At 38.8% G+C, this 72,089-nt stretch overlaps 2 long non-coding RNA genes across 4 annotated transcripts; one reads left to right on the top strand and one right to left on the bottom strand.

The window, feature by feature from the left end:
• Positions 1–42,991: 42,991 nt before the first annotated feature.
• On the bottom strand, positions 42,992–57,189 carry LOC132099155 (uncharacterized). Of its 3 annotated transcripts, none has more exons than XR_009423026.1 (9): positions 57,043–57,149; positions 56,782–56,965; positions 56,474–56,566; positions 56,022–56,206; positions 55,624–55,748; positions 55,113–55,262; positions 53,498–53,623; positions 45,005–45,109; positions 42,992–43,287 (listed from the first exon to the last, which is right to left on the bottom strand). It is a non-coding gene; the product is annotated as an uncharacterized LOC132099155 (long non-coding RNA). The 3 variants fall into 3 exon arrangements; XR_009423027.1 differs by having other exon boundaries at positions 56,782–56,955; positions 57,043–57,145; XR_009423025.1 differs by having other exon boundaries at positions 56,782–57,189.
• A 635-nt stretch (positions 57,190–57,824) lies between these two features.
• Positions 57,825–59,806, top strand: LOC132099162 (uncharacterized). The gene is made up of 4 exons (XR_009423034.1): positions 57,825–57,863; positions 58,830–58,968; positions 59,339–59,395; positions 59,616–59,806. It is a non-coding gene; the product is annotated as an uncharacterized LOC132099162 (long non-coding RNA).
• The last annotated feature ends 12,283 nt before the right edge of the window (positions 59,807–72,089 follow it).

Genomic DNA, 72,089 nt, shown 5'->3' with positions numbered 1-72,089 from the left:
TGGTATCAGAGCGCGTGGAGGGGAAGTTGTTGCTTCTCACAGACTCTGCTGCGGAGTGAGAGAGACGTTTCACCCGACGAAATGAAGACGACCGGGGCTGCACAAGCACAGCACATCCGCCGAAAATCAACCTGCAGCAATGCTCGTTCATCGACTCGCCAAGCTTTACTTTTGTAGGTCGCATGGCAGTTAATAATTCGATAATATGACCATGCAGTCAATTCAGATATTTAATAAAAACATTAAAACAAGCAGGACTGTAAAATAAAACAATAAAAAACGCATGCCAGGTCTACACCGGACACAAGTGGAACGATCCAACAAAAGACAACAGAACACAGTGATGGATACACTGGACACGACCCCCATCAGTGAACTGATGCTCGTTCTGTTTATGATGAAATGTTCTGACACTGTGTTCAGATGATTTGACACTATAGTGTGATGTCATCAAGTTTAGACACACTTTTCGCTGTGGGGCACAGATGACAACTTTCGCGTCCGGTGTAGACACAGACAGTGACTGCTCTATTTACAAATAAGTTCTATAAGAAAAAATAAATAAATCTAAACCAGTGGCATAACGAGATGGAAATATAAACTAGAAAAAATATTAACAGGTCCTCCGTCCATGACACTGACTCGCAGCGGAGCTGCAGTTTTAATCTGAACAGCTCTTAAAGCTGAGTGGATGGTTAGATGCATGATGGGCTAGTATTAAAAAAAATAGCATCTTTCCAGCATTAAGGTAATAACAGTACTGTTTTTTTATCATCTTGCTGCAGTTATAAATTTGACTGCTAAATGAATGATAAAGAACTATATTAAAACTTGTTTTGTAAAATTTCTTCGTCATTTGAATATTGATTTAAAAATCGGTTTAAATCATAAATCAGATTTTTTTTCTAAAATAAAAAAAAGGCTATATGAATTTAGGCTATATGATATTACCCTACTTTAAAAATAAGTAAAGAAGGTTTGCTTTAAAATTACTTTAGTTGTCAATTACTAAAGCTTTTTTTTACTTCGTGTGAATGTTGTTGATTATAATGAGAGAACTTGAGTTTAATTGTGAGGACGTTTTATTAATTCTTTAGAGCTTCAAAGATTTAATCATGCCGGTTTAATTTTATTCGTTTCTTGTTTTAGGCAAATTAGGCCTAAATAATGGGAACGACATTATACAGTGTGTTGGAGCTATTTTGCACTTTGTTTATTTTGGCTTAAGTTATAGTCTTAATTTATTTATTTTCTTTTCTTGCTAAAGGTTAACTTGCTTTATTTTGCATTTTTATGCTTATTTTTTTTGTTTATTTACATTGTCATTTATTGGTCACGTGGTGCTATGTTAATTTGCATAAATAGGTCAAGGTGGGAGGAACCAGCAGGGCTGCGAGGGCATATGGTTTTTTACCACAGCGTGAGAGAAGCAGCAGGAAATGTCTGTGAGCTTGCTTATATGTGTAAATAAACCTCAGCGAACTCATCTTTTGCTATGGACATTAGTTTATTTTTTGGTACCTCTAACCATGCGTAAAGCCTAACCCATGACGTAGCCTCAGTGGCCATTTGAGGAGAAAGGTGTTATTAGTTTTAAGTTATAAGGACAAATAGCCACTACAATTAGTAAAAAACCCGCCCCTGGATGTATATCTTTGGTTTACCTGGAAATTGGACTCGTTGGTTGCTGGATTACCCCTTTGAAAGTGGATTACGCACCTGGATGCTCGAGATAACGCTGGGCCTAGGAGTGGCGGAAGCGCGGCTGGATGCAGCACAAACATCAAGTAATCCGACAGTGTAAAGCTTTCCTGGACACCGTACTGGATAACGGTGACGCTACTGGAGTGCTGGAGCTGCATTCACGGAGTGGAGGATTGATGTTTGTTGCAATTAGATTCGCAAAAGCTGGCCCAAAGCCTTCACAGGTGACGCGCACGATCGCGCGCAACAACAATCACTGCGCGCATTCAACACCGTGCGCAAAGACAACCACCGCTGCAAACAAAATTCCGCAAGGTACGTGCTTTATTCAACCTTGGCAAATAACTGTGTGTGCACCTGGTCAACATCAATAGCCATAAAAATGTCTGACGTTGCATCCAAAGCCACAAGTGACACGGCGCTTTTGATAAAGAGGCGCACAAGTTTTACTGCTAAAGGAATGATGTTTTTCATGCAAACGTGTCAGGAAAAGAGATCGACAAAATGCAGACAAGCCAAATTGTGCATGAATCAAATGGATAAATTGATGCATTCTGCAGACAATATTGACGCAGTCAAGTCTCTTTTGGATCAAATGATAACGTGTTAATGAGGCAAAACAACATCATTTGTCATTTGTGTCACTGAATATACCTCAGGATGAAAAAGAAAAACAAGATAAATATTTTGAACAAAAGGAAAATCTGTTTTCAAATTTTATTGATGATGTCAAAGGGTGGTTATCAAATGCAGGCCATTCATATGAACTTCCAATCAAACCACCTGATAATCAAGCTGATATTAGGCCTGAGGACAGTGTATCCAATAAAGGTTCTGCAGCGCGCTCAAAAGCTGGCTCTAAACTGTCAAGAACTTCATCCAGTGCATCTGCAAAAATATTAGCGCAAGCAGATAAAGCAGCATTACAGGAGCGCATGGCTGCTTTAAAACAAAGGCACATTTTGGAGGCGCAGGAGGAACAAGTAAGACTTGAACAAGAGGAATCAAGAAGGAAACAGGAAAAGGACCAAGAGGAATTACGAAAGAAACGGGAACGTTTAAGGAGAGAAAAGGAACAACTTGCTCTGGATGCAGAATTAAAGGTGACAAATGCAAAATTGAAGGTTTTGGAAATAAATTCAAAGTGTGGCTCTAAAGTGTCAAAATGTGCATCTACAACATCAGATTGCATGAACTCTTACTTGGAAAGGTCAGAAGTTCCAGGAAAATATGAACTAAATCCAAATGCTGAATGTTTTGGGCCCACCAATGAAAACTCTGAATCTTCCTCCAGTTGCTTATTAAATTCTGTCTCTGTTGGTGTTAAACCCAAACATGTTGTAATACAACCACCCATACCTAATGTCATTCCTGTTTCTCAAAGACAAAGTACGCGACCACTGGTTTTGCAAAATGCTCATGACAATAATCAATCCACCAACTCTTCGGACATTTTGAACATCATGCAGCGTCAAAATGAAATTACTGCCCTGTTGGTCCAACAAAACACAGCCTCTGCTCTGCCTATGAGAAATATACCTGTATTTGATGGTGATCCCCTGTATTTTAAATCTTTTCTCAGAGCCTTTGAAAATTGTATTGAGGATAAAACTCAAAATTTTAGTGATTGTTTGTACTTCCTAGAACAGTACACTAGGGGGCAACCAAGAGACATTGTAAGAAGTTGTCAGCATCTGCCCTCTAAACCTGGTTACCAAAGAGCAAAAACACTTTTGATTGAACATTTTGGCAGTGAACACAAAATCTCTTCTGCTTATATGGACAAAATCAACAACTGGCCCTCAATAAAACCTGAGGATGTTAATGCTCTGCAGTCATTTGCTTTGTTCCTTCGAGGTTGCTCCAATATAGTACATCATATAAAGTACATGAAGGAGTTGGACATGCCAGCTAACCTCAGGACAATCCTAATGAAACTCCCATACAAACTTAGGGAAAAGTGGAGAAATGTGGCATGTGACATACTGGAACAAACTGGAAGCAGAGCAGTGTTTGTTGATTTTGTAAATTTTATTGAAATACAAGTCAAAATTGTTTCAGACCCGCTGTTTGGAAATATTAATGATGTTTTCCCAGCCAGCCACACAAAGCTATCTACTCAAGTTAAGCAGAAAAAGAAAAGTGGTACCTTTGCCACCAGCATCAATGCAATAAAGGATGGACATAAAGAAAAAGAAAACTTAACAGCACACAGTAACCAGCTCAAATGTCTGTTCTGCCATTTCACCAATCACACTCTGGAAAAATGCTTTCAGTTTAAAGGAAAGACACAACAGGACAAGATTCACTTTCTAAAGGAGAAAGGTGTTTGTTTTGGGTGCTTGAAATATGGACACACAAGCAAAGACTGTAGGAGTCGTTTGGATTGTGAAGTGTGTCACAGGAAACACCCATCTGTCCTGCATGTGGAGAAGGAGGATACTTCAAGGATAACCTCCAAAGAAACTGTGAGCATTTTACCCGACCAGCAGCAGACGTGTGGTCATATTGGGGCTGGTGAAGAGGATACTGCTGTTTTCTCCATTGTGGCTGTGCAGGTGAAAAGTCAGAAAAGTAATAAAGTTGTGCACACTTACGCTTTCTTGGACCCTGGGAGCTCTGGTACCTTCTGCACTGCAAGTCTGGCTGAAAGGCTGGGAGTATCAGGTAAAAACTGTAACATACTATTAAAGACAATGGGACAGACTAAAACCATTAATACCAATGTGATAATTGGTCTGGAGGTGTCTGGTTTTGACACCGAGGATTTTATTGAGTTGCCATCTGTTCTGACAAAAACAGAAATGCCTGTATCCAAAGTCAATGTGCCATGTCAGGAGGATGTTGCCAAGTGGGCGTATTTGAGTAGCATTAGGCTACATGAAGTAGATGCAGATGTGGACTTGCTCATTGGAACTGACTCTCCCAAAGTTTTGGAACTAATAAACAGTCAATATGGTGGACCGTATGCAGTGAGGACCAGAGTTGGCTGGGTCATAAACGGGCCTCTTCGTGTTGGAGACTCTGGAGGTGCTGGTGTCAAATTAGGATGCACTGTCGTAACTGCTAATCATATATCTTTGGAGCACTTGGAAAATATGTTGGTGCAGCAGTACAATCATGGCTTTGCTGAAAGAACATATGATGAACAACTTGAGATGTCAAGAGAAGACATTAAATTCATGAAAATTGTGAAGGATACAACAGTGCTTAACAATGAACATTATTATATTGACTTACCTTTCAGAGTTGAAGATCCTGTTTTGCCAAATAATCGCTGCATTGCATTACAAAGACTCCAAAGCCTGAAGAGGAGATTTAACAAAGATATTTCATTCAAAGCTCAGTATATTGATTTCCTCAATAACATGTTGGAGCAAGGATATGCAGAAAAGGTTCCCACAAATGAGCCCACTCCAAAACAAGGAAAGGTGTGGTACATTCCTCATCATGGTGTACATCACCCAACCAAAGGGAAACTGCGTGTTGTGTTTGATTGCAGCTGTACTTACAAAGGTACATCATTAAACAGCCAGCTCCTGCAGGGCCCAGACTTCACTAACACGCTAATCGGTGTCCTCCTCCGGTTTAGAGAAGAGCCCATCGCTGTTATGGCTGATATCAACGCCATGTTCCATCAGGTCCGGGTTCCACACAAGCATGTCAACTTCTTGCGCTTTTTTTGGTGGCCCAATGGAGATGCTACAACGGAGCCAGAGGAATACAGGATGTGCGTGCATTTGTTTGGAGCTGTATCCTCTCCAAGCTGCTCAAACTATGCACTGAGAAGAACTGCTGAGGATAATGCACTGCAATACTCACCCGACGTCCTCAGCACAGTCAAAACAAATTTTTATGTGGATGACTGTCTCAAGTCCACTGTGACAGAGGAAGATGCAGTGAAGCTCATACATGGACTAACATCTCTCTGTAAAAAGGGCGGCTTCCATCTCCAAAAGTGGGTCACAAATAGCCAAAATGTGTTTGCACTTATTCCCATCAATATCAGAGCAGTGGGTTTGGAGAACATGGATTTGGACAGGGACCAACTCCCTGTGGAAAGAGCTCTGGGGATGCAATGGTGCGTTCAAGGAGACATGTTCAGCTTCAGGACTGCAGTGCAAGAACGTCCACACACCAGGAGGGGCATCCTTTCTGTGGTGAGCTCTCTCTATGATCCACTGGGTTTTCTGTCTCCTTTCATAATCCCTGCCAAGTTACTGTTACAGGAGCTGTGTAGAATGAACTTCAAATGGGATGAGCCAGTCCCCAGTGCTGTCTCCAGATATTGGTCTGAATGGCTCTCTGAACTTCAGCATATGAGTGGATTTAAAGTGGAACGGTGCATCAAACCCAAGAACTTTGGAACACAAGTTAAAGCAGAACTGCATAATTTTTCAGATGCCAGTCAATCAGGATATGGCACTGTTTCATACTTAAGATTGGAGAGCACTGACAATGTGCATGTTTCATTCATCACAGGCAAGGCTCGTGTTGCTCCTCTAAAGCAACTAACCATCCCACGCCTTGAGCTTGCTGCAGCTGTGCTTGCGGTTCGAGTGAACACAATGCTGTTGAAGGAGCTACAGTTGCCATTGCAAAGGTCATTTTTCTGGACTGATAGCACTACTGTTCTCAAATACATCTTCAATGAAACAAAGCGCTTTCACACATATGTTGCCAACCGTGTCAGCACCATAAGAGAAGCCACGGACAAAGATCAGTGGCGGTATGTAAACACCAAAGATAATCCTGCAGATGAAGCATCTAGAGGACTAAGAGCTCAGGAGTTTGGGAAAGGAAAATGGCTAAAAGGACCAGAATTTTTGCATTTGTCTTCCACCGAATGGCCAAAACTCGACTTGGACTCCTCTTCCATCCCATCTGATGATCCAGAGGTAAAAAGGGAACTTAAAGTGAATGCTGTTACAACACACAGTGACAATTCCCTCAGTCGGCTCATTCACTATTTCTCATCCTGGAGAAAGCTTAAAACATCAGTGGCCTGGTTGTTGGAGCTGAAAGAAAGACTTTTACTTTTGAGCCGAAAGAGGAAAGAATATGTGGTCAAGCAGAATGAAAATGTGGAAAAGGAGCTTAAAAAATTCAAAGCCGCACTTGGAAGATCCAGCTTGACATCAGAGCGCTTGGAGGAAGCCGAAAAGGCAATAATTCAGTTTGCACAAAACCAAAGATTCAGCACTGAAATTTCCTCACTAAAACATGACCCAAAGACTGTTTCCAAAGACAGCCCTCTGTATCGCCTCGACCCCTTCATCAAAGATGGCATCCTCAGAGTTGGTGGACGCCTGTCTAAATCTGCTCTGCCGTTGGAGGTAAAACATCCTGTGATTCTGTCGAAGGATCTGCATGTTTCCCAGCTCATATTACGTGACATCCATTACCAACTTGGACATGCTGGACGCAATCACATGCTGCACAGATTGAGACAGAAGTATTGGATTATAAATGCCAACTCTGCGGCCAGGAAGATTCTCTCACAATGTACAGTGTGCAGAAGGTACAGAGGAAAACTTGGAGAACAGAAAATGTCTGATTTACCAGAGGAACGAGTTGTGCCTGATAACGCACCCTTTACAAATGTGGGAGTGGACTATTTTGGACCATTGGATGTGAGGAGAGGGAGAACTGTGCTGAAGCGATATGGAGTGATATTTACCTGTCTGAGCAGCCGCGCAATACATCTGGAGGTGGCGCACTCCCTCGACACAGACTCCTGCATCAATGCTGTGCGAAGATTTATTTGCAGAAGAGGACCTGTGACAAGTATGAGGTCAGATAACGGCACGAATTTTGTTGGTGCAAAGAAGGAGCTAAGGCAGGCTCTGGCTGCTTTAAATCACTCTAAAATTGAAAGGACTTTTGTGCAGGAAGGAGTGACGTGGAGTTTTAACACCCCAGCTGCATCTCACCAAGGTGGCGTTTGGGAGCGTCTGATTCGCTCTGTGCACAGTGTACTTACCTCTGTTGTTGGACATCAACTGCTGGATGAGCAAGGCCTGCAAACACTGTTTTGTGAGGTAGAAGCAATACTCAATGACCGGCCAATAACTAAGGTCTCAGAAGATCCCAATGACTTTGAAGCGCTCACTCCAAATCACATTCTCCTGCTGAAAGGCAAGCCCATTCTGCCACCAGGTCTGTTCGAAAAATCTGACCTGTACATTAAGAGGAGATGGAGGCAAGTGCAGTACATTGCGGAGCTTTTCTGGAAAAGGTGGACATCAGAGTATTTGCTTGTAATGCAAGAAAGACAAAAATGGACAAAGCAAAAAAGAAACTTCATCCCAGGAGATATTGTTGTAATCGCTGATGCTACAGCTCCAAGAGGTTCATGGATGATGGGCAGAGTTCTAAGTACCACAGCTGACTTAAGAGGACTGGTCCGCTCTGTGAAGGTCCAAACGAAGACCAGCATCCTGGACAGACCAATAACCAAGCTCTGTCTTCTCTTGGAGGCTAACAATTGACTATGCATCTCATTTTCTCTTCTATCTCTGTTTCCTATCTATTTGTTTTTTGCAAGATGAAGATGCAAGATTCAAGCTTAGTGCTTAGGTTATAATCAGGAAATAGCTCCTTTGTGCTAAAAGCTAAGGTTAATTGTGGGTAAATTACGTCACAATTAGGGGCTGGGTTGTTAGAGCTATTTTGCACTTTGTTTATTTTGGCCTAAGTTATAGTCTTAATTTATTTATTTTCTTTTCTTGCTAAAGGTTAACTTGCTTTATTTTGCATTTTTATGCTTATTTTTTTTGTTTATTTACGTTGTCATTTATTGGTCACGTGGTGCTATGTTAATTTGCATAAATAGGTCAAGGTGGGAGGAACCAGCAGGGCTGCGAGGGCATATGGTTTTTTACCACAGCGTGAGAGAAGCAGCAGGAAATGTCTGTGAGCTTGCTTATATGTGTAAATAAACCTCAGCAAACTCATCTTTTGCTATGGACATTAGTTTATTTTTTGGTACCTCTAACCATGCGTAAAGCCTAACCCATGACGTAGCCTCAGTGGTCATTTGAGGAGAAAGGTGTTATTAGTTTTAAGTTATAAGGACAAATAGCCACTACACAGTGCTTCATATTTAAACATGCAACAATTTCTTAATCAGTTTACGGACAAATGTATTTTTCCCAATAAGTTAAAGGACAGGTAACGAATAACAAAAATGCATGTTGTTTTATTACATAAAATAAAACGATACGCGTTATGAGTCATTTTCTCCTGATAACCCCGAAAAGAACTTAAATTACACTTTCAGTTTTAATCGTACAGATAAGAGCAATACATCAATCCAATCTGTAAAGGGTCTACTTTTTTTTGGATACAGACATAATAAAAACAAAACTTTGTGCACTTATAAAATAAAGATAACAAACAAGGTGTGCTGTCTGCAGCCTTTGTCTGCGCTGATCTTCATTTACAAACGCGCCATTAAAATGAACTGTAACTCCGTGAATACTCAACGGAGAGACATGAGAGAGATATCTATAGAAAAACAGCCGAAAACAGATATTCTGTGATAAAGTAATCCTTATATTGACACTTTGCATATTAAAGGAACACTCCGACTTTTTGGGACTTTAGCTTATTCACAGTATCCCCCAGAGTTAGATAAGTCCATACATACCTTTTTTATTTCTGTGCGTTCTGTAAGTGTTATTTGACGCACCCATCGCTAGCCTAGCTTAGCACAAAGACTGGATGTAAATGGATACTGGTAGCATAGTAATCCCAATAAGTGACAAAATAATGCAAACATTTTCCTATTTACATGTTGTGATCTGTATAGTCACAGCGTGTACAAATAACAAGGCTATATGAGACAGAGAGCATTTTTAATCGTATAAATACTGGGAACTATATTCTCACTAGCGTAGGAGCACAGCTAATGTTACTTGGGCGGAGTGATTAGCGCAGCACATGAGACGCGCCATGGTGAGGAGAAGAGAGTTCGCTCAGAGTTGGAGTAATAGAGTCAGCAATTACTAGATAGTAGATTTATAGTGTACAATCATGGATGATCGCTGTATTGTAAAGAACTGCGAGAATAAACAGGGGAGACCAGGTATTACTATGATGTTTCATAGAATTCCAACCACAAACGCTGACCTGATAAATCGATGGCTACTTGCTCTGGAAATAGATCCAAACACACCTGTAAACACCATCACGAAGTATTTCGTTTGCTCTGAACATTTTACTGTAGACGACTATTTTGAAAAAATGCAAGTTGCCACACGGCCAATGAAACGTGTGCTAAAGGATACAGCCATCCCATCGATAATAAAGACAGGACAAATTGGATCACCTGTTGCTGCGGTAAGTGTTCCGTTATGTTTTGAGATGACTAACATTAGCCATACTGTAACAGTGCCATGCTAATGTAATATAACCTTAGTAGTGACACTATTACGTGAATAGGGGGTCCGTGTATCCCCTTTATTGTTATTATTGTGACACACTGTATGCAATGGCTATACTACAATTTCATTGAACTATGAATGATCATTATAACAAAATCACTTACTTGGTGGATAGCTGACCATTAGGTTCACTCGGCATGGGGCGTTTCTTCCAGTTGATCTTGTCACAATGGGGAAAAAAGACAACTGCCGGGTGTATTAGGGCAGAGAAATCTTCCGTGGTAGTGACGCAAATATTTTGATTGTTATCAAGCCTTGACATTGATGGCTATACCCGGTCCCATTCATTACAACAAAGGCACTCGGTTTCTGTCGGCATAGGTTGTCATGTTCCACATTTACACCACCAGTCCGTGTTCGTTCTGATTCTTCCTTCGTCTTACAGCTTCCAAAGTTTGTAACTCCTCGTCTGTGTATTCTGGCTCAAAACTATATGGTTCTGGATCTTTGTTTGATACACAGTAAAATTCCTCTGAGTCTGCCAATTCCTCAAAGTAAGCCATGATCACGAGTCACGTCTAGCTAGTTAGTCACAATTGTTTTGTTTACGGTCTCGTGTGCTGCGCTAATCACTCCGCCCAAGTAGCCACTCCGCTCAAGTAACGTTAGCTGTGCTCCTACGCCTAGTGAGAATATAGTTCCCAGTATTTATACGATTAAAAATACTCTCTGTCTCATATAGCCTTGTTATTTGTATACGCTGTGACTATACAGATCACAACATGTAAATAGGAAAATGTTTGCATAATTTTGTCACTTATTGGGATTACTATGCTACCAGTATCCATTTACATCCAGTCTTTGTGCTAAGCTAGGCTAGCGGTGGGTGCGTCAAATAACACTTACAGAACGCACAGAAATAAAAAAGGTATGTATGGACTTATCTAACTCTGGGGGATACTGTGAATAAGCTAAAGTCCCAAAAAGTCGGAGTGTTCCTTTAATCCATGTAGCCAACCCCCCTAAAATAGGCTACCACTTTTAATGCTCTGATGCAAAGTAAACCACAATTTCTTTTGAATAATATAACGCATAATATAATATAAATAATACTGCACACCTTTTAAATGTGTCAAATCTAAAATATGGTTTAATACCACGTAGATTAGAGAAAATATAATCATAGGTTCAGGCACAGGCTTGACATCCTGCTTGAATTCGTTCTAAGAAATGCACATAACTTCATAAGTACCAAACTTTCGTCTGTGGATATTAAATATTAAATATTTTAACTACAGTGTTTTTCTTTCAATTTCCCTGACTGAAGCCATCAAATCTAACACATCAGTGAGGCAAAACTGACGTCTATTAGCGATAATGTGCTTTGATGCGCTTGTTTGATAACTTGTGGTTAAAGCGCCACTCAGCGGTCAAAGGCTGCAAATGCACTTTATACCGCCGCCGCGGCGGTAAGTGCGGCGGTAAAAAGGGCCTTTTGGATGTCTACTTAGTGTACATGTTTTCTTAATTCACTCTGCTGAAATAAAGCTGGCCATTGATTCTTGAACACCTCTATCATGGGCTTTTGCTCCACAATCTGCTGACGTCTGTGGGAGAATGTTCTTTCCATTTTTGCTTTTATCAATTCATTGTCATGCTTTTTTACTTCCGATAATAAGGAAATTCTCTCGTACTCCAAGCTCTCCGTAGATTCACCTTTTGGATGCAGAGGAATGTAATTGACCTCAGCCTTCCTTGGTTTCTTGATGTTGGCAGCAACCTTGCCTTGTCCTTTTTGTTTGTACTTTAAGGAATTTACACAGATTTCAGGATGTCTAAGCCGGCCAAGCTTTGTGCGATAATTTTGCATCTTGTACTTAAGTGACTCAAATTCTGCATCATAAGTAAACTTGGGGACCACAAAAGCTTTGGGCCATGGGGACAAACCTGAGAGAGTTTCTGTAGATAAGTGAGAAGTAGATGCATACTGTATATCACCATCAAAGGATGAGACAAGTGATGAGGTTTGTGGTTCTGAATTAGTGGGAATCTCAGTAAATTAACGTACTGGGTACAATGTGATGCAGGGCTCATCAGTCTGGAGCTCCAAAGGTGAAAATGCAGGCAGGTATATCACCTTCAGTGTGCTTTTGTGTTCAATTTCAGAAACTGAAGTTAAGTTAATATACTCTTTGAAGTCAGCATCCATGTATTGCAACCGGACGTCCTCTTTTATCCGAAAGACTGTCTTTATAAATTCATGAAGTTCTTCCACAGTATCTGGAATTCCAGACATCAGGGACAGTTTCCTGGAGTCAGTCTCATCACTAAAGATAATCCGCTAAGCAAAAGGACCCGCCATAATGGAACACCTTTAATCTAGAGGGGAGGGAAAAGAAGAAAAATTTAAAAGAACAAGGAATTATCAAATTATATTTTTGTTATCATTTGAAATTAAAATATAATCAGAGATTTAGCAAGAGAGAGCATAAGAAATATGGTAGACACTGGTCTCCAGAATGCAGACTAGACTGAAAGGATTATACTAACCTTTAATGATGATGAATCTTCTCAAGCACACCATACGCAAACCTCTAACCATGTAATCCACAAGGGGATATGGGTCTTTCAAGTAACTAAGCTCAATCAGGACAACCTCTGTAGTGGGTAAGGCAGTCAACTCAAACCCTCTATAATGCTCCCTGTACCAAGCACATAAAGGTTTCACAAGGAAGCACAACTTCTCTTTATGAATACACAGTTTCAAGATTTTATTGAATGTATGCAGTCCATCTACAGATCCATGTACAATAAGCATCCCCTCAGTGTAATGTATACCACTGCAAGACACATTTTTTGCCATATGAACCCGAGTCACAGTTGCGTATCTTTGCTTCAGTGTACACCTTACACTTTCATTAGGGAGATCAACAGGCATAATTGAGACATCAGTGACGTCCAAAGATGACTTCTTGAGACTCCAGGAATGTGTGTGATAGGCAAGCATGAATTGGTGTTTAATAGCTAGCAAATGAGCTATATTCTTAAAACAATTAGTATGACGAGCAACCTGCTTGAAGAAGCTGTGTTTAGCCTCAAATCTCATTATCCACAGTCCAATTAAAGGTCCGAAGCAACAAATCATTTGCGGATAGTGCTCTAAATATTGATGCTTTGGCAGGAGCTTGACATGAGGAAAGAGTTCAAGATAGCGCTGTCTGTGTTCAAAATCTCAAGATATGCAATGGTCTCATCTGTGTGAACAGGGGCTACAACTAATTCAACTATGTCTTTAAGATCTAAGATCACTTGCCATGGTGGCTCATCATCTAGCAATATTTGCCCAATAATGAAAGGAAGCGATCTTAGCAAGGTCCAATTTTCATGTGCATTGCCACCTATAGTGTTGTTGGATGCGAAAGAGTGTTGTATGGCATGTGGGTGAATTTTTTTGTATCCTTATTTGTACTGAAATGCCTGCATCAATGTATTGAGAATGTCAAGAGTAAAGTACTTTTTGGAGATCAACAAACTAATACAACGTGCCAGTTCAACTGAAACAACACCCTCAAAGAGTTCATGTACAATATCTGGAGGATAGCCAGTGCTGACATGAAAATGTGAAAGGTGCTCAGTTAAAACACATTGTCTTTTGACACCACAGCAGAAACTTTCATTCTCCTTTGCTGTCTGTACATGAGCATCAGGGATGTCTCTGGTTCTAAGTTGGAAAGCCCCTGACCCGACATCCTTAGTTTGAAATTCTGACTTTTGTCCAGTACAAAATCTACATATTGCACCTCCAGAAAAACTCTCAAGAAATCCACCAATAGAGTGGGCTCCAAGGTTGTCCGCTATTACATACTGTACCGTTCACTTAACCAACTGACCAAGCTGAGAAATGAAAACACCATGCTGTTCTAATACTTGTAGGTCTTGCAAAAGAGTCTCAAACATTTTTCCATTACCATGAGTCTTGATATCATCAGATTTGCAAAGAACAGCTAGATAGATTGAGGATAGATTTGAATGGTAACCTGGTGGCAAATTACCCAAGACCCAATACACACCACAGAGTTTGTGCTTTTTCTGAGATGTCCCAAGTGGGTTACCGTGATCTCGGGTTTTGCACTATGTGGGTGGAGTTTGTGTTTCGCGTCAGCACTGATTGTTTCATGTGGGCGTCTCCGCTAATTGTTCATCAGCACCAGCTGTCACTCAGTACCCTTCCCTATATGCTATATGTCTCATGGTCTGCCTGCCTTGTGTTTGTTTCTCGTCGTAGGATTGTCCTGTCTTCCCGGAATCCCGTCCACTCCACTTCATCACTGGATTAGACCACTTACCTTCACGGCTCTTCCCCCGAAGTTTGTGTGTTTCTGTGTCACACTCTCCTGCTGCCAACTCACAATCGCACCCCGGATCATCTGTGAGCTCTGCCTCTTCCTGGACTTTGCATTCCGTCAAGAATAACCAGTATCACCTGTCTTCGTGTTCATTGTTTGTTTTCTATTAAATATTAATTTACTCGCACTTGCTTCCTTCCACTCGTTTAGCTATTCTCAAATCTTCTCCAGAAAGAAACCGATTTTACTTCCAGTACTCACCATCTCTTATGGTTTTGTAATACTGAAGACCAGTCAATTGATGATCTTCAGTAATCTGAACATCAAGATGTTCAAGGACACCTGTATGACTAAGCAGATTTTGCAAAGACTGTAAAATAGGAATATACTGAAACCTCCTGTTCTTCTGTGAATCTAGAATGTACTCAACTGGCTCTAAAACACCAAAATGAGAGGTGTAGTACTGTTTACGTTTAGAGGGCCCTCCTTAGAAATAGCTCTGCCCAGTGGATTAGATGTGCATATAACAGTGGAAAGCTCATCAACTACAGATTCCTCAACTTGAATATTATGGCTTTGGAAGAGATCAGATACAACTGCTTTAGTGACTGGTATAGATGCTGTACTTAATATATAGTGAAGTTCAGAAAGGACCTCATCAACAACTGACTTTGGGATGTGAACAATATTTTCCAACTTCAAAAAAATGCAAGCAACCTTTTCATCAATAGACTTTGACAGGTCTACTCCTACAGTGTCATCACCACATAAGAGTTTCAAAGTCATAATCTGTATCCACAGACTCTGCTGGCCCATCTACAGAATTGTCTGACCTATGCAACTGACCACTTGAACTGACGACAATGGGTTTGAAGTCTATTAATCAATGTTGATTGTGTTTCCGGTATCTGTGGGTGTTAAATGTGCTGGAAATATTACTTTCAAATGCACATCCTACAAACATACACTGAACTGTTTCATTATGCCGGAGATGTCCATTTATGTGTTGAAAATAATCTCTTTCTGTTGCTAGCTCCTTGCATGAGCACACATGACACTGGAATGTTGTTAATTCTTCTGGCTTTGGAGTTTCCCGTTTAGCATGTATTTTGTATGTGTGATTAAGAAGCTTACTCCAAGTACTAAACCTGCATGGGCCATCTGCGTATGGACATGGATAGCGAAAACTGCCCCTAAAGCACACGAGTCTGCCTAAAATGCTGCAGCAACAAATACCTGCTAGCTAGTTGCAATGGACATTCTTTGCACTGCCACATTCACATTCCTAAAAAGAAGAATAAAAAAGTATTATTAGATACATATTTAACAAATGACACAAGTGAATCAGAATATTTGAATATAACTTACTATTTCTTAGGAGGTTGCTATTCACCTAGTCATGTTCATAAAACTATGAAAGAGAAGATGTTGATTAGGAGTGGGAGCCAGTACTCATATGAAAATATGCTTTTTGTTTACATGGTTCTGTTTTACCAAACTTGTTCACGTAAAGGATTAGTTCACCTCAAAATGAAAATTTCCTGATAATTTACTCACCCCAGTGCCATCCAAGATGTTCATGTCTATCTTTCTTCAGTGGATAAGAAATTAAGTTTTTTGAGGAAAACATATCAGTATTTTTCTCCACACAATGGACTTCAACGGTCATCAAATTAAGTCCAAATCAATGCAGTTTCAAAGGGGGCTGTTCATGATCCCAGCTGAGGAATAGGGTCTCATCTTGCGAAACGATCTGTCATTTTCTAAAAAAAAAAGAATTTTAAGTAGTTGAGTGATCCTGTTGATTAACTGATTAACTGTAATTTTATCAAGCAACTTTGCCTTTTGTAAGTTCCCTTGTTGCATAAGTTAGTTTGATCATTATTTGTGAATTTTTAGCCTACTGCAGGAAGTACCCTATCTATCAATAGGAATTTAACATCTCACATGTGTATCTTTGATAATTTAAAACATAATGTTAGAGATCTATATCACCCTTATCTGGCATTAAGAGAGGCTGGCTATATCCAGCATTTCAAAGGGATGATTTATGTTGTAGCCTAAAGTGGAGGTTGTATAGGGAAGTGTGTTTGCAAGGATACCAATTGGTGTATGGCACATAGTTAACAAGATATTCTGCACTTTATTAATAAGGCACTTTATTCTACTAAGGGCCAAATGAGTAGACATGCCAAAAAATAGTCAACATAGGCCCAATTACAGGCAGTAAAATCTGTCACATACTTACATAATTACAGTGTAAAGTGGCATTTTATTATTATCTGGTTGTTTCCTCTTTTTATTTTTCAAGGCCCAAATTGAACCACTTGGAAATTTGGTTCAAAATTTGGTGCATAGCTGTTCATTCAAATGTCCAACATTGTTATGCAATTGTTACTTTTTGACATTGATTAAAAACTATGGACAAAGGCCCATTGTGACATTTTGATTAATCCCTCCACTTCACTTAAATGTATCAGCTTAATTTATTTTAACAACACCTGGAAAGCTATTTAATTTACAGCACCACAGTTGCAGCTTGAAGTCGTGCTGGTATTAAAAAAATATTTTGAAGGTATTAAAAAAGGTAGTAAAAGGTATTAAATCAAACTTAAGAAGTTCTGTATATACCCTGTTGTTAGTCCCAGTTGGTCCAGCTAAGTCATCATTCAAATGTTTTTTCTCTAAACAGACTTTCTATGGCAAGCCATTTTTAACATTTAATAATTTAAACTGACTAATATCTATTTTCATGCTACTAGTTACGTTACTTATTTTTTAGTTCTTTTCAATTAATTACTAGTACTTATTCATTAGCTACTAGTGCTTATTCTTTAGCTATGATTATAGCCAGAACAGCCTCTGTGGAGTTTCATTAAAAATGTTTTAATTAAAAAAAACAGGAATAAGTACTTGTATCTAATGAATAAGTACTAGTAGCTAATGAATAAGTATAAGTATATATTTAATAGGTATTAGTGTCTATTTAATAGGTACTAGTATTTAATGTCTTAGTACTAGCATTTATTAAATAACTACTAGTATGTAGTAATAGGTACAAGTATCTAAAAATAAGTACTAGTACCTAATGAATAATGTTCCTCAATAGTTTTCAGCATCTCTCCACCACCCTGTATCCTCACAATCGCCTGGTTACTTCTCTGGGTTCGGGCCCAATATCCGAGCTCAGAGCCCTCTTCAGACAGCACACCAAATATACATACCATTTATTCTATCTAACTTATTTGTAAGTGTGAACTCGTGTTCCGGTATCTGCATATAAAAACAGGACAAGGCATCTCTAGTGTGTGTGCGCGAATGCAAAATATTTAATATTACTGGATTTTTTTTCTTGACACTTTCAACTTCGTAAGGGTTACAGATGGCTTATTTAAGAATGTGGAGAAAACTTAAAGCAGACATCAATGAACTTCTCCAGTCTGACAATAACAACGTGGTGACAATCGACAGCGCAGTGACGACAAATGACTGAGAGGAAACAACCAATGATGATGGTGGAAGCAATACTGATAACCACAGCAACAGTGCGACCAATGATGGTTCCGATTTTAACACCAACATCGGAATGTGTGACTCAAATGTGGAGATTTTGAATCCTGAACCAGAGGTCCAAGTTAGAAACATAGGCGATGACTTACGAAAGTGGAGTACAAGCAGGGGCGGATCTACCGGGGTGGCATGGGGTGCCACTAAAAGAAAGTCTTGCCACCCCTGCTGCCATCCCAGTTAGCAGCAACGAATTAAAAGTTATGGCCAATTTGAAAATTTACGAGCGCGAATCTCCAATGTCCGACTGCAGTGAATGCAGCTGCACGAGAGGACGCCAGAGCGGCATAGACAGTATGCAAGAGACTGATTTGTTTGGAAAACTTTCTCAGTGCGCGCGAAGCGAGGGAACCATGAGACACAGGAGGAAAGAGGTAAAAATTGATTATCTATCAAGAAATTAAGCTTTAATGAAAGCACAGACTTTGAGATGATAAATAGCTAACAGTGGCGTAGTCTACTACGTGATACGATACCCACTTTTAAAAGCGTGAGGATAAGTAAAAACTTCGTTTTGTGTCAGAACTTTCACACTTTCATTAATAAATTCACCCTGTCTGTGTTTGCAAAGCGGATTGAATCGCGGAATTCGGTCACAAATGGAACTTGCTGTATAAAGCAGAACGTCACGGAATTCGGCCATTTTTTAATGAATACATCAAAAGTAGAGCTGTACATTTAATCGCAGAGAAAAGAAAACTAAAGAAAGTAAAAAAAAAACAAAAAAAAAAACAGGCATAAAGTTGGCTTGATGTTAGACTCAAATTAGAGAATCTCAAATTTAGGGACCGTCTCTAAAGTTACATGAGATATTGGTATACACTTTTCTAACGTCAGTAGCATTTGAGGAGAATGACTTGCATTCATAAAAACAACTGTAATTGTTCATTTGGGTGTCAGCTATAATGCACAATTGAATTGAACGTTTGATATTTATTCAAATAAACTGTAAATCATATGCAAATTATGCTACTTTTTCACATGGGCTCAAACGCAAATTTGAAGCTCAATAGCATTTGAGGAGAAAGACTTGCAGTCATAAAACAACTTTTTAGCTACAATGCACATTTTATACATTTTTAATATATATTAAAATAAATTATAAATAATTTAGGTAAAAACAAGGTCCTTTTATCACTTTCAGGCACATTCCTGTGAAAGTTTTTTTTTTCAAGTTCCCTTAGGAAAATTACCCATGGTTTTAACAATAACACCACAAATCATCCTTAATATTTTTTGATGTTGTTGTTGCTATAAAAACAGACCTAAGCAATCAATAGCTTTTAAAATGACTTAAAATGGATTATATAAAAAACAATGAGGCAATAATGATTGGTTAATAATAGCACTGTTAAAATACATAATGTAGGCAAATACAAAAATCAATTTATGTACGTTATTATTCATTCAAGTTTATTTGTATAGCGCTTTTTCCAATACAAATCGTTACAAAGCAACTTTACAGAAAATGATGTTTCTACAATATCTAGTAATAGCTAGTAATTTGTGCACGTTTGACCGGATTTTAGAAAAAATTAAAAAAAATAATAATAATACAAGATGTAGTCAGCTAGACGATGAACTATCAATATTATTAATTAATAATTATTATATGATGCAGTCACACATGTAGCAATAATAGTTAGTTTTGTTTGTTGATTCAAGGTTAGCATCATCTGGGGTCCTCTGAGGGTCAGCATCATCTCTTCTCAGGTGTTCTGGATCCAGACTGGAGCTTGTGTAAATCCTAGTTACCACGGGATGTAAATCCCGTGGCAAAACATAGAAACAAAATAGAGACATCATTAGCATAGCTGCTGATCCAACAAAGTAAAATTAGTTTAACCCAAGCTAATGAATAAAAATGCACATTTGATCAGATGCAACTACACTCACAATTTAAAAGATACATTATTCGTATGCTTGGCGAAAGAGATGTGTTTTTAATCTAGATTTAAACAGAGAGAGTGTGTCTGAACCCCGAACATTATCAGGAAGGCTATTCCAGAGTTTGGGAGCCAAATGTGAAAAAGCTCTACCTCCTTTAGTGGACTTTGCTATCTTAGGAACTACCAAAAGTCCAGCGTTTTGTGACCTTAGGGTGCGTGATGGGTTGTAGCGTGTTAGAAGGCTAGTTAGGTACGCAGGAGCTAAACCATTTAGGGCCTTATAGGTAAGTAATGATAATTTGTAACTGATACGGAACTTAATAGGTAGCCAGTGCAGAGACTGTAAAATTGGGGTAATATGATCATATTTTCTTGACCTCGTAAGGACTCTAGCTGCTGCATTTTGGACTACCTGTAGCTTGTTTATTGACGAAGCAGGACAACCACTAAGAAGTGCATTGCAATAGTCCAGTCTAGAGGTCATGAATGCATGAACTAGCTTTTCTGCATCAGAAACAGATAACATGTTTCGTAGCTTGGCAATGTTTCTAAGATGGAAGAATGCAGTTTTTGTAACATTGGAAATATGATTTTCAAAAGACAAGTTGCTGTCTAATATAACACCCAGATTTCTGACTGTAGAGGAAGTAACAGTACATCCGTCTAGTTGCAGATTGTAATCTACAAGATTCTGTGTAGTGTTTTTTGGTCCAATAATTAATATCTCTGTCTTATCCGAATTTAATTGGAGAAAATTATTTGTCATCCAATCTTTTACATTTTTAACACACTCTGTTAGCTTAGATAATTGGGAAGTTTCATTTGGTCTCGTTGAGATATATAGCTGAGTGTCATCAGCATAACAGTGGAAGCTAATTCCGTATTTTCTAATAATATTACCAAGGGGCAACACGTATATTGAAAATAGAAGGGAACCTAGGAAGGATCCTTGTGGCACTCCATATTTTACTGATGACAAATGAGATGACACCCCATTTAAGTAAACAAAATGGTAGCGATCGGACAGGTAGGATCTAAACCATCTTAGAGCCTGCCCTTGAATACCTGTATAGTTTTGTAATCGATCTATGAGTATATCATGATCTATGGTGTCGAACGCAGCACTAAGATCAAGTAAAACTAGAAATGAGATGCAGCCTTGATCTGACGCAAGGAGCAGGTTGTGGCGGCGGAGGCGTGGTTCAGCGAGGTCTGCGACGGGAGAGAGGGTGAGGAGATTAGCGGTAAGTGGTTCAGGTGAGAAACAAGTAACACCTGGTTCTCGTTGCAGTGATTGGCATGGGGAATCGGCATTTAAGCCGCCCGCGAACCAGCAGAGACTGAGAGAGCTGAGGACTCGTGGGAGAAAGCAGCAGACATGCGGGAGAGACCGTAGACCAGACAAACAGTGAATAGTGTTCAGTGAACGTGTGAAGTGAAGCGCATGTGGTGCGACTTTTTCCTTTTTGAGTTTAATAAATATTCCCACGAGCCTCAGAACGCCGACTCCATTCTCCTTCCTTCTCAGCCGAGCTTGAGCCTCAATCGATTACACTGGTGCCGAAACCCGGGAGGAAGGAGAATCACCCCGCCATGCAGACTCTGCCAGGAACATCGGGATCGCCATTTGCGGAGATCATCACGTCGCTCGCGGGCCTGCACCAAGAACACCATCAGGCCCTGCTGGACTTGCGGGCTGACCACGATCGCCGTTTCCAGGCGATGATGCAGGTCCAGCAGGAGGACCACGAGCTGATCCGGAGCTTGCTGGACCGGGAGGTTCGGATGCGGCCGGCAGCCCCCAGTGCCGGGGCCGCTGCCCACATGCCTCTCACGAAGATGGCGCCAACCGACGATCCGGAAGCATTCCTGGACTTGTTCGAGAGGACGGCCGAGGCATGTGGGTGGCCATCGGACAGCTGGCCGGTTCGGGTGATCCCGCTGCTGTCAGGAGAGGCCCAGAAGGCGGCCCAACAACTGCCCGTCCCGAACCTCCTGGTTTATGCCGACCTAAAAAGAGCTATTCTCCAAAGGGTCGGCCTCAGCCCCGAGCAGCATAGTCAGCGCTTCCGGTCCCTGGACCTGGCCGAAGTGGGCCGGCCCTTTGTCCTGGCCCAGCAGCTCCGGGACTCATGCCGCAAATGGCTGTTGGCCGGAGGAGGCGACGCCGAGAGTATCATCAACACGGTGGTACTGGAGCAGTTTATCTCCCGTCTCCCGAAGAAGACTGCTCAGTGGGTCCAGTGCCACCGGCCGGCGTCGCTGGATCAGGCCATCCAACTGGCGGAGGACCAGCTGGCGGCATGTCCCCTGCCATCTATCTCTCTCTCTCTCTCTTCCCCTACCTCTCTCTCTTCCCCCACCCCAAAATCTGTTCCTTCTCCTAGGACCCTAGGACTAGGGCGACGGGGAGGCCTGGGCCAGCCTGCTGGCGTTGCGGGGATCTGGGCCATTTTGTGGATAGGTGCCCGGTCATGGAGGTGGGGACATTGGTCCGGATCCCGGACGACCCGCAGGCTGCCCCCGATCAAGCCGGGTTGTACCAAATACCCGTGAGTATTAAGGGGGGTATCTATCAGGCTTTGGTGAATTCAGGTTGTAACCAGACTTCCATTCATCAAAGCCTGATACAATCTGGGGCATTGGATATGGGCCGCGTGGTTAAAGTGAGGTGTGTGCACGGGGATATAGTGGAGTACCCCGTAAGAGCCATAGCTATTAAATTTAGGGACCAAAAGCATTATGTGGAGGTGGCCGTTAGTCCGCGCCTCCGGCACCCGCTAATTTTGGGAACCAATTGGCCAGGCTTCGAACAATTATTGGGGTGTTTAACCGTTGGTGCCTCGGGGAGTAAGAGTCGGCAGGACAGGGGAGCGAGCGCTCAGGTGGGAGAATCTGTGCCAGGACCTAGCGGGACAGCTCCAGGGGAACTGAGCGGCTTGGCGAGGCTGAACCTTTCCAGTTGCGATGACTTTCCCCTGGAACAGTCCCAGGATGAAACCCTCAAACATGAGTTTGAACAGGTCCGGACCATCGATGGACAGGTCCTCCATCCTGAGTGCGCACTCTCCTATCCGTATTTTGCCATTATTAAAGATCCGTTGTATCGCGTGACCCACGACACGCAAACAAAGGAGGATACAGCCCAATTGTTAGTACCTCAGAGCCGTCGGGAAATGTTATTCCAGACGGCACATTGCAATCCTATGGCAGGGCATTTGGGAATGACAGCGACACTAAATCGCCTAATGACCCGGTTCTTTTGGCCGGGCATTCACGAGAACGTGCGCAGGTGGTGCGCGTCTTGTCGTGAATGTCAGTTGGTAAACCCACCGGCCACCCCAAAAGCGCCATTGCGCCCTCTTCCTCTAGTACAGGTCCCCTTCAAACGAATTGGCATGGACCTCATCGGGCCATTAGAGCGATCGGCACGCGGACATCGGTTTGCGCTAGTCATAGTCGATTACGCAACCCGATATCCTGAGGCAGTGGCGCTCCGCAACGTCTCGGCAAAGAGTGTGGCGGACGCCCTGTTTCGTTTAATCTCCCGCGTGGGAATCCCAAAAGAGATTCTCACGGACCAAGGCACCACGTTTATGTCACGCACAGTACGCGAATTGTACGAATTATTGGGCATTAAAGCGGTACGTACCAGCGTCTATCACCCACAAACGGACGGTCTGGTCGAACGCTTTAACCGCACATTGAAAACGATCATTCGTAAATTCGTACAAGAGGACGCGAAAAATTGGGATAGATAGCTGGAACCCCTCTTATTCGCTGTGCGCGAGGTCCCCCAAGCCTCCACTGGGTTTTCCCCCTTCGAGCTTCTTTACGGATGCCAGCCCTGGGGGGTCTTGGACGTCCTGAAAGAAACTTGGGAGGACGGACGTTCGGAGAGTAAAAACGAAATTCAATATGTCATGGACCTGAGGGCAAAACTCCATACACTGGGGCGGCTCTCTATGGAGAATTTGCTGCAGGCCCAAGGCAGACAGAGCCAGTCGTATAACAGAGGAACTAGGCTACGAGAATTTGCACCGGGAGATAAAGTGCTCGTTTTACTACCCACCTCTAGCTCAAAATTATTAGCGAAGTGGCAAGGACCCTTTGAGGTCACACAGCGGATAGGGGATCTCAATTATGAAGTAGTACGAACGGATAGAGGCAACGCACGCCAAATTTACCACCTCAACCTCCTCAAAAAATGGAGCGCGGAGGCGTCAGTGCTGTTAGCGACGGCAGTGAGCGGAGAGGAGGATCTCGGGCCAGAAGCGATTGTCAAAGAGAAATCCCTCGCCCTGGCCCCAGGGGGGGATCACCTCTCGCCCTCGCAGCTCACTGACATCGGGCGGTTGCAGTCCGAATTTGCCGATGTGTTTTCGCCTCTACCGGGTCGCACTAATTTGATTCAGCACCATATTGAGACCGAGCCGGGCGTGGTAGTTCGCAGTCGGCCATATAGATTACCTGAACACAAAAAAAAGGTAGTTCAGGCGGAATTAGAAGCTATGCTGGGGATGGGAGTAATCGAGGAGTCCCACAGTGATTGGGCGAGCCTGATAGTTTTGGTGCCTAAAACGGACGGCTCGGTGCGCTTTTGTGTGGACTACCACAGGGTGAACGCAGTGTCAAAATTTGATGCTTATTCAATGCCGCGGATTGACGAGTTGCTGGATCGGTTAGACACGGCTCGCTTTTATTCGACATTGGACTTAAAGGGATATTGGCAGATCCCCTTATCTCCCATGTCCAAAGAAAAAACAACATTCATCCCCGCCATTTGGATTGCACCAATTTGTGTCACTTCCGTTCGGTTTGTTCGGGGCCCCGGCTTCGTTTCAGCGTCTCATGGATCGGGTGCTAAGACCCCATGCTGCATATGCCGCTGCCTATCTGGATGATATTATCATCTATAGTGGAGACTGGCAGCGGCATATGGAGCATGTGAGGGCCGTCCTTGGGGCGCTGAGATGGGCGGGGCTAACGGCCAACCCGAAGAAGTGCGCAGTTGGGCGGGTGGAGGTAAGGTATCTGGGCTTCCACTTGGGTCACGGGCAGGTGCGTCCCCAAATTGACAAGACGGCAGCGATTGCAGCCTGCCCCCGGCCCAAGACCAAAAAGGAGGTGAGGCAGTTCCTGGGGCTGGCGGGATATTACAGGAGGTTTATCCCTGACTATTCGGACCTCACCAGCCCGCTGACTGACCTCACTAAAAAGTGGGTACCAGATACGGTCCAGTGGACGGAGCTGTGCCAACAGGCCTTCACCCGGGTTAAGGCTGCCCTGTGTGGCGGACCGCTCTTGCACTCTCCTAACTTTTCTCTCCCCTTTTTGTTGCAGACTGACGCGTCGGACAGGGGGCTGAGCGCAGTCCTGTCCCAGGAGGTGGAGGGGGTGGACCGGCCGGTGCTGTACATTAGTCGAAAGCTCTCAAAGAGAGAGACTAAGTACAGCACCATAGAAAAGGAGTGTTTGGCCATCAGGTGGGCGGTTCTCACCCTTCGCTTTTACCTCCTGTGGCGGGAGTTCACCCTCTGCTCAGACCACGCACCCCTCCAGTGGCTCCACCGCATGAAGGATACCAACGCGCGAATCACTCGTTGGTATCTGGCTTTGCAGCCGTTTAAGTTCAAGGTGATTCACAGGCCGGGGGCGCAGATGGCTGTGGCCGACTTCCTCTCCAGGAGTGGGGGGAGGGGGGGGGGGGGTATGTGGCGGCGGAGGCGTGGTTCAGCGAGGTCTGCGACGGGAGAGAGGGTGAGGAGATTAGCAGTGGTAAGTGGTTCAGGTGAGAAACAAGTAACACCTGGTTCTCGTTGCAGTGATTGGCATGGGGAATCGGCATTTAAGCCGCCCGCGAACCAGCAGAGACTGAGAGAGCTGAGGACTCGTGGGAGAAAGCAGCAGACTTGCGGGAGAGACCGTAGACCAGACAAACAGTGAATAGTGTTCAGTGAACGTGTGAAGTGAAGCGCATGTGGCGCGACTTTATCCTTTTTGAGTTTAATAAATATTCCCACAAGCCTCAGAACACCGACTCCATTCTCCTTCCTTCTCAGCCGAGCTTGAGCCTCAATCGATTACAAAGGTCATTTGTAATTTTAACAAGTGCAGTTTCTGTGCTATGGTGGGGCCTAAAACCTGACTGAAATTCTTCATACAGATCATTTTTATGCAGGAGGGTGCTCAATTGAGCAGACAACTTTTTCAAAAATTTTTGACATAAATGGAAGATTTGAAATAGGCCTATAATTTGCCAGTACACTAGGATCTAGATTTGGTTTCTTAATAAGAGGCTTGATAACCACCAGCTTGAATGGTTTTGGGACGTGACCTAAAGATAACGACGAGTTAATGATATTGAGAAGCGGTTCTTTGGCTACAGGTAACAGCTCTTTCAGTAATTTAGTGGGTACAGGATCTAATAAACATGTTGTTGGTTTAGATACAGTGATAAGTTTATTTAGCTCTTCCTGTCCTATATTTGTGAAGCACTGCAGTTTATCTTTGGGTGCGATGGATGAAACTGAAGTGTTAGACGCTGTAGAATCTACATTCGCTATTGTATTTCTAATGTTATCTATTTTATCAGTGAAGAAATTCATAAAGTCATTACTATTTAATGTTGGTGGAATATTTGAATCAGGTGGCTTCTGGTAATTTGTTAATTTAGCCACTGTGCTAAATAAAAACCTTGGATTGTTTTGGATATTTTCTATGAGTTTGTGGATATGCTCTTCCCTAGCAGTTTTTAGAGCCTGTCTATAGCTGGACATACTGTTTTTCCATGCAATTCTAAAAACTTCCAAGTTATTTTTTCTCCATTTGCGTTCAAGACTACGAGTTAATTTCTTGAGAGAGTGAGTATTACTGTTATACCATGGTACAGAACGTTTTTCTCTAACCTTTTTCAATTTGATGGGGGCAACAGCTTCTCATGTAGAGAAAATAGTGCCCATGTTGTCAGTAATTTCGTCTAATTCATGTGTATTTTTGGGTACAAATAGCAGTTGAGATAGATCAGGTAGGTTATTTGCAAATCTTTCTTTGGTGGCTGGAACAATAGTTCTGCCCAGACGGTATCGCTGAGACATATAGTTAATATCAGTTATACGCAGCATGCACGATACAAGGAAATGGTCTGTAATATCATCACTTTGGGGTACAATATCTATAGCAGTAAGATCGATTCCATGCGATATAATTAAATCTAGTGTATGATTAAAACGATGAGTGGGCCCGGTGACATTTTGCTTGACTCCAAAGGAGTTTATTAGGTCAGTAAACGCAAGTCCTAATGTATCATTTGCATTATCAACGTGAATATTAAAATCTCCCATGATTAGCGCCTTATCAACTGTAACTAGAAGGTCTGAGAGGAAATCTGCAAATTCTTTTAGGAATTCTGTATACGGCCCTGGTGGTCTATACACAGTAGCCAGAGCAAGAGATACATTTGATTTCTTTTGCATGTCTGACAGTGTAACATTAAGCAGAAGTATTTCAAAAGAGTTAAACCTGTATCCTGTTTTCTGGGTAACATTGAGAATATCACTATATATTGTTGCAACACCTCCGCCACGACCAGTCTGACGGGGCTCATGCTTATAACAGTAGTTTGGTGGAGTAGACTCATTTAGACCAAAATAATCATTTGGTTTTAGCCAGGTTTCAGTCAAGCAGAGTACATCAAAACTATTATCTGTGATAATTTCATTTACAATAACTGCTTTGGGTGTGAGTGATCTAATATTTATGAGCCCAAACTTTAAAAATTGTTTTTGTTCATTTACTTTACATTTTTCTGGTTTAATTACGATAAGATTTTTTCTAGGTCCTACATTATCATTTAAGCGGGTGGAACAAAACTCATCATAATAGTTATCTGAGAATTGTCTTACTAGTCACATGGAGCGAAGTGTCCTGGAGATGTTGTCAGAGAGCAGCTCCGCTCCGCCTCTGCTGGGGTGTAATCCATCAGTGCGAAACAGCCTAGGACGCTCCCAGAAAAGATTCCAGTTATTAACAAATAGCAGTTTCTGTTCTTTACACCATGACAACAACCATTCATTTAAAGCAAAAAGTCTATTGAACCTTTCGTGTCCTCGTCGATACGTGGGCAGTGGTCCTGACACGACGATCGTCGCCGCGGGCGTCGTGCTGCGAACCGTCTCGATCAGGCTGCTGAAGTCCCTCTTCAGCGTCTCCGTCTGCCGCAGCGTGGTGTTGTTAACCCCGGCGTGAAGCACGACAGCTCTGGGGCTCTCGTCGGCCTTCAGGATCGCGGGTATCTGCGCAGAAACATCGAGAACACGAGCACCAGGGAAACAATGAGTGTGCACTTTACTAGAGCTGAAACAACTAATCGATTTAATCGATTAAAATTGATTATTAAAATAGTTGTCAACTAATTTAGTCATCGATTAGTTGCTAAACAACTTTTATTTCCCGTAAGCGGCTCATTTTGTGCAAATTTTAAATCTGCGGTGACCAAAGTGTGGCAGTAATGAGCCACCGGAGGTTTTATTCAGCCAGTACAGCAGGAGAAGTAGCGAATAGCCAATAGCTGGCCTTGTTTTATGTCACGTGCTTCCCGAACTGCGTCTGCAGCATTCAGCGAGATGGTGGAGACAGACGGCAGTGGAGGAAGCTTGAGAAAGAAAAAGAAAGAAAAAGAAAAAAGCGGAAGATAAAACTAATCGAACGAAGTCATCCAAAGTGTGGGAGAACTTTGAGCCTTCAAAAAAGAGGAGTAACCTGTAAACTCTGCACTACTGAACTGTTTAACCGTTTAAGACTTTTATTTGTGCAAATTCTCCAGTACGATGTTGTTGTTTGCAAATGTTTAGTCGTAAAAGCTAATAACATTGCTTTTTAACAGTTAACATTAAAAGATTTCCAAACATGTTCTGTGATCAGTTTGTCTTTACCAGTTCATAATTCAGTCGTGCAGCCTAATTATGACTGAATGAGAGAGGTAAATGTTTAAATGTATTTGAAATGCCCTTTTTTTCCTAAGTATTCACTGGTCTTTTTCACACAGCAGGTTTTTTGTGTGTTTTTTTTCTGGATTTAAAATGTGAGTTCCATTCAGGTTTCATGCCACTGGCACTTTATTCGAAGGATTGTTTACAATTTCACAGCATAAGCTATAAAGCTGTTACCCAGGTATAAGTTGTGTGTTTACAGGAAAAAAATAATAAAATGAAATGTACTGCAAAATTATTCAGTTTTATTCTTATTCTTCGTGAAAATATCTTCTGAAAGATTCCTTAAGCTTTGTTCGGGATGTTAAACTACTTTAGGTGCCCTGAGGACTGCCATGGTGAAAACATTATTTGAAATCTCCTTGTGAAATTTGCTAGAGTATGGGTCAGTGTTTTGATCGCAGAAGAGTTCGACAAAGGATTACTAACACAATAAAACAACTCCAGGTATATTTTTGATGAGGATATGACAATGCAAAATGGTTAAAATCTCTAAAAAGTCTGTTGAATGATAAAGACCCTTTGTTAATAATTTAATTGGAAAAAATGGGCAAAACTAAAATATAAGTACATAAAGATTAATCGATTAATCGTAAAAATAATCGACAGATTAATCGATTATCAAAATAATCGTTAGTTGCAGCCCTACACTTTACCTTCGGCTAACGTAGCACTTACGTGTCGGACGATGGAGTCTCCGATGATCACAGCGTCGCGTCCTGTCTCCCGGAGGGGAGCGAAGCGGTTCCGGATGGAGATCTCGAAGGCAGGAGGGGGAGAAGTCGTCGCCCGGGACCCGGCTCGCGTCCTCCGCTGTGAATGCACCCAGGGTCCGTGGTGTCCCGGCGTCGCAGTGAAGGACATCTGGGAAGATCGCGTCCTGGGTGCACCGGGCCTGTGCAGAGAAACACACGGAGTAGACGTGGTGGGACTGTTAGCAGCACGCGGTATACTTACCCCGGACTTGTGAGCGTCAGCCCGGGATGATTCCAGCGCGGCTCTCTGCTCTCTCAGCTGGGCATGCCTTACTTCCAGGTCGCGAATCTGCTTCCCCACGGCCTCGAGCTGCACAGAGTGGAGACATTCATCCGCCATTAAAGCAAGTAACAGTGAGTACAGCAGTGGTAATGTGTGTGAATAGAGTATTAGCAATGTAAGCGCAGTTAGCAGCAACCACGCTTGCTGATGCTAACGGGCTAAAAGCTAATAGCGGACCCGGGAGATCAAAATGAAACTAGTGATAGCGAGGCGTTCTGATTGTTTTTGTCGTAGAATACAATAGAGGATATATTCACACGTTATATAAACGGAAACGATGATGTATAAAATTGATTTTTAAGTTAAAAATAGTCAATGAAAAGAATATAGTGACGGAGATCAAACGCATTACAGCCGCCAACAACAAACAGGAAGTTGTTATTACAAATGCCTGCAAAGGAAGCCAAATGCCATGTAATTGCTGCTGTTACACTTACAGGACAATCAAATCCTTATTTAGGCTACTCACCAAACATTTAATTCAAAAAATGTGCATATCACAACCCTTACAAAAATAAATCACGGTTTTATCCTAGTAAAACTGCTTAATTTCATTTTCATGATTTCTTTATGCTTGAGACTATAAAATAAATTAAAGTCATAATAAAGTTATAATCCTAGGTAAATGTCGAGAGCTATAATTGTAATTTGTAAATAATACAATTTATTCATTTACTTTTTTATTTGATTAAAGTTCTTTTTTCAGGCCTATAGTAGGTGTTTTTTTCATCATCATATTTGAGGAAGGGGGGCACAACAATACAATCCTGCTTAGGACACCAATAAAGGTGTTGTTATGTCTCTGGGAATGTGTGCTCTACTACTCACACACACTGACGCACGCGTGGTGTTTTCAGCTCTTCACTATATTGACGATATAGGCTACACATGTGCACGCAAGAGCGCTATGAGAGGATTTCACCATTTCATTTGATAAAACTATCGTCATTCATTCGTATCGTATAGACAGACTGACAGAAACGGCAATGTCTTTATGACAACCTGTCAAAATAAAATTTTGGTATAACTTTGAAGAAATTCACAAAGAAATATAGTACTATTGCACAGTAGAGTATGCTATACGTCAAGTAGGCCTATTAGATAATAATAATAGTTTATTAATAAAACACAGAAACTCTGTCTACAACTCACCAAAGTAAAAGTTTGGTCTAACTCAAAGAAATTATGTAAGAAATTGCACAGTAAAATATACTTAAAAAATATATATACTAAAACGGAAGTAGGTTTTTAAAGGAAGTAGATATAGATATTTCATAGATATTGTTTTGGCAAGTTTAAATTAAAACTCTAACACCAAATTTTTCAAAAACTATTTCTAAAAGTACATTTGTATTTGTGCCTATAATGTTTATTTATTTATTATTATTGTCAGCTAAAAAAAACCTATGCTTCAGGGACCATATTCATATAACATCTAAGGCTAAATCTAGCTCTTGACTGGTTGAGATAGATGGTGATTAACACTAAAAAGTAGAAAATCAGTTGAGTCTCCCCATCTCTAAATGTCATTGGCTGTTAAAGTCTTGTGTTTCTTATAATAAATTGACATATTGATAACACTGAACCTTTTATAATGCTCTTAATTACATGTCAATGCATACAGTATGCATTAGTGAGTGTGGTGGTGCTTATGGGGTATGGTCACTTATTCCTTATATGAACTGTTTTAAATGCAAGACATTGATTGCATGAGATTAAGTTTGTAAATGATATCCTGTGCCCTATTGTAGTGTGCACATAAACTATTTATCATCAAACTGTGATAACTGTGACTAAATTCAATATATATATGTCTGCCATATGTTGCCCCCCCTCAAAAAATTCCTGCCCCCTTCTCCCCACCCCATCAATATTTTTCTAGTTCCGCCCCTGAGTACAAGACACCAAATTACTAATAGGTCTCTAAATGAATTATGGCAGATTTTAAGGGATCATGGACATGTACTCCCCAAAGATGCACACACATTGCTAGCCACTCCTCAAGTCATTGACAGCCATTCAAAATGCAATGGACAGTATATATACTATGGCTTGAAGGGAGGAATTTACTGTGTACTGTGTCAAAATTATGCTTTCAGACGACCACACATACAGTCAGTTTGGATGTCAACATTGATGGACTACCAATCTTTAAAAGTAGTAAAGTCCAGTTCTGGCCAATACTGGTGAAATCTAGCCATTTCAATCCATTTATTGTGGCATTATACTGTGGGGAAAGCAACCCTGAGCCCCTTGATGAGCTTCTCCATTACTTTTTGAAAGAGTTCAATAATCTCCAACAGAATGGCCTGGAGTTTAGAGAGAAAAAATATGCCGTAAATATTTGTAGCTTTGTATGTGATGTACCGGCAAGAGCATATTTAAAATGCATAAAAGGTCATACTGCATATGACTGTTGTGAGAGGTGCCAATTGAAAGGCCAGTATGTCGAAAGAAGAGTTGTCTTCAACCAACTTACATCCACCTTGCGCACAGATGAAGCATTTAGTCAGATAGAGTATTCCCGCCATCAAAATAGCTCTAACCCATTAATAACTGCTGGGATTCCCTGTGTCAGAGCCTTTGTGTTAGACTATATGTATACGATTTGTTTGGTTGTTGTTCGGTGGATGTTGGTGTATCTGACTAGCAGCCCAAAAATGTGTACGCTCTCTGTGAGACAGAAAATTTTAATCTCACAAAAACTGAACATGCTATGAGGCCAGATGCCCAGCGAGTTTGCACAACAGCCCCATGGCCCTCAGGAGTTGGACAGGTGGAAAGCCACAGTTCAGTCAGTTTTTTCTTTACACGGGACCCATAGTATTCAAAAATATTGTCTCCTCACAACTGTATGCTCATTTTGTGACATTGACCGTGGCGGTATTCATCATGCTGGTCTCAGATGACAGGACAAGAGCTGCCTATTTGGATTTTTCTACTGAACTGATGAGGGACTTTGTGTCTAGCTGCCCTGCACTCTATGGAAAAACATTTACCGTTACACATCCATGAAGATGTCTCTTGGTTCAGGTGCTCTTTAAATGATATATGTTGCTTTCCATATGAGAATTATTTGCAGCAGAACAAAAGATTGGTTAGGGCTGGCCAAAATCCATTAGCGCAGGTATCCAAATGCCTGGTGGAATTCCAGTGGACAGCCTAAAGCGAAGCCCCAAATGTACATCTCAACAAAAAGGAGAGACAGCTGCTTCCTTCTATAAGATGAGAGGTTTGCTTTTGTTCAAGAGAGGAGGGGAGATGGGACAGTTGTTTACAGATACACACTGTCGCCCTGTTTGACAAACCATGTCCGTCAAACAGTGGTGGACGAAGTACACAAATCAAGTACTTGAGTAAAAGTACAGATACGTATAGTAAAATATTACTCCAGTAAAAGTAAAAGTACTCCTTTTTCAATTTTACTCAAGTGAAAGTACAAAAGTTCTCAATTTTTTATGTACTTAAGTAAAAAAGTACTGAAAGATAGATGTTTGCAATTTTAAATAGGCTACTTAATTTAATTTTATATTAGAACATATATTTTTTTAATAATCCTACTGCTCAAAATACCTGGGATTTTTTCCAAAATAACCACTGTATGGAGTCAAGATATATTTTTGTGGTGTATATGGACTACGTTTACGAGAGTACTGTTCTATGTGAAGCTTACACTGTGATGTACCTGAGAGAAAGCAGAGATGACCATCTGATTTTCACCAGTAAGAACAAAGTATTTTAAAGTTTGTTGTTTTACAGAGCATCACAGTTATATATGACATGATAATAAGGCCTGAAATTAGGAAGAACATTTTAAGGAAAATATAATTATATTTTCATATTGATTTTTTTCCATCTCAAACCTTGTCTGTGGTTTAAAAACACCCCTGGCCAAACGGGGTGCATCTCTTCCCCTCTTTGATAATTACTGTAGTTACCATGTTCTGAACATCACATCCTTTCTTTTCTCCCCAGATGTAATCTATATATATACAGATATATATATATATAGGTCCTTCTCAAAAAATTAGCATATTGTGATAAAGTTCATTATTTTCCATAATGTAATGATAAAAATTAAACTTTCATATATTTTAGATTCATTGCAGACCAACTGAAATATTTCAGGTCTTTTATTGTTTTAATACTGATGATTTTGGCATACAGCTCATGAAAACCCAAAAATGCAAAAAATTAGCATATTTCATCCGACCAATAAAAGAAAAGTGTTTTTAATACAAAAAAAGTCCACCTTCAAATAATTATGTTCAGTTATGCACTCAATACTTGGTCGGGAATCCTTTTGCAGAAATGACTGCTTCAATGCGGCGTGGCATGGAGGCAATCAGCCTGTGGCACTGCTGAGGTGTTATGGAGGCCCAGGATGCTTCGATAGCGGCCTTAAGCTCATCCAGAGTGTTGGGTCTTGCGCCTCTCAACTCTCTCTTCACAATATCCCACAGATTCTCGATGGGGTTCAGGTCAGGAGAGTTGGCAGGCCAATTGAGCACAGTAATACCATGGTCAGTAAACCATTTACCAGTGGTTTTGGCACTGTGAGCAGGTGCCAGGTCGTGCTGAAAAACGAAATCTTCATCTCCATAAAGCTTTTCAGCAGATGGAAACATGAAGTGCTCCAAAATCTCCTGATAGCTAGCTGCATTGACCCTGCCCTTGATAAAACACAGTGGACCAACACCAGCAGCTGACATGGCACCCCAGACCATCACTGACTGTGGGTACTTGACACTGGACTTTAGGCATTTTGGCATTTCCTTCTCCCCAGTCTTCCTCCAGACTCTGGCACCTTGATTTCCGAATGACATGCAAAATTTGCTTTCATCCGAAAAAAGTACTTTGGACCACTGAGCAACAGTCCAGTGCTGCTTCTCTGTAGCCCATTTCCTGCACACGCCTGTGCACAGTGGCTCTGGATGTTTCTACTCCAGACTCAGTCCACTGCTTCCGCAGGTCCCCCAAGGTCTGGAATCGGTCCTTCTCCACAATCTTCCTCAGGGTCTGGTCACCTCTTCTCGTTGTGCAGCGTTTTTTGCCACACTTTTTCCTTCCCACAAACTTCCCACTGAGGTGCCTTGATACAGCACTCTGGGAACAGCCTATTCGTTCAGAAATTTCTTTCTGTGTCTTACCCTCTCGCTTGAGGGTGTCAATGATGGCCTTCTGGACAGCAGTCAGGTCGGCAGTCTTACCCATGATTGCGGTTTTGAGTAATGAACCAGGCTGGTAGTTTTTAAAAGCCTCAGGAATCTTTTGCAGGTGTTTAGAGTTAATTAGTTGATTCAGATGATTAGGTTAATAGCTCGTTTAGAGAACCTTTTCATGATATGCTAATTTTTTGAGATAGGAATTTTGGGTTTTCATGAGCTGTATGCCAAAATCATCAGTATTAAAACAATAAAAGACCTGAAATATTTCAGTTGGTGTGCAATGAATCTAAAATATAAGAAAGTTTAATTTTTATCATTACATTATGGAAAATAATGAACTTTATCACAATATGCTAATTTTTTGAGAAGGACCTGTATATATATATATACACAGGTTGTTGAATAAAAATATTAGGACATTATTTATAAAAAATTACCTCAAGTTAGCACCAGCAAGCTTGTTAGCTAGACAGTAAGCATCAGCTAACAATATTTACTTATTTTCAGTACGGTTATGAATAAACATTCATGTCTGTCTACTCCTCTAGTTAATCCAAACAATATAACGTTACTGTTGATAAACAATATAAAAACAGACGTCACATAGGACATGGTAGCATTTTAATAAAACTGTTACGGCAGCGGGGAATTTGAACATGGATGAGTTATTTTATTTAATTTATGTTAGTTTAATGGTTAACTTTTTAATTTATTTTTTACCTAAAACACAGAGACGCTGATTGATGTGTCTGCATCGTCTGCACTCCAGCATTTCAGTGGGCTTAAACAAATCACTCTTTACAGCGGATTTAGTTCCCAAACAACTGACAATTTTGACCTAAATATGATTTTCAGTTACAATAATTAATCCTAAATTTGGACATTAATAACTTACTTTTAGCAACATCAGACGCACGCGCGCACACAAGATCTCCCGGTTCTTACTGACTCGCAATAAACGGTTCATTTGAATCAGTGAGTGGTCGACTCCAGAACTGCTTCAATCTGATAATTCTAATTCGTAAACGAATCGTTTGGTGCGATTTGCGATCCGATTTAAAAGTTTATTTTGAAAAGACTCAGTTCGTTCATGATTAATCAGACACCGCTTCTGCGTGTCGGAGCACGTGATATAGGGAGTAACGATATGTTTTATGAAATGTAGTGAAGTTAAAAGTACGATCTTATGCTTTGGAATGTAGTGAAGTAAAAGTAAAAGTTACTCAAAATAAAAATACTCCAGTAAAGTACAGATACTTGAAAAATGTACTTAAGTACAGTAACGAAGTGAAGCTACTCCGTTACTGTCCACTACTGCCGTCAAAGCTTATGAACATTGCTTACATAGGGAATGGACGTAGATTTCAAAGATAAGAAGTCAAGCAAAAAGACCTCGGTCGAAAAGTAGCCCGTCTACCTTTCAACAATTGCTCTGTCATAATTCCTATGCGGCATGGCATTGAACATTCATGTTGAAGATTAGCAAGTTACAAAATATGTTGGGTATGTATTATAGGGCATCCTTGTTGATCCTGGAACAACATTCCAATCAGCCAATCAGAATTAAGATATAACTTTTCAGAAAATATCTGTTTTATAAATATCTGTTTTATCAGAGCTGTTTGGAATGAAAATGGGAAGGAAATGGAGAGGACCATCCCTGATGCCTGGGTGAATGTAGCTGAGAAAACCCTTCAATGGCGAAAGATGAGGGCAAAATATTTTTTTGACAACCATGTGGCTCCTAAGGAAAACTGGGAAACTTTCCCATTGTTGATAGAGAAATTTACTGCAGATAACTCTTATATTTTGATTCAACGGTAAAACAAATGTGAGAAGTTATGTGGACTATACTTTGATGACATGCATGCTGTCTTTGCAGAAAGTCTCTATGAGTGTGAGGAAAATCATCAAACTAGCCATGCTGAACAATGTGAAAATGCAGATGAAGAGGTTGTAGTGCAAAAAAGGAGGAAAAAAACTAAAACTTTTTTTTTGTATGTTCCCATTATTGGTTGAATAGTGAAAACATGTGAAAGTCATGTTCCAATTGTTAAGTGTTTTAATATTGAAAGGATCTGACCTGTCTGAGGCGACTGCTGAGGGGCAGGATAAAGAATAGAGGATAGAAGGTACAGAAATGTTTATTGTTTCATTAATTTAATATTTATTGAAACGTTGCCTGTGCTCAGTACAAAATTAAGTAAACTGTATGTTAATTTTTTTATAGCCCTTATTTACTGATAAGATGCCAGTCTTATGATTCCGGTCTTTCTCACCCTACCAATAAAAATGTTAAAGTATGGGGAGTTGTTGCTAAGATGACCATGCACATTTTAACCAGATTCAAATTTGAAGTTTAGAATTTGTATTAAACTATGTCTGTCTCTGTTGTCAGTGGGCCGCGACAGATCAAATAGTGGTGAGTAGAGCTGTCAATGTTCCAATTTAATACCATTCAAATTTCTTTTTTATTTGAATATTCAAATATTTAATGCTCAAATGCTGCCTTTACTTTACTATTATTACATTTACATTACATTTCACGAGTTCACGCTTACATATATTTAGCTGAGGTATGGTATGCGTATTTGACGTGCTGTCCGGGGAAGGGCTCCGAGTTCGGGAATGGCCAGAACCTAGAGTACCCCCCCCCCCCCTTCCCCGTCTAATTATAAAGTGAACTCAAAGTGAGGAGATGCGGTGGAGGAGGGATGCTGATAAACCGTCAATGGATAGAGGTAAGTCAGCAATATTTATATTGTGGTCCACCTGTGTTGATTAGACTAAGTATCTGATGCACTCCTCCCGAATCTTGTTACTAGAACATCATTTAGTCATTTAACAGACACTTTTATCCAAAGCGACTTACAAATGAGGACAATGGAAGCAATCAAAAACATCAAAAGAGCAATGATATATAAGTGCTATAATAAGTCTCAATTAGCTTAAACACAGTACATGTAGCAAGGGCTTTTAAACAGTATAATAAATAAAAAGAAAACACATAGAATAGAAAAAGAATAGAGCAAACTAAAAGAGTTTTTTATAATTAGCCTTTCGCCGAGCCCCGCCCCCTTAGTTACTGTTGCTACTTCCAACAAACAAATGGTCAAACACGACCAGCGCGACAGATTGCCATGACGGGAAGAGGTATACCCGTGCGTGTCAGTGATAAGAGTGGATAAGACACATGCCTTTGGTGTGAGAGACCTGGGTTCGAATCCACTGTGCAACACCAAGTGTCCCTGAGCAAGACACTTAACCCCTAGTTGCTCCAGAGGCGTGCGACCTCTGACATGTATATAACAATTGTAAGTCACTTTGGATAAAAGCGTCAGCTAAATGTAAATGTAAGAGTTTGAACAAGGAGTTGTGCAGCATGTTCCGAAAAAAAGGGTCTGATCTTCTTGATGTTGAATAAAGCAAATCTGCAGGACCGGACAGGACAAGTCAGCTGATCATCAATCATAACTCCAAGGTTTCTGGCTGTTTTTGAAGGAGTTATGGTTGATAAGCCAAACTTGATAGTGAAATTGTGATGAAACGATGGGATTGCTGGAACCACAATCAGTTCTGTCTTGGCAAGGTTAAGTTGAAGGTGATGGCCCTTCATCCAGCAATAAATGTCTGTTAGACAAGCTGAGATGTGAGTAGGTACAGTCTAATCATCAGGATGGAATGAGAGGTAGAGATGAGTGTCATCAGCATAGCAGTGGTATGAAAAGCCATGTTTCTGAATGACAGAACCTAATGATGTCATGTAGACAAAGAAGTGAAGTGGTCCAAGAACTGAGCCCTGAGGTACCCCAGTAGTAAGATGTTGCGACTTGGACACCTCACCTCTACAGGATAGGTAAGACTCAAACCACTGAAGTGTGGTTCCTGAAATGCCTTTTGCCAGTAGGGTTGATAGGAGAATCTGGTGGTTAACAGTGTCAAAAGCAGCAGACAGATCAAGCAAAATAAGTATTGACGATTTGGATTCCGCTCTTGCCAGTCTTAGGGCTTCAACAACTGAGAGCAAGGCAGTCTCAATTAAATTTCCACTTCTGAAGCCAGATTGGTTGCTGTCAAGGAGGTTGGGGTTGCTGTCAAGGAGGTTGTTCTTTGTGAGAAATGCAGAGACTTGATTGAACACAGCTCATTCAAGTGTTTTTGCAATGAAAGGAAGAAGGGAAACTGGTCTGTAGTTCTCTAGAAGAGATGGGTTGAGGGTGTGTTTTTTAAGAAGTGGAGTTATACGAGCCTGTCTAAATGATGAGGGAAAAACACCAGTGTGGAGGGATGTGTTAATGATATGAGTGAGTGCAGGTACAACTGCAGGAGAAATGTCTGGAAGGACATGAGATGGAATAGGATCAAGTGGTCAAGTAGTAGGATGATTAGAAAGTATGAGTTTGGAGACTTCTGCCTCAGAGAGTGAAAAGAAGGATGTGAATGAGTGTATGTTTGCTGGTGATAAGAGCTTGACAGATTGCGGAGTGGAAAATTGTGCACATGTTTTTAATTTTATTAATAATTATTTATTAAGAAGTGTATTGAAGCTGGTCTCTTGTAAATGCTAATGATGCTCGGTTAGCACAATTACAGCATGTTCGAAAGCACAGACAAAAATATTTGTCATAAAATAACAATAGCGTTAGCCACGATGCTAACTGCATTGCCAATTAAGCCAAGCAGTGCTGTCACTACCATTTTAGTGAGTTAATATGCAACCTGTTTCTTGCTGATTGTGATGTTACTGAGAATACAGCTATTAGAAGGTAATATATGAAGTCAAAGCTAACTCTGACAGATGTAAGGCAGCTAACATTAACTTTAGCTGTCTCCATTAAGCTCCCAGATAAGTTTCTTTAACTCGCAATGTAGTGAGGAAAAAATAATTAGCTGACTAATGATAACTTAAGAATTTTAGCTCGGTTGATGATGATTTTAAAGTTAATGTTAAACCTATTTCCCATCCAAATCCGAGCCACAGCCTGTCACTCCCCCCGTACTAATGTTACTCGGTACATAATGCTAGCTCAGTAATCTAAAGACCTCACATTGCCTTGTGTTTCTCACTCTTGCTAACTTGAATTGACTTGAATTATTCATAAATAGTGACAAATATCAAATTGCTATATTGCTAAAATATCTATTTTAACTGATGTTGCGATTGTGATATGATTTATGATATTGGAGGGAATGATCATTTTTGTATCATTATTCTCATTGTAAAATATATATTTTTTTACATTTGAAATGTGTTTTTTTTTTTTTTTGCGAGGATCTGTAATGAGCAAAGATTTTTTCTTTAGATTGTAGGGTATTATTTGTAGGTCTCTGCAGCACCACCATACTTTATTTTATATTGGTATAACAATTTTTTTTTTCTTTAACAAATATTGCCATTTTGATGAAAATGCGATTAATTGTGCAGCCCTACTACTGATCATGACTGACTTACAGTAGGTGGCCAGCCTATCTGGGCCTTACCGCCGCGCTAACTGTAATTTAATCGCGTGTTAAAATCATTCGCGAAACTACTGCCAGGTGGCGCAAAGGGACGGATTGCGAAATGAATGTAATTGTAAAATGAGATAAAAGAAGGAAGTTAAACAACAATAACATTATTATATAACATTGTAAAATTTAAAAAAAAAAAAATTTTTTTTACAATTTGTTAATTTTTAAAATGTAGGATAGTCTTAGGCTACAGTCTACTAAACAAAAATTAAAAGAAGACCTTAACACAAAGGATCATATGCATGCTATTTTTATTAAACAGTAAATAAATATAAGGCCTATATATATATATATATATATATATATATATATATATATATATATATATATATATATATATATATATAAGCTAAATGTTTTAATTTCATTTTCATTTCGGTTCATTCTTGGTTTAAAAAAATTTTCAGGTTCCATATGCAGAGCGAAATGGGAACGGTCCAGCATTTAGCAATAATTAGTATTAACTCTGTTATTATTCTTGATTTTTCAAACTACCAGCATTTTTTAATTATGCCTTGTGTGACCAAACATTAAGTATTATTTGTTTCAGCTGTTTGAGCGTGCTGGTGCCTCGCGCACATATTCACTGGAAACAGCAGTCGTTCACCAGACATTCGGCGTGAGCACTTTGACATTGTTAATTATGATTTTTTCCCCCTCGATACTGAAACGCACACAGCCTATTTACCTCATGAATAATAGTTAAGCTTCAAATGGGTAACATCACAAATATGGAAACGTTTGATTTCTCCCGATTGAGAAAGCCCAACCTTACCTTATGCTTAGCTTTAAATTATTATTATTTTTTGTTTTTTTTGTTTTATTACTAAGCCTATATTATTATATACTGCAATTATATTTATCCATTAGAATTACATATTTTTAATTATTGTTTTGTTCTGATAAATTTGTTAAAATTTAAAGGATTTGTTGTAAAATATTTTCTTATAGCCTATTTTTTTCCTCTCACAAACTCTGATTTATTTTTTAGCGTGTTTAAAAAAAAAACATGCAGCAAACGAAAATAGGTGATTGATCCGTTAAAATGAAACCTATACATCTCATATAGGACTCATATAGTTTTTCCTCTGACAAACTTAATTTACTTTTTAGCGTGTTTAAAAAATACAAAATAAAGAAAACATTCAGCAAATGAAAATAGCCCAGATAGCACACGTACGTCGCGGAGACGTCTGCTGAAGAGCGCATCATCTGATAAACATCGGATTCCTTTTTTATAGTCGTATTTTGATCGTCTGTTTGAGCTGTTAAATGAAACGTCTTCCCTACCTCTAAATGACATCTATACGACGTATCTTTATTACCCGAAATATGCCGGCATGTCCGTCGAGAACGGGAAGCTGCTATACTTGATTTAAAGGGAAATACTTGAAGAAATAACGATTATTTAAAATTCATATTCTGTGATTTGCTCTTAGTACAAGAACGTATATAGCATGTTTAAAAACAAACATCACATTATTTTGTAGACATAAATTTATTTATTAAATGTATTATATTCCATTGATGTTTTCAAGGAGACACAAACACTTTTTCTTTACTTATGTGCACAGACACTGTGCGCTTTGCGTTAACATTAATATTGCTCTAAATAATCAGACAAAAGGTGACATACTTTACTAGAAACAAACGAGAACAAAAGCACAAAAAATTGTTTTAACCACGTAATCCATCATGCACTTTTAAATCGGTTTGTCCAACTATCCCTGTTAATGGAGATAAACGCGTGTGGAAGTTATTTTGTAGAGCGCGTGTAAGATAATTGACTACTTGTAGGTTTTAGCATATATTAAAAATGTGGAATGTACACCCAGCCATGGCTTACCTCACATATTACACTTAATATTTTATTTAAAAGCACCATTAAAATGGTTTCAGTATCTATTGAAAATGGTTACAAAGACACTCATTTTTAGATATTTAACTCTACAAGGTAGAAACCTCAGGAGGAAACAGACTACACAAATGTTCATCTGAACAGATGTTATGCAGCTTCACAACATTAATGACACTTCATTTCTTCTTTCCCAGTTTTAAACCTGAATCCAGGTCAATATAGCATTTCAGTAATGTAAGTAGATGACACTAAACACCTGCTCATCATATTACTGCACAAGACCCAGAACTAACCGTGAGAGTTTACACTTCAGATATGTTCAACTTCAATTGGTCTGCGCAGCAGCGCTTAAAGTATGACAAAGTAGTGTGAGAGCGATTCAAAAGTATATGAAGCCGTCTTATTGCTCTCATGGTACCGTGATGTCATACTTCGATCGGTCTGCACAGCACTGCTTCAAGTCTAACACACCTATTATCTCTTCTAGGGAAAGATTAAGTGAAGTTGCTTTTAAATAATAAACTTGAGATCTATTCAATTCAAATATTAAAAACATTTTAACAACTGAATGGACAAAGTTAGGCAAGACCATGCTACATTGTGAACTGTAACAAATCAGGGAAACTGTTAGGCAAGACTAAATTATTTGAGTTTGATATTGTATAGAGATTATGTTGTGAATGGCATCTCTCTCCAGAACAGAAATCCATAATATTGGCAGTAGGCAGGGTGCAGACACTGGTGATGGACTGTGATGAGACACAGGTGTGGGACAGATCGTGACCAGGGCTGAATCTGGGTGTCTTAGGAGATCACAGGCTGGTCTGTCCTAAGCTATTGGGTGAAGAAAAGAAACAGTAAGAGCATTTTATGTAACAATGTTCACAAAAAGAGCATCACATCATATAAAACACATTTTTATTTTTTAGCTTGGGTTAAACTAATTAATTTTACTGTGTTGGAACATTAGCAGCTATGCTAATGATGTCTCTATTTGTTTCTCTGTTTCTGCTGGGATCTTCATCCCGTGGTAACTAGGATTTACACAAGCTCCAGTCTGGATCCAGAACATCCGAGAAGAGATGATGCTGACCCTCAGAGGACCTCAGATGATGCTAACCCAGAGACAACATACAGAACTTACAAATATTGCTACAAGTGTGACTGCATCGTATAATAATTACTGTTAATAGTGTTAATCGTCTGGCTGACTACGCCTTTGATTTTTTTTTTTTTTTCTGAAAAATCCTGTCATATGCACATAAACTGACAGTCACCGCTGATAAGCTACTGCTAAATATTGTAGAAACTTAATTTTCTGTAAAGTTGCTTTGTAATGATTTGTATCGTAAAAAGCGCTATACAAATAAACTTGAATTTAATTGAATTAAAAAGATACTTTAAATGTGACATTAAAAACCACCAGTAGGTGACAGCAGGTAAATGTTAATAAGTGAGTAATTAAAACAGTTGATTCATTCAGGAACAAAAAGCCATCATGTTGCTTAGAGACGCAAAACAACACTGTGGCTTTGTTTGGAATTATTTTCGTTGGCGAAATAGTACAAAAAACGTAAGTCTCTTAATAGAACGTAGTTTATGAAACGGTTGTTAAAAAAAAAAAAAAATATTACATTTGTATATGGTAAAAAGTCACTCTGCCATGTGAAATTTACCAAAATTGATTAACTATATTTAAGTGGTATTAATATACACATGTCTTTTAATTTGTGATCATTCTGAATGTATTTTAATAGACTGAATCATGCAGTGAAAGAGCACATTCTAAATGCAGACACGTAATGCATGCACTCTGTAGGTGTTTTCAATGTTTGTTTGTTTTTTTGCGTTGTTAGAATATTGTTCAAGATAGCTCACTTGTCAAGGTATTACTTTACTATATCATGTTTATGTGTGCCATTTTATTTGTTCTATCTGAAGTCTCTCACAAAGAGTTAGCCTCAGCGCATACTTGTATTCTTCAATTCTCTCTGATGACGCAGGGGAAGAAAAAAAAAATCTTCGGTCTGTCCAATGATTATAAACAGTCATTAGGTCCGTAAGACTGAAGTGACCAAATATATTTAAGACCTATCTAATCTGAATTTAAGACATATACCCCTGGTTTCACAGACAGGGCTTAAGACTAGTCCTAGACTAAAATGTAAGTCTGAGCTGTTTCCACTGAAATAAACTTGCACTGACTGATCTTAAAAATATATCAGTGCCTTTTTAGTTTTAAGATGCACATCGGTAATGTTTTTTTCTAAGCATGTTTATAAAAATTACTTAAATGTCCTAATTGATCTATGGTCTAATCCTGGCTTAGTCTAAGCCCTGTCTGTGAAACCGGGCCTTAAATACTTTTTAAGGCCTTATATTAGGAAAACCCTATTTAAGACATTTTAAGACTTTTTGAGGACCTGCAGACACCCTGAATATAGCGGTTATATATAGCGGTTATCAAATTGATCAGAAAAATTACAATTATTTGCAGCTTAAAACAAACTATTCACTGACCAACAACACAATCTTTAATTTAGTACCTCATCCGAGTGATATAAGAGGTTCAATAGTTGAGGATGGAGGAGAGGGTCCTCACCAGGTCAGGTTTCCACAGCTGTGCAGCCAAGGCAGAAGAAACAAGGAAACTAGAGAACAAGAAAATGTGTGGCACACACATCACTCATATATCAAAAGGAATAAATATAATACAGTTAATCATAATAATAATAATAATAATAAAAAAGTGTTTTACAACAAGGTGTCCACATTGAGTCTGTGGGTTGCCATTGTAAAAATCACTCCATCCAACTTGCCATCAGACATCCACATTAAGACAGGACTCAAGCCTGTATTAACTGTTACAGAAATAATAGAATAACAATTGTTTGTTATGAAGCTATGGTCATTTTTGCATTTATCTCCATACTAAATGTGTTCAGGTTACCGTTTTTCATGAATACCAGACTTGTATAGAAAAGTTGTTTTTTTCTTACTGTGTAGTGAAGAGGCATTCACGGTTTTACCTGTGGCTACCATGACCTAAAAATGTTTAGTACTATGGAATATGGTAAGTTTAAATGAGCAAATATAAAGAAAAGCAAAAGCTATAAAGACCCAACTCAGATAAGCTGTCAGAATACTAAATATTTTCATATATATATATATTATTTTTTTTACACAGATGTTATTTAAACAAATTTATATTTCACCCAACTTAACTTGAGCGCTTTATTGCCCAATATCCATTTTCATATAGAGAAAAAAATAATAATAAAAATTGCCGTTGCCACTGTGGCAAATTGTGTGGCACTGAAATATTCAGGGCAAGTGTAATGTGACACACAGAGAGAAAACGATAAATGTACACATTTCAATATTTTCATATTCTTTTAGTATTGATTGTCAAATTAAATTTAAAATGCCTAATAAATATAATAACTAATAAAATAAACAATATATTTTAAAATATCTTCAACATATGGTGAAAAAAACACCCATTACATTTACAAATAAACAGAGGTAGCAAACAAGTAACCTTTGACATTATGTCCTTGAGGTAACCCACACCCTTACCCTAAAAAACAAACAAACAAAAAAAAAACACCTGATCTAAGCAATATTAAACTGTAGCAATATTTATAACAACTCTAAACATGAACACATTGGGTTTCCTGTATTAAGCTCAGAAAAAATAATAAAATAATTAAAAAAATATATGAATGAATGTCACGTGACCGTAGGCTACATATATGCGATGACCGTTGTAATTTGTATCAGATGACCATTGTGATTTCCTCAGCCTACTGTACCCTCAACATTTTTTGATCATTTTCCTCACATTAATAACCTGTAAATAGAACCAGTTGTATATATTAAGTTCCTGTTCATTCATTACATGTCTTTCTACTACTGTTGTTTTAAAAGTTAATTAGTCGTCTTTAAGTTTGTTTGTAGCTTGTCGTCAGTTCATCAAGTGGTTGGTAAGTAACATTTATATGGATTAATCAGCCTTTTGATATCTTTACGTTTAATTATATTCGAGATAAGAATCATTATACATGTAAACACATACACTTAAATACAAACAAACTAACTAAAACTAAATACAGAAATGTTAAGGGCGCTTTTTCCCCTCGCGAAAACAGCTGATGTACGTCATCAAATTCACTTCAACGCCATTCTGAGCGAATCCAATCACCGGTCGGGCGGGAAAATCTGAAGCGCTGCTCTGCTCAATACTGATTGGCTAAGGCCTATCGGTACTGAGGAATATAACGTAGAAATTTAAAATGTTGCTATACATAGCACTTGCGCTGAATCCAAAATCCATCACTCTGTACCCTCAAATAGTATACTTTTCAAGGGACACCCATTTGTGATGGTCCAAAAACTAAGTGGACGCAATCAAGTGCACTTGTATTTTACACCGCAATAACAAGTAAGATTTACACTCAGCGGCTTTTCGAAATTGCTCGCTAGTTTTCATTCATTCTAGTGGTGGAAATTATGAATCTTTTTAGAGATTCGTTCATTTTCAGTTCGTTCACCAAAATGATTCGTTCAGAATCGTTCATTGATTCGTTCATTGACCATTTCTTCGTATTACACAAAATAAGCCAGCAGATGGCAAAAAAAGTGTATTATGTGTTATGTCTTAAGTCAACGAACGTATTCACTTGTTACAAAAACTGATCTGGCTTTATTAAAATGTGTGTATAATCACATTCAATATATAAAGTCTAATTAAGTTTTTCAGATGAACAAAGCACAAGGGTTTCTTGCCTAATTAGCATTTTAATTGTTTGGTCAGACAGTTTGTATATTATATATTCACATTCATAAATCGTGGATTAAACGTGGAGTTGCTAAATATCAAAACAAGCGTATGTGCACAGTACAGTACTTAACTGCGTTTTGCATTTTTGCAAGATTGACATGCTAAATGGCAGACTAACCCGGTTTACTCTCATTCATTTCGTTCACGAACGAGATAAGCTATGTGCCAGTTCATTTCATTCACGAACGACATGTATCAGCTCATTCAACTCATTCGCGAACGACATGGGTACAAGTTCAGTCATTTCGTTCACGAACGATAAGATCTCCAGATCTAGTTCAGACTCATATGAAACTCGTTCATTAAGGGCGTATAGGCCTTTTTCACGGAAGTTAGAACACACATCCGGTTCAGCGTTTGTTGTGTAAAGTGACTTCCGGTCGAAATGGAGACAGGCGCGCTCTTCACAACTTCCCTGAAGAATATTCCGTCAATGACATCCGCGGATGTTTTTCGGCTAGTCGAACTTAATTCAATCGTTCCGCACTCAAAACTCAACAAAGGGTACAAGTTCTTCCACGAAAACTACATCTTCAATTACGAAGGTAAGGAACGAAACATACATTAGCATGCTTTTGCTAACGTGATATTTCTACACATAACTTACCTTTATACCATTGTCAGGTCATCTATATTTATATAACGTTAGCGCTTTTAACAATGCAGATTGTTTCAAAGCGGCTTTACAGAGATACAAGGATAGTTTAAAATAACAGATTGTTTTGGCTTTATAGCAGTTCTTGAATAAAGTTATTTTCCAGCTTAATTTGTAGTAGCCTACTTTAGGCTACTACAAATTAAGCTGGAAAATAACTTTATTCAAGAACTGATATAAAGCCAATTTTTAAACAGATAAAAAATAGTCAGAAAATGTGTCTTAATAACATTTAATGTGATTGTTCATTTTTTGTCATGCAATATTCAGTGTCGAGTGTGAGAAACAGGGAGATTATCGTGAGGTGTAGGTGTTATAGGTCGATGAGGAAGCGTGAGGAGCCACATTCTCTGCAGGTTTGATAAGAAATGAAGGCTTGGTTTCACAGACAGTGTTTAGCCAGGATTAGGCTTTAGTTCAATTAGAACGTTTAAGTAGCTTTTCTTCTTTAATAAATATGCCTTAGAAAGAAAAACTGGTGTGCATGTTGAGACAAAACAATGACACTGGCCTATTTTAAGATATGCTTTCAGTTAAAACAGCTCAAACATGCATTTTAGTCTGAGGCTGTGCATTTTATAATGTCTTGTCTGTGAAACCTGTTATGATAAAAACTAAACCCTTACACTAGAAGTTCAGAATTTCTACACCTTACATGACATCACCCGTACTTGCACTTTTCAAAAGTGATGCAGTACTGTATTGAAGCTATAAAGCTTACAGTGAAAGGGGAAGTTTTTATGTTCTTACTGCGGTTGCAGTTTTCTATTTTGAGGGGGTTTCTCCTAAAATAATTTTTTCATTATGTTTTCATGAATGTTCTATAGTCTAGTATTAAACTTGCTATATTAAAATATACTGATATTGGATTTTGTCTTTTACTTTAGATCACATTGAATGTTGACACAGTGCCTGTTGAGTTCACTAGCTCGTCATGCACATGTACTGCAGGCAAAGCTTTATGCAATCATCAGGTTGCTATGCTTTTTCAAACTGCGCACTTCAGCATGATGCAGATGCAGACAGTACCACCAACTACGGCATGCACAGAAACTCTGCAAACATGGCATAGACCAAGAACACAGGTAACATTACAACTAGCTATACATTAGTTTAGCAAATTACTGACAGTTAATTCAAAATATACTTATAAATGTTTGGTTTCAGGGGGTTTCTGCAGAGACTACAGCTCAGTTGGTGGTTAGAAAGCCAAGGACGTCTTCCAGAAGTGTATGCAAATCTACACTCTACAGAGCATACACAGGTAACAAAGAAACTTTTCGTTCAATAAATATGCATGTTACATTACATAAGAAATAATCAAGCTTTGCATAAAACTATTTTAATGTACAACATGGAGGTTTACACTTTTTTACATTAATTATAGCATTTATTTTAATTATTGAAATAGACTTTTAGTAATTAATTTTGATGTGATAGAGATAAAATCTATCTCTGTTTTAATGAAAGTAGCACATTAATATAGAACGATGATTAAACTGGCTGGAACTATCTGTGGATTAAACTGTTTTACTGCACACTTCCAGCCAATAAGAATCAAGTATTCAGACAGATCATCATGGTATAACAGCACATAACAAATTTAATACCCATGTGATGAAGTTTCCTAAACGTATAATTTGTTTTAGGTCACTTCCCTGACCCAGCAGTACTGGCTATTGGAGAAGCTGTCAAAGGACTCTCTCCTCAACCTCTGATTTCCTGCGTCCTTACTGATTTATCAGAACTGGTTTTGGTGGACTCCAGATTTGGTCCTGTGCCTCGGGGTTCAGTGCTCTCCTACCAGTGCCCACCTGCTGTGACCAAAAACTACATCAAACATCCAGATGCTCCTGTGTTCCCTAAACTCCCTATTAACGGTTCTAAATTTCCGAGGAGCTTGCACTTCGTGGCAAACTGCCACCAGTTCTTCCATTTGGAGAGCCTAAGTGTCACACAAGAGTTGGCAGTTATAATCGAGGAGCGGACTCAGGAGCAATCTGAGTGTCCACAGTGGAAAAATATGCGCAAACCTAGAGTGACTGCGGGCAGATTTTATGAGGTTTCTCATGTGCGAGGGGAGACATCTGGCCAGGCACTAGCAAGGCGAATACTCAAGGGTGTAAAGCAAACGAAGGCAATGAAGAGAGGCCTGGACAGGGAACCTGAGGTGCTGGAACATTACTCTCAACTGTTCAATGTGAATGTCTCACCTTGTAGTTTTGTTGTGCACCCAGATGTGTCCTACCTTGGTGCCAGTCCTGATGCCAAAGTTTTTGACCCTAATGCAGATCCCTAATTCGGGCTTGCTGAAGTGAAATGCCCAGATGTTCCTACAGTTTCTGAGGTTGGGCATATTAAAATTGTGAATGGACAGGCAACCCTGAAAAAAATCTCATAAATATTACTGGCAGGTAAGGTCAGCTGGCTGTAACTGGACTCGGTGTGACTTCATCACTGACACTGCAGAGGACATGACAGTTCAAAGAGTGTGGAGGGACAATCTCACGATAGCTCAGATGAGAGAAAATCTGGATCTCTACTACTTTGGTGCTTACATAGATGAATATCTTAAGGGGGGTATCTGATATGCCTATTTGCACTGTATACTACTAATCCTGTAAAAAAGAAAAGAGTGGATTTTTTTGTAAATCATTTTTATTTATGATGTAATTGTTCTGATGATTTCAAGATTTTATATTTGTATAAATGTGTGTTTTAAGAATGTCAGTAACCAAACAGTTAACTGTAACTGTTTGGTTACTGACATTCTTCAAAAATATCTCCCCTTGTGTTCAGCAGAAGAAAGAAATTCATACAGGTTTAAACAACTTGAGGGTGAGTATACAGTATGATGAAAGAATTTGCATTTTAAAGTGAACTATCCCTTTAAAATAAAAAAGGCTATGATGGACATACCCCTTTGTGACCTTTGACATCAAGCGGCCACTGAAAATTGCTCATTAAGCAGCAGTTAGTCCACAGCTGGTTAACTGTTCCAGACCAGGTTAAAGGTACAGTGCTGTCCCAGATGTGAAACTCCTTCACTCTTCTGATGGCTCTCTCAACAAGAATTCGAAGACGAGCTATGGCTTGTGTTCTCACTGCATTTTCTTTGCTGAACTGAGCTGCTGTTTTAAAAGGTGGTATGATGAGTTTGGCCCCCCGTTCTGCCAGCATCTTTTCAATGGTGAATCCTTTGTCAGCCATACAAGCATCACCAGGCTCCAGAGCAAGTCAAGAATCCCTGACTGTTTTGTCAACTCTTGATCAGAGATGGAACCTGTGTACAGGCTGGAAACAAATGTAACTGCTCCGCAAGGAGCAATACCGATCAACCCCTTGAAGGTAGTGGTGTTTTTATACGAGGAGAAGACCTCAGACTGGAGCGTGAGTGAAGATGGATTCTGGCATCTTATCTCTGTGCAGTCAATGATGACCCTCACCTCTGGACAAAACTGCCTAAATTTGTCTGGCAATGTGGCATTCACTTGCTCCCTGCTCATCCATATGGGCAGTGATCCCAGGACAAGATAAAGATAATTGGCCCAAGTTATGATGATGCGGCTAACAGTGGAGACACTTACTTTGAAAATGTCAGCCAACACTTTCTCCTTCAGTCCTGCAGCAACACGACATGAGTACAAAAAAAAACTCATCAATCAGTGGCAAGCTGCGGTGATGACTGTGAGAAGCTTCCACAGCAGTTGCCTGTCCTTTCTTCTGGGCCCTAGACCAGTAGACCAGCATGGATGCTGAGGGCTCAATAGACTTCCAGAATGCTTGGAAGACCTCTTCAGATGGAAACCTGGTGTAAAAACGTATGTCTTCATCTGAAGCACAGAATCTCTGAAACTGGGACAGAGAGTGGCCTATTCTCAGCTGCATGACCTCACTTTCCAGTTTTCTGACTTCAGCTTCCAAATCCTGTATTCGTGCAGCTGCTGCATCCTGTGCACCTAGATTCACACACACACAAAAAGTTTATTACAGTGGCAAACCATTATTAATTACTTATGTTAACAAAAATTATTATAGCTACATATTATACCTAAAATTAGATATTTGCCCACTCTGACCCTGTGTCCATATCTCAAAGTTGTTGTTCAGTAATACAACCTGCCTGATTTACAAATTCATATATATATAATTATCTGGCTATTTATTATGATTCAAAACAAATGTTTATTATAATGGTAATTTTAGATCATTTTAAGACTTTGTTTATCTTAATTTTATTACTGCTCAGTTGTGGCAGCATTAATTTGAGAAATAAAGTATGCTGATATCTTCCTGGAACAGTAATTTGTGTCAAAATGTATTAAAATGATATTATGACTTGAAAGTGAAAGGACATAAATGTAATAAAGGCTTTAATAATATATTTAATATAATATAACATAACGGGAAAGTTGCATAATAATTTGTTTTTAGAAATGCATAAACATAACGTTAACTTTACCTGGAAGAGGAGTGACTGCAAAGTCATGATCTGCTTCAGCGGTCACCTCAGTAACCACTTCATCGTCTTGGGTGTCGTCAGATGGTATGGTTTGAACTCTAACTCGTTTGTAAACAGACTCAGGTGAAGTTTCTCCCCAGTTGTTCCAAATAAAGCAGGACGGGACAACCCCTTTTCTGAGGCGCTTACGGCCAGTAGCGGCAGTGTAATCATCACTGATAAAGTGCCGGCTACACACAAATGTGCTGCCTCTAAGGATCGTAAACTTCGGTCCTTCTACTCGTCTAATAGCATGTATCCACTTCTTTCTCAGACATTTATCGCTAGGAAAACCATGAAAACTTAAATATGGTTGCCGCTGCTTATTATTTTTACAATAAGGGACACTACAGTAACACGTCGATGTAGCTTCAGCCATTGTTATTTCGACCGGAAGTCACTTTACACAACAAACGCTGAACCGGATGTGCGTTCTAACTTCCGTGAAAAAGGCCTATTCGTTCACTACATTCAACAAATCACCTACTCTGTCACATCTCATACTCGAAGGCTATTGGCTCGAGGTTGAGTAACTCTTTGACAGGATGAAATGGTTGTTACCCAGTTCACTGAGCTGCGCATGCGCTGCTTATAGCGCCGCGCTGCTGTTAAGGGAGTAACTTCACTGAACGAGAAGTACGAGTCAGTGGATTACGTGAACGAGAACGATTCGTTCACCTAAAAGATTCGTTCACCTAAAAGATTCGTTCAAAAAGAACGATTCGTTCACGAACGACACATCACTAATTCATTCCCACAAGTTAGCTGTAGTATTGGACGTCGTAAGGGGCTATCTCGGATTGGTTTAGACCCCTCCTATGGTATAGACCCACCAGCTCTGAGAAATGTAAGGCAAGTCAACCATGAACAGAGGCTCCGAGCTAAAGTAATAACAGCGGCCCTGATCAAGTTACACAAGCACTAAATGTATATGATGTCCAGTTAACAGGTAAACATAGGCGAAATCACAAAAAGTCCTGTTCAGTGACAACAGTTTAACAAACTCACGGTTGCGGGATTTCGTTTCAAGTTTACCTTACCAAACCATTCAGACTTCGCTTGTACCATGACGCTGATCAATTTTCTCAGTTGAATAAGGCTTTGAACCCGTGCCATGTTGTTCTTGCAGCGCGACATCAGCACCTACCAGCCAATCGAATGCCTTGCTTGAAACAGAGGAAACACAATTAAAATCTCGCGAGACACTAAGCGCCATTCAACTCTCACCTGAAGATTAGATTGACACCAAGCACGCCATTATTGTTATTGTTGCATAAGATTTCTATTTTAAATAAGTGCTGTTGTTTTTAACTTTTCATCAAAGAATCCTGAAAAATTTTCACTGGTTTCAAAAGAAAATAAATAAATACATATACTAAGCTGCACAACTGTTTCCAACACTGATAATAAATCATCATATTAGAAGGATTTCTGAAGGATCATGTGACACTGAAGACTGAAGTAATGATGCTGAAAAACCAGCTTTGCATCTCAGAAAAAAATAAAAATAATATATATATATATATAAGTATATTAAAATAAGACACCCATATTTTTAATTACCAATAATATTTCACAATATTACCCTTTTTCTGTATTTTGAATTAAATAAATACAACCTTAGAGTAGTACAGAATTCTTCTGTGATCACATGATTCTTTGGAAATCATTTTAATACGCTGATTTGATGCACACAATTGTGAAAAGATTTACATTGAATATATGTACAGTGAAAATTTACTTTCATAAAATAAACCGTCTTAAGACCATTTCTTTCAAACACATGAAAATCTAACCAGTACCGAACTTTTGTCTGTGTAAATGTATAATTTTATGTGAACAGATCTTTTAGGTGCAACTGCTGTTTTAAAAGAACACAATGTGATGAAAAGAGAATTACATCTATGTTTAAACCTCAATTACAGAAGACTGTCAATCTCTGATTTAAATCAGATATACTATATTGTACTGTAAACTATTTATATAACCATAAAATGCATCAGTTCAATTGAAAATTTAGATATGTAATAGTTTATTTTTTATGTAGTTATTTTAAATTTCAGCATTTAACTATGTCCTTTGTTTAATTTGACTACAGAAAGTTATCCATTACCATCCATCAACCAACTAAAAGGTATGTACATTATGTTAATGCATTAGACTTGGTAGGCCAGTAAACCAACAACAAAAAAATAGCTTTGTTTGTATTAAGGTCTTAATACTATGGCTTCAAATGAACCATCCTATTGGACACTGAGACGAAAAGCAAAGGACAAGGTGGATCAGCAACTGCAGACAATACAGGCAACAACTTGGGGGAAAGAATTGGGTTGGATGCACAGTAAAACCGTTCAAGGTCAAAATTATGATGAAGATACATTCATGGAGTGTCTCTCTCATGTTGATGAGACTGAAGATGTCAGAAGTGTTCCTGATGACAGTGAATCAGACACAGAATCAGAATCAGATCCAAATTCATTAGATGATGATTTGGCATCCTGGGCTACTGAACACAAAATTACACATGTGGCATTGAATTCATTGCTCAACATTCTACGGCTACACAGTTTAAATCTGCCAAAAGACTCGAGGACATTGCTAGGAACTGTGCGTTTAAACCCTGAAATACAAGACAAGGCTGGTGGCCAGTATTACCATTTCGGAGTGCTGAATTCAATTGCAGAGGTGCTACATCAGAATGTTGACATTCTGCGCAATTTTCACACGTTGGAGCTTCAGGTCAGCATTGATGGTTTGCCTCTCTATAAGAGTTCAGCAACACAGTTCTGGCCCATCCTAGGGACACTGCTAAACATCAAACAAGAGGAACCAGTGACAATAGGTTTATTTTGTGGCACAAGTAAACCTACATCCCTAGCAGAGTAACTTCAAGAATTCATCTCTGAAGTAAATGAATTAGCTAAAGGATTTGAATTCGATGGAGTGATGTTCAATTTAATACTCTCTTCGATGGTCTGTGATGCACCTGCCCGTGCATTCCTGAAAAATGTTAAAGGTCACACAGGCTATCACGGATGTGAAAAATGCACACAGGATGGTTTGTACCTAGAAAATAGAATGACATTTCCAAGAACGGACATGCCTTTAAGAACTAATGAGAGCTTCAGAAATAAGACCGATGCTGATCATCATCATGGTCCATCACCTCTTGAAGAAACATCCCTAAACATGGTCTCTGGTTTCCCCCTTGACTACATGCACCTTGTGTGCCTCGGAATCATGAGACGGCTTCTTCTCTTGTGGCTTAAGATGGGTCCTCTGACTTGTAGGCTGTCAGGATTTCAAATAAACACTTTGTCAGAAAGACTGTTAAATGCTCGGAGAAGTGTGCCCATGGAGTTTGCAAGGAAACCAAGGGCACTGAGGGAAATTGAGAGGTGGAAGGCAACCGAGTTAAGTTTTTACTGTAAACCGGACCGGTCATGATGAAAGATCTCCTTAACACAGAGGTGTACAAAACTTTCTTGCTACTTTTTGTGGGAATCTTCATCATGTGCAACAACAGTTTGATTGAAGAATACTGTGATTATGCTAATGACTTACTGGTGCTCTTTGTCTCTCACTTTGGGCAACTGTATGGTCCACAATTCTTGTCCTACAATGCACACTGCCTTGTACATCTTGCAGATGATGCAAAAAAGCATGGTGTCCTTGACAACTTCAGTGCTTTCAAGTATGAGAATCACCTAAACAAACTCAAAAGACTTCTGAGGAAACCAACATGCCCACTCAGTCAAATAATAAAAAGACTCTCAGAAATGCAAAGATGCTGCAATAAAACTCACAAAACCAGGCCACATCTGCTCAAAAAAACCACATGCGACTGGTCCTCTTCCTGCATCCTTCCATGAGGCGACACAATATAAAGAGTTGAGAACAAACCCACACACTCTGAAATTGGATAAGGCAAACAGTCACGTTTGCATTGGCGGCAAAGTTGCTAAGCTGCAAAACATAATTTCATTAAGGGATGAAATTTATGTTGCTTACAATACCTTCAACCACCAGGAATCCTTTTTTGACTATCCACTGCCATCCTCTACACTTGGCATTCATTTAGTGGATGACCTCTCAACAACAGTTGATTTCTGCAAGTTTGAGGAAATAGAGAGCAAAATCTTTCTTGTCCCCATCACAATCAATTTGTTTCAATTCCTCTTTTACATACAAAGTAATTCTTTATCAGCACTTTTTGCTTCATAGTTCATGCATTTCAAATGCATTGTTCAAAATTAAGTTTCATTTAGGAGTTAATAAAAAATACGGGTTTCAGGCTTGCAAAAAAAAAAAAAAAAAAATGTACCTAATCGTGGAGTTTGAGGGAGAAGGGACGACTGGACCAGCTGCCAAGTCCTGGTATGCAGATGGCTACTCCTGGTGGCCTCCATATAAAGATCTTGACAGGTTGCTGAAGAGTGTTAGGACAATGGAGGCACCACAGCCAGAAAAAGGGTGGACCCGACATAGAGCAAGAATCCTGCACGAGTCTGGTAAGAGTAAATGATGCTGTAAATTAAACAATGATTTTCCCCAGATTACCTGTAGTGGTCGACCGATATATCACCAAGGCCAATATTTCAAATATCGGCATCAGCTGATAAGTTATTCTGCTTGGCTGATGCGTTCGAGGCCGGACTTTTATTTTGATGGCACTGAGAATGAGAGCACCAGAGCACAATCCAATTCAAGTTTATTTGTATAGTGCTTTTTACGATTCAAATCATTGCAAAGCAACTTTACAGAAAATTAAGTTTCTAAAATATTTAGTAGTAGCTTTTCAGTGATGACTGTCAGTTTATGTGCATATGGTAGAAAAATCGGAAAAATCAATAGAAGACATAAACAGACGATTAATACTATTAACAGCAATTATGCAATCAAACTAATAGCAAAATGTGATAGTTCTGTTGTTGATTCAGGGTCAGCATCATCTGGGGTCTTCTGAGGGTCAGCATCATCTCTTCTCAGGTGTTCTGGATCCAGACTGGAGCTTGTGTAAATCCTAGTTACCACGGGATGAAGATTTTTCAAATCATTTCAAGTTTCTCAAACATTAAAAAAAAAAAAAAAAAAATTATATATATATATATATTTCACTTTATATCGGCCATCCTGATATCTTGAGATATCGGCAGTAAAAAAAAAAAAAAAAAAAAAACATATCGGTCGCCCACTAATTACCTGTTTTTCATTTTTCAGAATCTTTGCACATCATTTATATACACTGTAAAACATGATCTCATATAGCTTTAATAAACAAAAATGAAGCCGTACCTGCATTTCTTGTTTTCAGCATCTTTTCAGAATGTAGCTAACAATTGGAAGAAGGCCAGCTATACTTCTGACAAACTCAGAACCTGAAATTGCTGGAAAAAGGATTCCCAAGTAGATCCTCGCAAAAAGACAAAAGAAATGATTTAACAAATGAAAATGGCATCATTTGCCTTCATGTGTCATCTATCGTTAACATTTAAGTAAGGGATAATGCACGGCTAGCTGTGCATTAAACCATTTAATACTACGAGGCCGTTGAATGAATCTGATTGGCTGATTGGTTTTTGTTAGTCCTGTAATTTGTTATTACAGTTTACTATGCAAAGTGATGTGGAACAGTAATGTGGTCAAGAGAGCTGCCTGGAACTACGTTCGCCGTGCGTTTCACAGAAAATAATTGCACACCTCAGAATGTTCGTCAGCCAATCAGATTCAAGCATTCAACACCCCAGTAGTATAAACTGTTTTAAGGGAGGCATAAAAGTGAGCGTTCACCCAAAAATGTCTCACCCTCATGTCATTCCAAACCAACAAGACCTGCGTTCATCTTTGGAACAAAAATTGAGATATTATTGATAAAATACCCCATAGACATCAATGCCAATACCATCTCAGGAAGGTATTAAAGTCATTGTTAAAACAGTGCATTTTTTTTTTGTCAAAATGCCGGCTCCTGCATCAGCACCTGTCATGAATGCATGTCAGAGACTGACACAGAAAAAAAATAACTTGAAAAAGTATTATCCTCACTTCTTAACTAAGGTTGAACCACTATAGTCCTTTTTTTTTCTGGGCCTTGAGGTAGTAGTTGCAAAGCTGTCTATGCAGGATCAGAGTGCTTTCGAATTTCATCAAAAATATCTTAACTTGTGTTCTAAAGATGAACAAAGGTCTTAAAGGTTTGGAACAACATGAGGGTGAGTAATTAAAGACATAATTCATATTTTTTGGGTGAACTAACCCTTTAAGGAGAAATACTGCAGAAAAGTTATTGAGCACATTTCTATGAGTATTTGCTACATCACACAAAGAGGCAATGAATGTGTGCAGTTGTTCTTTTTATCTTTGTTTTCCTAGAAAGAAAACAAGTACAGATCATAAATACTCATCAGACGCGAGGCAGCAGAACCACCCATTAAAAAAAGAAAAGCTGCAAACAAAGCAAGTGTTCCACCTGCACCAAAACCTCCAGCCATTCCAAAACTTAACAAAAAAGGTAAATGGAAAATAATAATAATAAGAAAAAACAATAGTAATAAAAAAATGAATGCCATAAATAAAAGAGAGTAGGGGGGGGGGGTCAACATGAAGATTTAACAACCAAATAACAATGGAATTAGAAAGATGGCAGCATTGTTATTTTATTTTTTACATAAAGATTGGTAGCTATATTAGTAAAATCTGTTGACTTCAACAATCTTGTGACATTCAATATTTTGGTTTAAGAAAAAAAAATATTGAAAATATCAAATTTGATTCAGGAAAGTTTCTGAATTTTTGATGATCTGACACAAAATGACCCAGTATGTAATAAGATTAAAGGTGTATAACAGACAGAACACAAAAAGTTACATTTCTATTATCAGGTCCTAATGTGCAACCTCAGGTTTCACAGAGCAGAGCAGTAAACGCTCTCAGCAACTGTAAGTCTAAACTTTATATTTTATCTTAATTTCATTTTTATATCCAAATCTACAATGTTTAATAAAAGTTACAGCTATCCAATTGTTGAAGCATACAGCTGCACTGCTTGGTCCTATTTTGTGTGAATAAATTCTAAGAATTACCAGTGTACCCATTTTTAAAGGTGATTTTTAATTTTAGCGTATGGAATGCCACTAATGATCCCCCAATTGTCAACAGCATGTGTCAATCAGCAACAATGGGACACGGAAGACCAACAACAGACCTGGTGTGAGAGTCTCCCCAGCTTCCAAGGTAAATAATTAGTTGTATTAGGCTAGCTGGAAAGATAAATGTAGAATAGATCAACATTTGATGCAATTAACTGGAAAGTTAAATCATAGAAAACTCTGTGAATTACTCATGTCATTCTAAACCCAAAAACTTTAAATCTTCATTTGTGTTTTGAAAATATCCAATGAACTCAGGGATTTCTGTTCCCACATTTCCATAGTCCATACAGAGATTGTAGAAGTAACTGATACAATATGAGTGGCTAAATTCCAATCTTCTGAAGATTCATAAATCGCTTTATACAATTAACACATTTTTTTTTTTATATGTATGCAACTGTCCCTTTAAGATTATGAACCATCATTACTCCACTTAAACTGCTTGATTCAACTTACCTACTCCACGTTTCTCAGCTCCACTGCGCATGTCTCAGCCAGACCATGACGGAGACGGCTGGTGTGTTGCTCACCCTAACACACAAGGTAAAAGCATAATCATGGATAAAGGAAATCTGAAACGCATCTCACAGCATTTAAATAAATCTAAAAAAATGTAACAACATTGTGTTCAATCCATAGAGCACACGTTTGCTGTCCTGAGACCCTCAGGGGACCACCAAGGAAGAGGCCAGAGTAAGTTCATTACACAAATACACTCAAGTCATTTTTTAAATTTGACACCCTTCACAGATCCTTCTATTATTTAAAAGAAAAGGAGTGGCTCATTATTATTATTTTTTTTTACCATTTTGGGCACTCTATATACATACTGCAGACACAAAAGTTTTCCACAAAAGTAAATGTAACTGTGAATTTTGTGGCATTAACGTGGCATGACAGATCACAGTTCAAACTGCAATTGCAATGTATCAATGTACATTAAAATAACTGCAAAGTAGATACATAGATACATACATGGATAGATACATAGATCAAGTATCTAAACAATGCAGCGAGTGGGGCTTGAGGATGTGACGTCAATTGCGTCTGCACAGTGAGACATAGGAAACAGAAATATTGCAAAATAATAATAACAACGCGACTAAATGAGATGAAAAAACGTATAACAACATTTCGTTTCGGTGAACAAAAATGAAGACATTTTAGCATAGTTTTTATTTTGTAAACCACATTTAGTCTCGTTTTTATTCGTCAACAATATTGCATTATACAATTAATTATAGTCATCGTCACATGACCAGCATTTACGTTGCGTTTCGTCTCATTTTCGTCACATGATAAAGGTTCGTTGACGACGATATTTAGTCAGAATTTAATTTGACAATAGCAACACTAATGCCAACCCACCAACCAAATATTCAAATAATCAAATATTCTGGTCCAGCCCTACTTGACAGTGATTTATATTTAATTAATTAATAGGATAAGCAAAATTCACATACTGTTTTATTGCAAGTGTTTAAAATGTATTGTAGTATTTTGCAAATCACATGGGTAGAGTTCTTTTTACTGTGTGGATGACCGTCAGCCTCCACCAAAGACCGTTTTTGACCCAGGAAAAACCCTGGACTTCAAACATCATGACCACCAACCCCACGCCCCTTAAAAAATTTTATACTGATCTGCATAATTTCACATGGCTCATGATTTTATACCCCAAAAAAATAAAACGTAATTCTGGCTACTGAGTGTGTTGCAGGCCTTAGTTTGTTAATTTGCAAAATGTAACAAGCAAATCTCACCCACTCCATCTTTCTCAGCTCCAGTGGGCGTCTCTCAGGTAGACCATAGCGACAGCTGGAGTGATCATCCACCTGACAAACAAGGTAAAAGAACATTAAATAGAATAAAGATTAATATTCTTTCCATTGACTTCCATTAATATGCATGCGAATGCATCAAACCGGAAGCGCAAGTTGTGTGAAATGTTTCGCATCTTGGTGACTCTTGACCTGCGAATTCACATCACGTGAAACTGTATGACCAATAGCAGTTTGATACATCACAGCAAAAAATTTTAAACTGCAGCGCTGAGAGGAATTGGAGTAGATTGTGTGTTTTTACCTTTTAAATGTATTATTATGCGTTGTGTGTTGAATTTAAGTGTTTTTTTAAACAACACTGCAGAGTATGACATCATATCATAGCTGTTGCTGCGTCCAAGGAAACTTTGCAAGCTCAAAGTCTAGTGTGACCGCAGCATTCACAACAGTAGTAGTAACAGTAGTACTACTGTAAAGTAAACAATCCCCCACGTGGGGTGCATTCTTGTGATTGGCTAAAATAAGGGAGATATCTGATTGGTTGCAGATCATTCCCGGTTTAAAAAAAGGCATCTGTGTGTCGAGCCAAGTCAGAGGAGTCTCAAAATTCACACACAAATGCAGTTTGTAAATCAATATATATGTGTGTGCGCATCAGAAATACATTTGTGAATCTTGTCCTGTGCATTTGTGAATCTTGAGTGCATTTGTAAATGTTGTTTGCATTTCTGAATTGTGTGTGTATTTCTGAATTTTGTATGCATTTGTGAATCTTCTGTGCTTTTTAAATTTTGTGTGTGCATTTGTGAATTTTGTGCGCATTTGTGTATCCTGTGTGTGCATATGTGAATGTAGTGTGTGCATTTATCTTTATTGAGACTCTTTTGGCTCCATAAGTTTAGCCCCTTTCACACATACTGTCTTTACTGGTAAAGTTACCATTAATCGATCATGTGTGAACAGGACCTTTTCAGAAATCCTGGTAAATATGTTTTGGCAATCATATCATTCTTATGGAGATGACATGATTACTCTGAGCGGTTTACAAAGCTCCGCTGCTTTATAATGAGCTTTTCTATGTAAATACGCACTAGATGGATATATTTGACCATTTCACTTCACAGCTTTTCGTCACGCTTCTCCATTCATCAGGGCTGCGACTCTGTAATTGAATACTATTATGCGCGTCTCGTGTTTATAAAAGCAAAACATTCTGACTGGCTACTAATGTTAGTTTGGTTGAGAGTGAAAGTTGCACCTCTCATACAATTGGTAGGCGAACGCATGGACTCAAAAGTGATATCAATCAACAAGATTCTTTATTATTTATTATGATTTTTATTTTTTATGAAGGATTAAATGCTGCACGCCGGAAATCCGGCACGGTGCCGAAGAACTTTAAGGCCTGTTTTACTGTATAAAGCATATTTTTTAAATAGTAAAAATATATTTCACAATATTAGTGCTTTTACTGTATTTTGGCTTAAATAAATGCAAGCTTGGTGAACACAAGAGAATTCTTTCAAACATTAAAAATCTTACGGTTCAAAAAGCTTTGACTGATTGTGCACGTTACCATTTACTGACTTATTTTCTTCTGGATGGCATTGATGCCATGATTTTACTTTAAAATTCTAGCTAATTGAATTTCAGAAAATAATAAAAACAAAGAAAAATATGTATTAAAATCAATTTTTAATGTGCATTTACTTGTCTGAGTAACAAGCAAATCTCACCCACTCCATCTTTCTCAGCTCCAGTGGGCGTCTCTCAGGTAGACCATCATGGAGACGGCTGGAGTGCTCATCCACCTGACACACAAGGTAAAAGAACATTAAATAGAATAAGGAGATGAAAATGAGAAAAACTTCATTCACAGCATTTAAAACCAGATAATATAACATGCATGATCTGTTTAATCCATAGAGCACACCTTTTCTGTCCTGAGACCCTCAGGGGCCCACCAAGGAAGAACACTGAGTAAGTTAAGAAGGGGAAAAACACAGTGTCTGATAACATGAACAATGTCCAGGAATACAGACATGATGGACTGCTACATTCACAGGAAGTTGTTTGTTCTGAAAGTACAATAATCTGCACGTTTTTGTAGAATTGAACTAAATCAAACTGCACACAATTTCAAATCATATCAAATATCATGATTTAATGGTACATAAAAGTTTAGGGTATAATAGGACATGACAGCATTATTGTCCATTTTAATCATGTTCCAAAAATAATTTAAAATGAATTTACACCAACAAAAAAAAAAAAAAAAAAAAATCTTTGGTACATACCATCAGTTTAGAAATCATGGTAGCTATGATTTTAGTAAAGCAGGAGAAAAGAAAATAATCAAAATTGCGTTCTTTAGTGGTTTACTGAACAAATTTGGTCTCTCTTAAATGAACTACAACCAAAATTATTTAATGGATAAAACATTTCAGCTAATGCCATAAATAACATAGGGAGTCCAGTTAGTTGCACATTACTATATTGTAGGTTTAATTTAATGAAACCCAAAGTATTAAATTCCAATTAATTTTTAGATTATATTGGGACCCTTTCACGCCACAGCCTCACGAATGAGCCACATCTGTCTGAGTGTAAACAAGTTCCGGTAGGTGTGTTCAACTCGACACAGCTCTGCACTTTTTTTTGAATTGCTCTCGCGGATGTCAACAACAATCGATCTGCACGTTGCCGCTTCTTGTCGAACACCTAGTGCTGCAGGTTTATTGGCTCACTGATGTTGACAAGATTAAGCCTTTAGGTAACGAAGTTTGGTATTGAACGACGAGGTTTTATCGATATTCGATGGTATCGTGGCAATTCGGTTGGTGCCTAAAAAGTATCGAACTCGATACCCAGCACTATTTATAACTTTGACAATAATTGTAAACCATGATAAACTAAGTCAGTTATTGGAGTATTGGAGATTTAATTACTTTTAATTACTTCTTTTTTTTTTTTTTTTTAGACTAGTTAAATTAATTTTCGGGCTACCAAAATCTGAAGAGTACCTGTCCGAAGGGCTACCAGGGATTTTTTTATTTTGTGAGCCCTGATTCCCATTGTGAAATTCACATCAGAGTCCTCATGCTGTCAACAGAATACCAATATAGATTTTTGGTCGATGTCAATGTAAAAATAATTGAACTAAACTCTTATTACAGTTATTATAAGAGGCAAAGATGTTTTATGTTTTTCTGAAATTTGGTTTTAATTTTACGGTGTATTTATTTGTTTTGGTAACAAGCAAATTTTACCCACTCCATCTTTCTCAGCTCCAGTGGGCGTCTCTCAGGTAGACCATCATGGAGCCGGCTGGAGTGCTCATCCACCTGACATACAAGGTAAAAGAACATTAAATAGAAATAAGGAGGAGAAAACACTAATTCACAGCCCTGAAATGCATATAAGGGTCAGGATAATTTTTTTTTTTTGAAAATGGTAAACATTTTACCCTAAATAATGTGACATTCTTTTGATAACCTCAAGGCAGATACATGTAGCACTACATCTAACATTTAAAACCTTACAGTAAATTTATACTTACAGGTACTTCTTGTGGGAGACAGGAAAATCCAGTCTTGAGTACTGTAACAAATCAATGTACACGTACGTTATTTATTAATTTAAATAAGTTGCTAAATGCATAATTTAATTCATCAAAGCTACATAAAAAAATTGTCTGTGTGTGTAAATTGAAAGATTCAGCTTTTCACATCAGAGCTGTGAGTGTAAATTTTAACTTACAAATACAAATATTAATATGACAAGTTCTCACATTCAGATCTTCAACCTCTCGAGTTTAGCTACTGATTTACCTCCATACGGAGCTGTCAGAACAACTAAAAATAATGTATAACCAGTTTCAAATTGGTTAAACATAATCTGACGTGGTATCAGTCATTATTAAAAAATATTTAGAAAAAAATCACTTGTGAAAAACCCTTAATTAGACTTAAAACATCAGTTAAGCCCTTTAGAAATCCATTAGCCCAACCATACGCACGCGAAACAACTTGGTATAACGTTACTCGCTGATTAACAAAACGGTGATAGTCATCATACACAACGTAATTTGGAAGTTATTATAAAACCGATCGCTGGCACAACGGATTAGTTTTAAAATCTACACGTACCTTAAGCAAATCTTCTCTTGCAACTATCTAGACGTGTATTCTGCACGGCACATGGTTAGGCTGAATAACGCGGGAAGAGCTTTGAGGCGCGCACCCTAAATCACGTGCATAGTTCACGTGCTGTCTCCTTGTTTTTTTTTTATGTTGGCGTCCAGCAGCTTAAATTATTTGTTCTTTATGCTATTTAGATAACTTTGTCCGATTTATACAGACGAACCAGATAAAGAAAAAAATATCTAACGTTCATTTCAATGTAAGTATTTTTTTACATTTTTGTAATTGTTTCTTTTAATATACAGCTTCAGCTATGAGGAACCCCGTCCTTCTGTCTCCAACCGAAGCAGACGCGGAAAAATTTATAAAAGATTTCCTACGCTTGGCCCCAGGGAGGATTTAACTTTTTTTTTTTTTTTTTGAATGCCTGTATATATGTTACAAATAGTGTATTGTTGTTTGCATAAACTTGTTTTGTATAAATTAAATGTTTTTTTTGCCTGTTATATATATTTAATAAAATCAACAAATGTATGTTCTTTAGTTGATCGTTTGGTTTATTTGTTCATTATTATGTTTGGTAATTGTAACATGTATGACGGAAGATTATTTTAAACCTCGCAAGAGTATTTTATTAAAATAATGGGAGGGGAAAGTTTTGATAAAAGGACGACCGTCCTACATCGATCAGACATCAGGCAGACGTATGAACATCTGATTAACATCGTTTAAAGAGCTAATTCTAGACGTTCTAATTCATGTATGTCTAATTCACGTCTGGAACACATCGGCTAGGTGTCATCTTAACAGCTGGCAGGGACGTCTCGGCGACATATGCCAGATGAGCAAACGCCCTAAAATATACATCTGCCAGATGCAAAAGACAACGTCGCACAGACGTCTCCGCGACGTACGTGTGCTATCTGGGAGGCGATTAATCCGTTAAAATGTGTTGGTTAACAGTAATTATAATTATTTTACTTCAGGACAGAGCCTGGGACTAATTTAGGTTATCCATGTTTTTTTTTCTTCACTGCACCTGAAAATGACTTTGTTCATTACATTCACTTCACGCGCTCTGACGCAGATCAGCCTCCCGCAAAACTTAGCTGTGGACGATTTAAAAATGTTTGAAATAAAGCAGTGGTTCTCTACCCATAGCCCGTGACGAATTCAAATGCGTCCGAACCACATGCTGAATTAAAAAAAATTTATCAGTTTGTAAAATTTTGTTTACATCAATTAAAAAAAATGCTACTAATGAAATCTAAGCTATATCCTAATGTTTTTATGTGATTTTTTTTTTCTTCATATATTATTTTCAGACATGAGCACTGGCATAAGCATTTAACGAACACATACAAGCGCGCACTTTGGCAGAATTCAATTCAAATAGTCATCAACAGCCATTAGGTAAATTGCCTTTAAGGTAAAATTGCGCATCAGAATGGACACATTTGATTTTTAAGGGAGAAAAAAAAGAAATTCAAAAAATGCCAGCGAATGAACATGTACAAACTGTGAATAGTCGCAGTATCAGTATTGAAGGAGAAGTGCTGGATTTTCTTTTTTTTTTTTTGACCCGCAACTCACTTGAAGAAGTTCAGATAAATAGAAAAACCATGCACTTTATAACAATCCTTAATTGGCAAAACATATCTGGAGAGAACCTCATATTAAATTCAAAAGTGCTTTCCATATTTGGATCAAAATAGGCTACATTTTCTGAAATGTTGCACGTCAGGTCATGCAAGCCTGCATCTTAAAGCCTCTGTCAAACTTTCTGCGTCCGCGAGTCTGCTATGGACCGAGTCTGCTATAGATCGAGTCTGCGTGACGTAAAAATCGTCATTGGAGAGTGTGTGATGAGGCTCATGAGCAGACGACCGCGCGGACAGGTGCGCGTGATCAGTAGGCTTCAAAAGCAAAATTGCACATGTGCAGGCAGAGTGAAGAAGTTCATTGCTACTCGAACCTGTGCAATCCGTCAGTAAAAGAATATAAAGACAGTCAGATGTGCAATAATTCTGGGCAATTGCAGAGCAGACCATCAGCCTGCGCACTCAGAAGTATAAATTGATGAAGTCTGCGTCCGCGCTGGCCGTGTCTGCATCCGGATTGCTCATGCGGAAAGTATAACACAGGCGTTACAATCACAACTTCTTTGTGTTATTGCTTTCAAGCTGAATCTCACAAAATTGGTCAGCTCCCGACAGCATCAGGTGTTTTATTTATGGGGAGTAGAATTGTTTATTTCAATGAATGTGATAGATTATATATCATAATAGTTAGGCTATAATATTATAAACCAGGTTGGCTTGTATTGCTGACGTAATATTTAAATTATATGCGTAGACTTGCACTTAGACCATAGAGCGGCCCGCTGGAAAAAAAGGTTGAGAACCACTGATATAAAGGTTGCTGTCCCATTTTATACAGGAATTGTTCATTTAAAAAAAATCTAATTATATTGTTAGTTCTAATTATATTGTTAACACAAGTTCATTTAGAACTTTTTTTTTACTTATAAACTCCTTGAGAATTTAAAGTTAGTTTAATAGTATTTAAATTCAAGTTTAAAAAAAGGTTTTAATTGCTTAAATTATTTTTATTAATTAATAATATGTTATCATGTTTATTCTTGTAAAAAATACGTGTTTATTCTTTAGGAAAACAAGGGAAAAAATAAGGGACAATCCGAATATTTGTTTTGCTTTACCTATTTATGTAAGCTACAATTATTCAAATAATAATAATAATAATGTCATTAAAAAAATATAATTGGCCTGAGTAATTTTGACCATTATAGAATTGTGACTTTAAAGATTAGTCATTTAGGTGGTAAAAATACTGTGAAATTAATAATGGCATGGATTTTAGAGCATAACAACTGAAGGTTTATGAAACATTAGCCAATAAAGCATTTTTTTAAACAACGGAACTTAAAGTTGTGAACTTAAATATTATTTCAACCATACAGCATGTGAATAAATAAAATGCATAATTTTCATAACATTTCATTATTCATAAAATGCATAAGGTTTCTGGTGTTTGGATTTGTACTTCAATATAATGAGCTCCAAGTTTAAGAATAGCCCTAGACTCGTTTCTCTATCTCTCTCTCTCTCTGTTTAACAGCATTAGCTCAATGAAATACGTCTTCCTTCCGTTAGAATTTTCCTGCCTTGCTAAATGTTGGGCTCATGATCAATAAGTTGTATTGGCCTCAATCTGATTCAGTAAAGTCAAACCGCAGACAGTGAAGCTGCACCACTGAGCGCGCGGGACTCCCTGTGAGGCGGGAACAGAGGATTCCGCTTGGTCTTAAAGCCTCCCTCAAACATCCACGATCACAAATAACAATGATTTTCGTAAAATAATGATTAATTATTAATTGATGATTTGTTATTATCATTATGGTCTTGTGAAAATAATAAAATTATAAATACAAAGAGTACAGATTTCACAATTCGTTTTCGTTTAAAAAACATTTCAAGCTTTCAGTAGATATATTTTTAATGTACCTATGTGAGACACCACGATATTATGTTAATTAAAAAATTATACATTCATTATCATGAAAAATTAAAGTGATGAGACGGCGCCTCCCTGTCATTAATGCACATTAATAATTTTTGCACAAACACTTGAATATGAGCTTCTTATCACGAGTAAAATTCATGCCAACAGCCAACATATTTAGCTTGATCAGAAGGTTGACTGCAAGAGTCGAGCGGAATGTTAAGAGTTTGTCTGTTTCTTTTACTGATTTTTATTCAACAAAAGACAACAGAACACAGTGATGGATACACTGGACACGACCCCCATCAGTGAACTGATGCTCGTTCTGTTTATGATGAAATGTTCTGACACTGTGTTCAGATGATTTGACACTATAGTGTGATGTCATCAAGTTTAGACACACTTTTCGCTGTAGGGCACAGATGACAACTTTCGCGTCCGGTGTAGACACAGACAGTGACTGCTCTATTTACAAATAAGTTCTATAAGAAAAAAAAAAAACTAAACCAGCGGCATAACGAGATGGAAATATAAACTAGAAAAAATATTAACAGGTCCTCCGTCCATGACACTGACTCACAGCGGAGCTGCAGTTTTAATCTGAACAGCTCTTAAAGCTGAGTGATGGTGCATGATGGGCTAGTATTAAAAAAAAATAAAAAAAGGTCTTTCCAGCATTTAGGTATAACAGTACTGTTTTTTTTTTTAAATCATCTTGTTGCAGTTATAAATTTGACTGCTAAATGAATGATAAAGAACTATATTAAAACCTTTTTTTTCAAAACACTTCGACGTTTACCGTTCAGGAATAGGAATCGTTTTCCTGACATAATTTACTAAATAACTGTCACTGAAATGATGTTTTATCGAAATATTGGTCAAATATCGAAGCCAGAGTCTTTAGACTTTCAATTGATGCACGGTTTATCCATATCAAGTAAGAGAGTGATGTTTAAAGTGCTGTGGAAGTGAAACGATAATAAACTGGGGCCGTTGGGGATGCTTGCAAGCAAATGGGTTAATAGCAGTTATGTGCTATTCGCTTCCAAGTGGTTTCTAAAGATATTTACTTGCCTGTTTTTCGTATTACGGTCCTGAAAAGGTGACAGTAATTTTACTCACACTTGCTATCCTGAGTCAAAACACGAGGGCAGATGCATTTTAGATGAATTTTGAGTGACCACACCAGTGAATGGAGAAATAGGTCCCTAAATAATTTGGTCCTGGCAGAAAACTTGCATGGAAATTAAAATTTTAAATTAAATGAAGCATTTAGCCGACGGTTTTATCCAGCGATTTACGGTGCATTCAGGCATTCAAACTTTAGCCGCGAACCTGCTTTTAGATGCAACACTTTGGATGCCAACTGCCGTAAAAATCCAATGAAGAAGAAGAACCTGCTTTTAGCGTCTTCGCCTGAAAATGTATTGTTAACGTCGCGCGGTCAACGCCGCTGGAGGAAGCGGCTTCAAACTGCCACTCGGCCGGAACGCTGGGGTGAAAGGCTGAGCAGCGGCGGGAAGTGAGAGAGGCTTGCTGCGGTGAGAACTGGGGTGCGGCCCAGGCTGGTTGGATTCCAGCTCGAGGAGAGCTCGGTCTCGGGCGGCACGATCATTGTGTCGAGAGGGGCGAGTTCGGAGCTTGCCCAGTCTATTGGCCACGACTTGTGGCTTGGAGAGCAGTAAGGATGGCTGAAGCGAAACAGTCGTTCCGAAGCTTTGCGAGATCCCGAAGCGCAGATGTGTCGAAACACTGATCCGAATCGTGATTCGAAACACCCATGTCACGTGACTATGACCAAACGAAGCCTCGAAGTGTTTCACTAATTGTTTCATCAGGTGTGGTCCGCCGAATCAGCGTTTGATTGGAACGGTCGGGAACAGACCACACAATCGCACATCTGTATAAAAGTGAAATAAACGCATTTTGACCTCGTGGGTTTTTGTGAGAGGAGTTTGACTTTGAGATAGCGGATTTTTGGTGATATAGTGACATAGTGCGATTTGATTAGTTATAGGCAATTTAGACTTACATTTAAATTTACACAACACATTGACTGAGAGACAGACAGAGTATACATATAGTGACACATTAATAGATACATAGATATAAATATATATAGACAGCTAGATTAATAGATAGATACATATATAGATAGATTACAGATACATATATAAATACATATATTATAGATAGATACATATATAGATAGATTATAGATACATATATAAATACATATATTATAGATAGATACATATATAGATACATAGATTATAGATACATATCTAGATACATAGATCGATTCATATATAGATAGATAGATTTGGATAGATAGATAAAATGGAAGCTCCCCAGAAGAGATGCCTTACATCTGTGGTGTGGAAGCATTTCCATTTAGAAACCCCAAATAAAGTGAGATGTGTGTATTGTGATTGGCAGCTAGCCTACTGCAACAATACATCATCCATGATGCGCCATTTGAGGAGCACTCATCCTGCCATTTTGCAGGGTGCAGAGGATGGCATTCCCCCTGTACCTAGGCCTGCTACTGACACTGCTGGGCCATCTAAGCAAGGTATGCATTGTTTGGGATATAATTATAATTGAAATATAATTACAACCTTTTGGGACATTGTTTATAAAGTTTATAAGTTATATAAAGCACTGATTATAAACACTGGAAGGTTTCCAAATAATGAACCAGTAGGCTATACTTTTAATAGATGTGCACTAATTGAAGCTGTATTTTTCCAATGTATTTGTCTGAAAGTATGTTTTGTCTTCTCTTTTAAAATTCAGACAGAGGGAATTGGATGAGGCTCTTATAAACATGGTGGTGAAGGATCTGCAGCCCTTCACCATCGTGGACGATGAGGGATTCAGGGCATTTGTGAACAAGCTTGATCCAAGCTATGTCCTCCCATCCCGGAAGGTGCTTAAAATAATGGTCAGCGAAAAGTACAACAAAGCCAAGGAGAAGACAATGGAGGACCTACAAAAGGCCGAATTTGTTAGCCTTACAGCTGACATGTG

This window comes from Carassius carassius, chromosome 22, assembly GCF_963082965.1.
Source record: "Carassius carassius chromosome 22, fCarCar2.1, whole genome shotgun sequence".
NCBI classification, from domain to species: domain Eukaryota; kingdom Metazoa; phylum Chordata; class Actinopteri; order Cypriniformes; family Cyprinidae; genus Carassius; species Carassius carassius.
This window is presented reverse-complemented; position numbering and strand designations above follow the sequence as displayed.